Genomic DNA, 72,089 nt, shown 5'->3' with positions numbered 1-72,089 from the left:
CTTTGATGAGCATGTGATTGAACCAAATCTATGACTCACTTCCAATGAGGATATGCTCAGAAGTCTCACAGGGAAAGAGCCCCACTCCCACAAGATTGGCAAAGTTAAATGGTTGAGACACTTGCTTCATGCACACAGGATCTCAGGTATTTCACTGAAGTATGTGGTATGTCAGGAGGACAAAATCCTAGCGCTCAGACATTTTAAAGAGGCTGGTCTAGTCCAGTAGTTCTAATCCTTGGCGGCGGCGGCGGCTGCTGCTGCTGCTGCTGCTGCTGCTGCTGCTGCTGCTGCTGCTGCTGCTGCGTCGCCTCAGTCGTGTCCGACTCTGTGCGACCCCAGAGATGGCAGCCCACAAGGCTCCCCCGTCCCTGGTATTCTCCAGGCAAGAACACTGGAGTGGGTTGCCATTTCCTTCTCCAATCCTTGGCTAGAGATTACCATTGCCCAGGGAACTTTGTTAAAATACTGATTCCGTTCTGATTCAGGTGGACTAGGGTGAGGTCTGACTGATATCTAACCCTGTAGAGCAGCACTGTGCCTTAGAAGGTTGGGAAATAAATTTTTGTAATCCACATTGCTCTAAAAAGATAATAAAGGGACTAAAACGACAACCCATCCATCAACTGAAATTCCGTAACTCCAGCAATCTTAGGGGAACCAATCATCAGGTATCATCCTCCAAGCAAATGTCCTTAAAGACCGAACCAAGGACAAAGGTCATCTGCTCAAAGCTGGGGGTATAAAACTTAATCTCATTGAGTCTCTAAGATAGAGATGGGCTAGTTCCATCTTGTTGGAGATGAGACATAGGGTTCTCTCAGAGGAGACCTAGAGATCAGAAATGAGATCAGCAGGTGCTTTTGTTTTAAAAAAAAAAAAAAAAAAGCAAAATTCATTTGTGAGGTACATCACACTAAGGAACATAAAAAAGCAGTCCTTTGAAGAGTCCTAACTTCTTCACATCTTGTGAAGTCATCTGCGGCCAAAGTTTGCCTAATCCTCCTCCTGTGAAAAACTCCTGATTTTTAGCTTGGTTTTGAAACTGTGAGCTTCAGCTACAATTTTGTAAACCTATTTATTTATTTATTTTTTTTGGTGTGTGAAACAATTCAAAAGCATTAAAAAGTAGACACATTTTAAGTGATAGCATTTTGAGACACATACACACTTTTACACCTACCATACACGTGGCTTCATTTATTTCATTTCAGCTCCCTGGGGGAGAGAGTATGTGGAATTAATTTCCAGTAGGGAAGTAAGGCATATGTGTAAGAAGTTGTCTTTAGGACACACATAGTAATTCTGGGGGAAAGTAGAAATGTAAGCAGATAGGGTACATCTTTTTGGGGTCCTGTGTTTCTCTATGAATGGAACAAAGTTGCACATTCCCAAGAGCACCTGCATGTGTGCTAAGCTGTTTCAGTTGTGTCTGACTCTGTGAAAGCCTATGGACTATAGCCCGCCAGGCTCCTTTGTCCATGGGAATCTGCAGGCAAGAATAATTTAATGGATTGCCATGCCCTCCTTCAGGGGATCTTCCTGACCCAGGGATCGAACTCGTGTCTCTCATATCTCCTGCCTTGGCAGGAGATTCTTTACCACTAGTGCCACCTGGGAAGCCCTGAGAGCACAAGGTCATGTAATTTTTAAAACTGAAGCAAAATTGGCATACAATATTACATTAATTTCAGGGGTACAACACAGCAATTTGATGTTTGTGTATGTTGCAGAAGGATCTCTCTGATAAGTCTAGGTGACATTCATCACCATACATAGTTACAGGAATTTTTTCCTTGTGATTAGCACTTTTAAGATTGACCTGCTTAGCAACATCCAAATACACAATACAGTACTATTAACTATAGTCACCATATATTACATTCCTATGACTTATGTTATAATGGGAAGTTTGTACCTTTTGACTTCCTTCATCCATTTGGCCCACCCCTATTGCCTCTGCCCCTGTCGCTGGCAACCACCAATATGTTCTCTGTAACTATGAACTTGGTTTGCTTTTGTTTTAAATCTGCATATATGTAACATCATACAATATCGTCTTTCTCTGACTTACTTCATTTAGCAAATACCCTCGAGGTCCATCCCTGTTGTAAGTGGCAGAATTTCCTTGTTTATGGTTTAGTATTGTTTATGCCACATCTTTACTCATTCACCCATCAAAGGACACATAGGTGTTTTCATATCTTGCTGTTGTAAATATTACTACAATGAACATAGGGGTGCATATATTTTTTCAAAGTAGCATTTTATATTCTTCAGATAAATACCCAGAATTGGAATATCTGGGTCAGAAGGTAAGTTCTGTTTTTAATTTTTTAATTCTATACTATTTTCCATAGCAGCTATACCAATTTATATTCCCACTACCATTGCACAAGGGTTCCCTTTTCTCCACATTTTCACCACACTTGTTATCTAAAGTCTTTTTGATAATAGCCATTCTAACGGGTATGAGGTGGTGTCTCACTGTGGTTTTAATTTGCACTTCCCTGATGATTAATGATATTGAGCATCTTTTCATGTACCAGTTGGCCATCTGTAGGTTGTCACTGGAAAAATGTCTAGTGAGATCTTCTGCCAATTTTTAAATTGGATTGTTCTTTGGGGTGGACATTGGGGGTGTTGCTAGTTATATTTATGAGTTCTTTATATATTTTGGATATTACCCCCTTATCAGGTATATGATTTTCAAATATTTTCTCCCATTCAGGAGGTTGCCTGTTCATTTTTTAAAATACTTTTCTTTATTTGTGGCTGTGCTGGGTCTTTGTCGCCGTGTGGCCTTTTCTGTGGTTGCGGTGAGCAGGGCTTGCAGTTTAGTTGTGGTGTTCTGGCTTCTCACTGTGGTGGCTTCTCTTGTTGTGGAGCATGGGCTCTAGGGCACGCGGGCTCAGCGGTTGCAGCATGTGGGCTCTAGAGCGCAGGCTCGATGATGGTGGCACACGGACTTAGATGGCCTGCGGCGTGTGGGATCTTGTTGGATCAGGTTCGAACCTGTGTCTCCTACATTGCAAGGTGAATTCTTAACCACTGGATACCAGGGAAGCCCCTGCCTTATAATGTTATTGATGGTTCCTTTGCTGTGCAGAAGCTTTTTGTTTGTTTGATGTAGTCTGATTTATTTTTGCCTTGGCTTTTGGTGTCAAATCCCCCCAAATTATCACCAAGATCAATGTCCAGAAGCTTGCCAATTTTGCCTTCTTTTAGGAATCGAATGGTTTCAGGTCTTAATATTCAAGTGTTTAATCCATTTTGAGAAAATCCTGTGTACAGAGTAGGACAGTGTTCCCACTTCATTTGCATGTGGCTGTCCAGTTTTCTCTATACCAGTATAGAGATTGTCAATGAGTATAAGAGATTGTTCTTTTCCCATTGTATATTCTTGGCTCCTTTGTCATAAGGTAATTGATCATGTATGCATGGGTTACTTTCTGTGTTTTGTCTTCTGTTGCAGTGATCTGTGTTTTGTTTTTCTGTCAGTACCATACTGTTTTGATTAACATAGATTTTTTTCTTTTATTTATTTATTTTTCAAGTACCACTGGCTTGAATGCAAGGGTTACTTAGAAACAAGAGTGACCTTTTTCGTTAATTTTATTTACTTGGCCATGTCGGATCTTAGTTGCAGCATGCAGGCCCTTAGTTGCGGCATGTGGGATCTAGTTCTGTGACCAGGGATCCATCCCAGGCCCCCTGCATTGGGAGTGCAGAGTCTTAGCCACTGGAGCACCAGGAAAATCTATACTATAGATTTTTTAAATAGTTTGAAATCAGGATGTGACAAAGACATATCCCCAACAGAAAAACTACATGCAAATTTTAATGCCATAGATTTTAAAAATGAATTAAGCAGTTTCTTTTATTGTTTGAAAAATATTTTTTTACTTATTTTTTATTAAAATATATTTTATATGTGATGTGTCCATTTAATGGATACAGCATGTAAATTTGATAAATTTATGGATATATATAGTAATATGATTGCCATTTTAGCACTGACTAGCACCCCTATCATGTTATATAATTATCCCTTCCTTTTGTGGTTGGAATAATGCCACTGTTTTTGTTTTTGCATTTGTTAAGTTATCAGGTAAGCTTTAGAAATTTTTTTTCAGGTGAGTTTTTAATATTTAAGTGTAGTTTTAGAATGTTGGGTTAGTTTCAGGTGTACAGCACAGTGAGTCAGTTATGCAACACACATTGTTTTTCAGATTCTTTTCCCTTATAGGTTATTACAAAATACTAAGTATATTCCCTGTGCTGTGCAGTAGGTTCTTGTTGGTTATCTATTTTACATATATAGTAATGTGTATCTGTTAATTATCCCTTCTCCCACTCTCCTTTCCCTTTGGTAACCATAAATTTGTTTTCTACATCTGTGACTGTCTATTTTATAAATAAGTTCATTTGTATCATTTTTTAGCTTCCACAAAGAAGTGATATCATATAACATTTTGTCTTACTGGGCTTTGCTTACTTTGCTTAGTATAATCATCTCTGGGTCCATTCATGTTGCTGCACATGGTATTATTTCATTCTTTTTATTGAGTAATATTCCACTGGATATATACCGCACGTTCTTTAGCCATTCATCTCTTGATAGATGTTTAGGCTGTTTCCTTGTCTTGGCTATTAAAATAGTGCTGCAATGAATGATAGGGTGTATTTTGTCAAATTATGGTTATCTCTGGATATATGCCCAGGAATGGGATTGCTGGGTCATATATTAGCTCTACTTTTAGTTTACAGAACCTCCATACTGTTCTCCATAGTGACTGTAAGTATTACATTCCCACCAATAGTGTAAGAGAGTTCCTTTTTCTCCACACCCTCTCCAGCGTTTATTATTTGTAGACTTTTTGATGATGGCTGTTCTGATTGGTCTGAGGTGATACCTTATTGTAGTTTTGATTTGCATTTCTTTAATATTTAGTGATGTTCAACATCTTTTCATGGGACTTTTGGCCATCTGTATGTCTTTTGTTCTGAGCTTTTTCTCCTTTGTTACAGTTGTTTTTTCTTTTTTGAAAAAAGTTTATATTGGAGTTCAGTTGATTTACCATGTTGTGTTAATTTCAGGGGTTCAGTAAAGTAGTTCAGTTATATGTATACACGTATCTATTCTTGTTCAGATTATTTTCCCATTTAGGTTATTATAGAATATTGAGTAGTGTTCCCTGTGTGATAAAGTAGGTCCTTGTTGATTACCAATTTTACATATAGTAGTGTGTATATATTAATCCCAAATGCCTAGTTTATCCCTCCTCTTATGTTTTCCTCTTGGTATCATATTTCTGCTTTGTATATCAGGTCACTTGTATCATTTTTTACATTCCACATAAAAGTGATATCATATGATACTTGTCTTTCTCTGTCTGACTTACTTCACATAGGATGATAATCTCTAGGTCTACCCATGGTGCTGCAAATGGTATTATTTCATTCTTTTATGGCTGTGTAATATTCCATACACACACACACACAGATACATACACACATCATTTTTATGTATTGATCCACTTGTGAGCATTTAGGTTGCTTCCATGTCTTGGCTGTTGTTAATAGAGCTACTGTGAACATTGGGCTGCATGTATCTTTTTGAAGTTTTTGTTTACTCTGGATCGTATGGTAACTTTAATTATTTAAGGGACCTCCATATTGTTTTCAATAGCCCCTGAGCCAATTTACATTCCTATCAACAGTGTAGGAGAGTTCCTTTCCTCCACAGCCTCACCAACACAGTGTTGAAGGGTTCCCCTTTCTCAACACCCTTTCCAGCATTTCTTATTTGTAGGCTTTTTTTTTTTTTTGATGATGGCCATTCTGACCAGTGTAAGGTGATACCTCATTGTAGTTTTGAGTTGCTTTTCTGTAATAGTAATGTTGGACATATTTGTATGTGTGTTATGGCCATCCCTGTCTTTTCTTAAAAGTATTTTTTCTCTTTTGTTGGTTTCTTTTTTCTTGTATTTTCTTTTTCAAAATTTTATTGGAGTATAGTTGATTGACTATGTGTTAGTTTCCCTTGTACAGCGAAGTAATTCAGTTATACATATACACATATGCACTCATTTTTATTTTCATTTCCCACATAGGTCATTACAGAGTATTGAGTAGACTTTCTTGCACTACACAGTAGGTACTTATTAGTTATCTATTTTATTTATAGTAGTGCATATATACAGAGAAGGCAATGGCACCCCACTCCAGTACTCTTGCCTGGCAAATCCCAAGGATGGAGGAGCCTGGTGGGCCGCAGTCCATGGGGTCGCAAAGAGTCGGACATGACTGAGTGACTTCCCTTTCACTTTTCACTTTCATGGATTGGAGAAGGGAATGGCAACCCACTCCAGTGTTCTTGCCTGGAGAATCCCAGGGACAGCGGAGCCTGGTGGGCTGCCGTCTATGGGGTTACACAGAGTCAGACACTACTGAAGCGACTCAGCAGCAGTGCATATATGTCAATCCCAATCTCCCAATGTATCCCTCTAGTAGTCATAAGTTTGTTTTCTACACCTCTAACTGTAGTTCTGTTTTGAAGAGCAGTTCATTTGTACGAATTTTTAAGATTTTACATATAGGTGATACCATATGATAGTTGTCTTTGTCTGATGTACTTCACTCGGTATGACAATCTCTAGGACCATCCATGTCACTACAAATGGCATTATTTCATTTTTTATGGCTGAGTAATATATCACACCTTCTTTATTCATCTGTTGATGGACATTTAGATTGTGTCCATCTCTTGCTATTGTAAATAGGGCTGCAAAAAATATTGGGGTGTCAAATTATGTTGTCAAATTATGGTTTTCTCTGGACATATGCCCAGGAGTGGCATTGCTGGATCATATGGTAGTTCTGTTAAGTTTTTCAAGGAAAGTTCATAGTGACTGTACCCAAATTTACATTTCCAGCAACAGTGTGTTCCCTTTTCTCCACATCTTCTCCAGCTTGTATTGTTGGTTCACTTTTTGATGATGGCTGTTCTCATTACTGTGAGGTGATACCTCATTGTAGTTTTGATGTGCATTTTTATAGTAAATAGCAAAGTTGAGCATGTTTTCATGTGCCTTTTGGCCATCTATGTGTGTCTCTTTTTTCTGAGTTTTTTTTTCCCCTTTCTCAATATTTTTTCCCTTTAAGATTTAAGAAACTTGTTCAGATTCTTTTCTCATACAGGTTATTACAGAATATTGAGCAGAGTTCCCTGTGTTATATAGTAGGTCCTTGTTGATTTGCATACAGTATACGTGTATATGTTAATCCCACTCCTCTCCCCTTTAGTATCATAAATTTATTTTCTAAATCCATGAGTGTTTGTTTTATAAATCAGTTCATTTATATCATTTTTCAGACTCCACATATAAATGATGTCATGATATTTGTCTGTCTTTGACTTACTTAAGATAATCTCTCAGTCCATCCATATTACTGTAAATTGACATTGTATCATGCTTTTTTATGGCTGAGTAATTTTCTACTGTGTGCGTATGTGCTACCACATACCACGCCTTTATATATTCCTCTGTTAATGAACATTTAGGTTGCTTCCATGTCTTGTCTATTGTAATTAGGCTGCAGTGAACATTGGGGTTCATGTATGTTTTTGAATTATGGTTATCTCAGTATATATGCCCTGTAGTGGGTTGGAGGATCATATGCTATGTCTACATTTAGGTTTTTAAGGAACCTCCATAGTGGCTTTATGAATTTACATTCCCATTAATAGTGTAGGAGGGTTCTACACATCCGCTCTAGTATTTATTATTTGTAGACTTTTTGATGATAGCCATTCTGACTGGTGTGAGGTGATAGTTTATTGTAGTGTGGATGGATTGGCATTTCTCTAATAATTAGTGATGTTGAGCATATTTCATGTGCATTTTGGACATCTGTATGTCCTCATTGTATTTTTTGAGTTTTTCCTTTGTCACAGTTGTTTCTTTTTTTAAGAAATTTTTTATTCTATATTGGAGTACATTGATTCAGCATGTGCTAGTTTCAGGTATATAGCAAAGTGATTCGCTTTTATATATACATGTATCTATTCTTTCTCAGATTATTTTCCCATTTAGATTATTGCAGAATATTGAGTAGAGTTCCCTGTGCTATACACTAGGTCCTTGTTTATTATTTTACATATAGTAGTCTGTATGTGTTCATCCCAGATGCCTAGTTTATCCTTCCCCTCACCTTTCCCCTTTGGTATCATAAGTTTGTGAATCTGTGAATCTGTTTTGTAAATCCATTCATTTGTATCATTTTTTAGATTCCACATATAAGTAATATCATGTGATATTTTTCTTTCTCTTTCTGACTTTACTTTCCTTAGGATGGTCATCTCTAGGTCCATCTATGTTGCTGCAAAAGGCATTTTTTCATTCTTTATATGACTGAGTCATATTCCATTGTGTGTGTGTGTGTGTATATACACCACATCTTTATCCATTCATCAGTTGATAATTAGGTTTCTTACATGTCTTGGCTATTGTAAATACATTTGCTGTGAACATTGGAGTACATGTGTCTCTTTGAATTACTACTTTTGTGTTTTCTGCATGTATGCCCAGGAGTGGGATTGTGGATCACATGATAAATCTAGTTTTAGTTTTTAAAGTGGCCTCCATATTGTTTTCCATAGCAGCTACATCAATTTACACTCCCACCAACAGTGTAGGAGGGTTCTTTTTTTCTCCATATCCCTTCCCACATGTAATGTTTGCAGGCTTTTTGATGATGGGTATTCTGACTGATGTGAGATAGTTTTGATTTGCACTTGCTAATAATTAGCAATGTTGAGCATCTTTTCCTGTGCATTTTAACCATCTGTATCTCTTCTTTGAAAAAGTGTCCATTTAGATATCCTGCCCAATTTGTGGTTGCTTTGTTTTTGTGTGTGTGTGTTTTTTTTTTAAATATTGAGCTATATGTGCTATTTGTATGTTTTGGGGGAATTTATCCCTTGTCGATTGCATTGTATTGCACATATTTTCTCCCATTCTCTAGGTTTTCCTTTCATTTTATTTCTGGTTTACTCTGCTATGCAAACACTTAAGTTTAATTGGGTCCCATTTGTTTATTTTTGTTCTTACTTTGATTACTCTAGGAGGTGAGTCCAAAAAGATATTGCAGTGATGCAGGTCAAAGAGTATTGTTCCTATGTTCCTCAAGGAATTTTATAGTATCTGGTCTTACATTTAGGTCCTTAATCCACTTTGAGTTGACTTTTGTACATGGTGCTAGAGAATGTTCTAATTTTATTATTTTACATGTGACTGTCCAGTTTTCCCAGCACCACTTACTGAAGAGACTGTCTTTTCTCCATTGTATATGGTTGCTTCCTTTGTCATAGATTAATTAACCATAGATGTGTGGGTCCATTTCTGAACTTTGAATCCTGTTCCATTGATCTATATTTCTGGTTTGCACCAATACATACTGTTTTGATTACTGTAGCTTAGTAGTATAGTCTGAAGTCAGGTAGCCTGATTGTTCTGGTTATTTTTCTCAACATGTTTTGACTATTTGGGGTCTTTTGTGTCTCTATACAAATTTAAATATTTTTCGTTCTAGTTCTGTGAAAAATGTCATTGGTATTTTGATAGGGCTTGCATTGAATGCCTTTAGTATAGAATTTAGACAATATTGAGTCTTCCAATCCAAGAACGTGGGCTATCTTTCCATCTGTTTCATCTTCAGTTTCTTTCATTAGTGTTTTACAAGTTTCAGAGTAGAGGTCTTTTGCTTCTTTAGGTAGATTAATTTCTAGGTGTTTTCTTCTTTTTGATGCAGTGATAAATGGGACTGTTTCCTTAATTTCTCCTTTTGATCTTTTGTTGTTAGTGTGTAGAAATGCAATAGATTTCTGTGTATTAATTCTGTATCTTGCAACTTCACCAAATTGATAGATGAGCTCTAGTAGTTATCTGGTAATGTCTTTAGGATTCTCTATGTATAGTATTGATGCTTTTGAACTGTGGTGTTGGAGAAGGATCTTGAGAGTCCCTCAGACAGCAAGGAGATCCAACTAGTCCATCCAGTCCAGGAAATCAGTCCCAAATATTCACTGGAAGAACTGATACTGAAGCTGAAACTAATACTTTGGCCACCTGATGCAAAGAACTGACTCATTTGAAAAGACCCTGATGCTGAGAAATATTGAAGGCAGGAGGAGGAGGGGATGACAGAGGCTGAGATAGTTGGATGGCATTACCAACTCAGTAGACATGAGTTTGAGTAAGCTCTGGGAGTTGGTGATGGACAGGGAAGCCTGGCTTGCTGCAGTCCATGGGGTTGCAAAGGGCCGGACACAACTCTGCGACTGAACTGACTGACTGATGTACAGTATCACGTCATCTGCAGTGACATTTTTACATTTTTTTCCAATTTGGGTTCCTTTTATTATGTTTTTTCTTCTTTGATTGCTATGGCTAGGACTTCCAAACTGTGTTGAATAAAAATACTGAGAGTGGACCTTGTCTTATTCCTCCTTTCGGCTTTGCACTGTTGAGTATGATGTTAGCTATGGGCTTGTCATATTTGGCTTTTATTATGTTTAGGTGGGTTCCTCCTATGCCCACTTTCTGGAGAGTTTTTATCATAAATGGATGCTGAATTTTATCAAAACTTTTTCTGCATCTATTTTGTTGAACATATGCTTTTAATTCTTAAAGTTGTTAATGTGGTATATCACACTGACTTGAGAATGTGGAAAAATCCTTGCATCCATGGGATAAATCCCAGTTGTTCATGGTATATGATCTTTTTTATGATTTGTTAGATTTTGTTTGCTGGTATTTTCTTAAGGATTTTTGCATATACGTGATCATCAGTGATAGTGGCATGTAATTTTCTTCTTCTTTTTTTTTTGTAACTTTGTCTAGTTTTAGTATCAGGGTGATTGTGGTCTCATGGAATGTGTGTGGAAGTGTTTCTTCCTCTGCAGTTTTTTTGGAATAGTTTCAGAAGAATAGGTGTTAACCCTTTGATAAATGTTTGATAGAATTCACCCATGATGCCGTGTGACCCTGGACTTTTGTTTGTTGAAAGTTTTTAAATTACAGTTTCAGTTCTTGTAATTGATCTGTTCATATTTTCTATTTCTTTCTGGTTCATTCTTGGGAGATTTTTTTCTAATAATTTGTTTCTTCTAGGTTTTCCATCTTATTGGCATATAGTTGTTGGTAGTAGTGTCTATGATCCTTTGTTTTTCTATGGTGTATGTTGTACCTAATCCTTTCTGATTTTTAATTTTATTGATATGAGTCCTTGCCCTTTGTTTCTTGATAAGTCTGGCTAAAGATATATCAATTTTCATTATCTCCCAGCTTTTAGATTCATTGATCTTTTTATTCTTGTTTTTAAGTCTCTTTCATGTATTAATACTCTGATCTTTATGATTTCTTTCCTTCTACTAACTTTGGGTTTTGTTTGTTTTTCTTTCTCAAGTTGCTTTAGGTATAAGTCTAGGTTGTTTATTTGAGACTGTTCTTATTTCCTGAGGTAAGCTTGTATTGCTACAAATTTGTCTCTTAAACCTGTGTTTGCCTTGTGCCATAGGTTTTAGATCATTGTGGTTTTGTTTTCATTTGTCTCCAGGTTTTTTTATTTTTATTTTCTCTTTGAATTCTTCAGTGATCCATTGGTTGGTTAGTAGTATATTGTTTAACCTTCACATATTTGTGTTTTTGCAGTTGTTTTTCTTGTCCTGTGTTTAGTCACTCAGTCATGTCCAACTCTTTGTGACCCCATGGACTGTAGCTTGTCAGGCTCCTCTGTCCATGGAAATTCTCCAGGCAAGAATACAGGTTGCTATTCCCTCATCCAGGGGATTTTCCCAAGCCAGGGATTGAACCCAGGTCTCCCATCTTGCAGGCAGATTCTGTACCATCTGAGCCACCAGGGAAGCCCTGTTTTTCTTGTAGTTTATTTCTAATCTCCTACTCACTCCAGTGTTTTTGCCTGGAGAATCCCAGGGACGGGGGAGCCTGGTGGGCTGCTGTCTATGGTATTGCACAGAGTCGGACACAACTGAAGTGACTTAGCAGCAGCAGCAGCAGCGTTGGATATACCAAACAAAGGCAATGCCAAAGAATGCTCAAACTACCACACAATTGCACTCATCTCACACACTAGTAAAGTAATGCTCAAAATTTTCCAAGCCAGGCTTCAACAATACGTGAACCGTGAACTTCCAGTTGTTCAGTCTGGTTTTACAAAAGGCAGAGGAACCAGAGATCAAATTGCCAACATCTGCTGAATCACTGAAAAAGCAAGAGTTCCAGAAAAACATTTCTGCTTTATTGACTATGCCAAAGCCTTTGACTGTGTGGATCATAAGAAACTGGAAAATTCTTCAAGAGATGGGAATACCAGACCACCTGCCCTGCCTCCTGAGAAATCTGTATGCAGGTCAGGAAGCAACAGTTAGAACTGGATATGGAACAACAGACTGGTTCCAAATAGGAAATGGGGTACGTCTAGACTGTATATTGTCACCCTGCTTATTTAACTTCTATGCAGAATACATCATGAGAAACGCTGGGCTGCAGGAAGCACAAGCTGAAATCAAGGTTGCCAGGAGAAATATCAATAATCTCAGATATGCAGATGACACCACCCTTAAGGCAGAAAGTGAAGAAGAACTAAAGAGCCTCTTGATGAAAGTGAAAGAGGAGAGTGAAAAAGTTGGCTTAGAGCTCAACATTCAGAAACCTAAGATCATGGCATCCAGTCCCGTCACTTCATGGCAAATAGATGGGGAAACAGTGGCTGACTTTATTTTTCTGGGCTCCAAAATCATTGCAGATGGTGATTGCAGCCATGAAATTAAAAGATGCTTACTCCTTGGAAGGAAAGTTATGACCAATTTAGACAGCATATTGAAAAGCAAATAGATGGGGAAACAGTGGAAACAGTGACAGACTGTTTTCTTGGGCTCCAAAATCGCTGCAGATGGTAACTGCAGCCATTAAATTAAGACACTTGGTCCTTGGAAGAAAAGCTATGACGAACCTAGATAGCATATTAAAAAGCAGAGACATTACTTTGCCAAAAAAGGTCTGTCTAGTCAAGGCTATGGTTTTTCCTGTGGTCATGTGTGGATGTGAGAGTTGGACTATAAAGAAAGCTGAACTCCAAAGAATTGATGCTTTTGAACTGTGGTGTTGGAGAAGACTCTTGAGAGTCCCTTGGACTGCAAGGAGATCCAACCAGTCTATCCTAAAGGAGACCAGTCCTGAATATTCACTGGAAGGACTGATGCTGAAGCTGAAACTCCAATACTTTGGCCACCTGATGCAAAGAACTGACTCATTGGAAATGACCCTGATACTGGGAAAGATTGAAGGTGGGAGGAGAAGGGAATGACAGAGGATGAGATGGCCGGATGGCATCACTGACTCAATGGACATGAGTTTGTGTAAACTCCAGGAGTTGGTGATGGACAGGGAGGCCTGGCATGGTGCAGTTCATGGGGTCGCAAAGAGTTGGACACAACTGAGTGACTCAACTGAGCACTGGATAGGACTATGTCTAGGGGCATCCTTGGGCTCAAGGGGTCTTCCAGCAGCCTGTCTGCTAGTGGGTAGGGCTTTGTGGTCACGTGGCTAGTTGACTGTACTGAGGTTTCTCAATATTGGTGCCTACAGGCTAATAGGCGAGGGTAGGGCAGAGTCCTGAGGCTCATAAGGTAAATGGGGGGATTCCAAAATAGCACTTGCCAGTACCAGTGTCCACATGATAGAACAAGCTCCCCCAAATGGCTGCCACCAGTGTTTATGACCCCAGGTTGAGTGCCACTGGCCTTCTGCCTCTCTGGGAGACTCGCCAAAATCAGCAGGTAAGTCTGACCCAGGCTTCTTTAAAATTACTGTTTCTGCCTTGGGTCTCAGAGTGTATGCATTTTTTGGTGTTTTAAGAGTGGAGTCTCTATTTCTTACAGCCCTTTGGGACTCCAATAGGTAAGCCTTTCTGGCATTCAAAGCCAAGTGTTCCAGAGTTTAATATTACTGGTGCAGCATCCTCAGGCCGGGGAGCCTGATGTGGGGATTTGACCCCTCAGTCCTTGGAGAAAACGTCTGCAGTTGTAATTACCCTCTGATCTGTTGGTCAGCCACCTGGGGTTAGGGTCTTGACTATACTATGGCTCCACTCCTCCTACCCATGTTGAGGTTTCTTCTTTCCATCTTTAGTTGTAGGTCTTTGCTGGTAGGTTCTACTCTTTCTTGTTGTTAGGTGTTCTTAGATATAATTTTGGTGTGCCTGTGTGAAGAAATGAATTCAAGGTCTTCCTACTCTGCCATCTTGGCCAATTTCCTTTCCTTAGACCTTTTGATACTTGTGATTACAAAATTATTACATGCCCGGGTTTCCTGGTGGCTCAGCTGGTAAAGAATCTGCCTGCAATGTGGAAGACCTGGATTCAATCCCTGGGTTAGGAAGATCCCCTGGAGAAGGGAACATCTACCCACTCCAGTATTCTGACCGGGAGAATTCCATGGATTGCATAGTCCATGGGGTTGCAAAGAGTTGGACATGACTGAGGGACTTTCACTGTCACTTTGCATCATAAAATAAGAACAGTTCAATGTTTGTTTGTTTGTTTTTTAACTTGCCAGAACTGGACCCACATTCAGTTTTTAATTATTTGTTTTGGGTTGCAGTGGGTCTTTGTTGCTACATGTGAGCTTTCTCTAGTTGCGTTGAGCAGGGGCTACTCTTTGTTGTGGTGTGTGGGCTTCTCATTCTGGTGGCTTCTCTTGCTGGGGAGTGCAGTTTCTAGGCTCTCAGGGTTAGTAGTTGTGGCTTGAGGGCTCTAGACTGCAGGTTAGTAGTTGTGGTGCACAGGCTTAGCTGATCCTTGCAATCTGGGATCTTTCCAGATCAAGAATCAAACCTGTGTCTCCTGCCCTGGCCAGTGGATTGTTTACACTGAGCCACCAGGGAAGTCGATGGACCCACATTTAGACTTAGTTTAAATGTTGCCAAACTGATGTCTAGCAGTGTGGGAAGGCCCCCAAGTTCTGGGTATTACATTTTTCATATATCTACTGTAGTATTTGTTCAAATAGATTACTGTTAAATTCAAGCTATATTAGATTGATTCTTTTGACCTGGATCTAAACAGAGAAAATTACAATTAAAGAAATCACCACCAGTAGAAAATACACTAACTTTATTACAGGTGTAGCTTAAAACTAGGAAATAAATAAACCACAGGTAATGCTGGGCAGAAATAATACTGTCACTGGTGGTTTGGTCAGCAGTATAGGAACTGAATTTGTGGAACTGATTACTTAATGAAGAAAGATCAAGCAGTGAAATAAATCAGTGCAGGATCAAAGAATAAAGGGGAAGGGTAATAATTAACACTGGATAATCCTACATTTTAAAAATATCCATTAAGCAAGAAAAGGGCCCTTTGAGACTATAATAACCAAATGCTATGTTTCAATACATACAAAATTTTAAATGTACAGCTTATAGACACTCAAATGTAAAATAAATTTGCCTTCTAGTAGCTCAAAATATCAAAATTAATTTCTCAGTCTTTATAGAAGATAATGCATCTGATTCAGAAAACAAGGGATTTCCAATTATGCATTGTTTATATTTAGATTTTAATATGCATTTAAAAAAATGTGTAACAGGTACACCAAGGGATTCTCAAAAAATTTCAAAACTCAGTATATTTTCCTTATCTTCATCAAATAGATCTATTAAAAATGAAACAAGTTGAATTTTGAAATTGTCTTTGGCAACATAAAAACACCAGATAGTTATTTAAAATTAATTTTGAAAATGTCTCAAACCAAAACCAGTGTCTTTGAATTTTCTCTGTAATACTGAGTTCTGTACAAGCATATCCATTATACTTCAACAAAACAATGTTAACACTTATATACTGTCTTGCTTTTTATGAGAAACGTTTATACTCTAGTTGAATATGTTAAGAAAAATAGCCCAAATATCTTAGAAGTGTGAAATCTCATTTTTTCTCCATTGGTTACATATTGGTCTATTGGGCTTACAAACAACAACACTCTTGGGCTGATATTGTTAAGAATTTTGCTTACATTCTGAGGAGAGAAAAAAATTTCCTAGGTCAAAAATGAATCATGAATAGATTATATGTTGATACCACTAAGATAGATTCTACTTAAATAAATGAAAGGCAATAGTGAATGCAAAATAAAAATGGAATGAAGCCAGCTTGAAAATTAACAAATTAAAAAGCAAAATAGCACTCTATTCAGATGTATTGCCATAGTCATTCATTCCTTAAAAAGCTGTGTGTATAACTAGACTTCAAAAGCAAAATGTCGAAACAAGCATTGCACACTGAAGGTGCAGAAAGTATTACCAGAGATGCTTTTGTTTCCTAACACGTAACAGAGACACACAAGCAATTTTCTTTTGCTCACAAAGTCAGTTAACTGTGGCCACCACCCTGTCCAAATTAACTCTTATTCTAGCTAACCAAATAAGTATCTGATGAAAGAGACTGATTATCATCTGGTTAAGTCATGTTAGAAAGCCTCCCAGCTATAGTTTGTTTTTTTGTTTTTCAAAAAGCCTCCCAGCTATAGTTTCCAATACTGGGTGTTTCCATAGGGAATCTAGCACTGGAATATAGAGTTCTGCCTTGACTGGACTTGGATTTTATGATTCTTTCCATTTTTAATAGCTTTGTGTTTCTACATAACAAATGGCCTTAATCATGAGATCGAAAGATTTTTTGTGCTGAAGTGTTCCCACAGACAGCTGCCTATTAGGGTTTTCCCCTGTGCTCTTGGAGAGTGTGGGATAGGAGAGCTAGAGAGCACAGGTCTCCGTGAGGCCTGGAAGGCTTTCCCTCAGTAAGCCTGTGACTGTGAGAGGTCAGCGTTCTGGGCTGGGTCAATCTTTGTCCACTCCTGTCTTAGACTTAGGCTTCTCTCCACTATCTGTCCACATGTGAATCTTGAAATTGCAGAAGCTATAGCCTGTCAATCACATAAATCACACTTCAAGGGTTTTTTCTTCACCACAATGAATGATGAGTAACCTGGCATTTTTGAGCAAAGCATCTATCACATAATTCTTTCATATTGTTTCTCACCAGTATGTTTCCAGCTGGTTGCACTGGGTGAATCTCTTCCCACACATGTAGCTGAGGTAGAGTTTGAGCCCTTTGTGTATACTCATGTGCCTTCTCAAGCTGCTGGCTTCTAAAACCACTTCTCCATATATGTTGCACATCAGCTGGCCCTTGGAAAACCTCCAATCCAGTTCTTTTCTAAGGATTCTTAACACTGGCTGTATTAGGTACAGTGTGTATTTTCTCCTGGAGTATAGTTGAACTGACTTTGCACATTTTGGTTTCACTATTAGTTAGCACAAAGACATCTAATCCTGGAAATGTATTTCATCAACTCAAGTTCTGAATTATTTCTTTGTGCAGCTTGTTCTGTTACAAGTGTGGATGATGTATTTGCATCTAGAAATATTTCAGTAGATGCATTTTCTAAAACGTCACTGAGATACCACACTTTTTAATCTGCCATTTTCTGGGAGTTCAAAGCTTGCTTTCAACATAATATCTTTGCCAAAGCCTCTTGTTGAGGATTTGCCTGCACTAAATCTTTGTTTTCAATTCTAGTTTTTGGATGAAGAGCTTTAGCTTTTTTTCCTTTCATGTTGTTGTTTAGTTACTCAGTCATGTCCAACTCTTTGAGACCCCATGGACTGTAGCCCACCAGGCTCTTCTGTCCATGGGATTTCCCAGGCAAGCATACTGGAGTAGGCTGCCATGCCCTCTCCTCCAGGGGATCTTTCTGACCCAGAGGTTGAACCTGGGTCTCCCGCATTGCAGGCAGATTTTTTTTTTTACCATCTGAGCCACAGAGTTGACTCAAATTCATGTCCACTGAGTGGCTTGATTTGATTAAGTAAATTTTAAAGCTTTAATGTCTTACAATCAGAAAAATGTGGCCTGTATAATTATTGTAAAAATTGAGGTTTTCTTGATAAATCTTTTTGTAAATGGTGAATTGAAAAAACATTTAGTTCACATGACATAGAAAATTTGATTATATGGAGATTTAATTATACTGATTATAATATGTACTAGTCTGTTCTGCATGTCAAAATTAGATATGTTCAAGTTTTACAAATTTAGGATTCTGATGTCACCTTTGTTTATTGTTTATCTTGATAGGTAGTATTTTAAAACCCTCTCATCCCCATGTTTCTTCTGTATTTCTTGCCTCTCCTCTATCTGTTGTGTTGGTTCCTTCTGGCATGCCTTATTGTATTTCCTGCATCTAGAAATCACATTTTTTTGTGTGTTAGCTCTGAATTCTAGAATAGTTTCTTTCTTGACTCAGTTTTGTGAAGTCTCACTACCTACATTTTTGGTTTACAACTTCAGGAAAAATTTTATTCAAAAACAACCATTCCTGTTTTTGAGAAATATGACATAGCAGTAAATTTTGTTTTGAATTGAAATCAGAAATCAAAGTTTGCTCTTCTGCTCTGATTCTGGTTAGAATGAAGTCCCTTTTCCAGGAGACTAAATGTTTTCATCTGTTGACTGATTTTTAAGGAATGTTTAGAAAGATAATGTGGTCATACTGCTTAAATCTTCTAATCCTAAATGATAAAGAGAACATTAAGTTTTCTACTTTTTTCTGTAGCTTCTTCTCAGAAATTACTTGGTTACAGAGTATAGGAAAGACGTGTGCATGCTAAGTCGCCTCACTCATGTCCTACTCTTGGTGACCCCATAGACTGTAGCCCACCAAGCTCCTCTGTCCATGGGATTTCCCAGGCAGGAATACAGGAGTGGGTTGCCATTTCCTCCTCCAGGGATCTTCCCCACCCAGGGATCGAACTTGAGTCTCTAATGTCTTCTGCATTGTCAGGCAGGTTCTTTACCACTAGCACCACCTGACGTACAATGTTGTGCTAAGCATTTGCTTCTAGCTAGTCAATAAGCAAATGCCAATGGATGCTGATTTTAGGTGTTTACTGCAGGGTTGAAGGTTGCTCCTTGCAACGTTGAGCTAGGCTAAGATTTTCCTCCATATTCATATGGCAGCTTGAAGTGACTGAGTGCCTCAGGTTCCTGAAGAACGGGAGCAAACAAGTTGCACTAAGTAAACCTTTCTTAGTCAGCTGTGGTGCAAGTGAGACAGAAGGCAGTTGCCACAATCTCCCCACTTTCTGCTCAGCGCAGATCCATGTGCTACTCAGAATCTAGGGCTCTTTATAGCCTCCATTTGCAAGCCCCAAAGACTTGATTTATAGATTAACCTTCAGTGGCAGCTGGGACTGTGTGCTGCTTGACACTGGTTGCTAGCACCCTCAGTACACCCCCCATCTGCTTCCTTTGGCCACCTGATGCAAAGAGTTGACTCATTGGAAAAGACCCTGATGCTGGGAAAGATTGAGGGCAGGAGGAAGGGAGTGACAGAGGATGCGATGTTTGGATGGCACCATTGACTCAATGGGCATGAGTTTGAGCAAACTCCAGGAGATGGTGAAGGACAGGGAGGCCTAGCGTGCTGCAGGTCATCAGGTCGCAGAGTTGGACATGACTAAGTAACTGAACATCTGCATCTTGTCATTTCCTACCCTAAGTGCAGCCTGCCCTGTTCTCCAACCCTTAAAAATGTTATCACTAGTTATTTCAGTAGAATTTGGGAAGAGACACTCAAATGAGACTCTCAAAATTGGAGTACCCCTGCCAGCTGTGACCATTTGATTCATTGTGACAGTGTACACAGAATGTATTTCATTATGCTAATCCAATTTTCTCCTCCCCAAGCCTCAAGTGCCTTTCAGATAAAGACCTTTTTTTGAGTCATGTACACCCAGAGCAGACTATTTTTACTGACTTAAAAGAAGTCATAACTGGGGGATAGAATTTAGAAATGGCTGTTAGTGGTGCGACCCCATGGACTGTAGCCTACCAGGCTCCTCTGTCCATGGGATTTTCCAGGCAATAGTACTAGAGTGGATTGTCATTTCCTTCTCCAGGGGATCTTCCCAAACCAGGGATTGAACCCGGGTCTTCCACATTGTAGACAGACGCTTTACCGTCTGAGCCACCACAGAAGTCCTAAGGGAACAGGAGGTTCCCTCAAATCAGGTTCAGTCTCCAAGTGAAAAGTTAGTATTATATTGTTCCCAAATCACCGTATGAAACCGAGTAACCTAGGCTGCATCACCTGATGTTCCCACATTCTCTTTCTTACCACTAGAATGTCAGGAGAGGCTGGCTAAAAGTATACCCATTGCTTTTCTGAAGGCAGGACAAGTGAGATGGTTTGAACACTCTGAGTCTGAAACTGGAGAACCCAAATCCCACCCATACATTCTATATCATATTAAAACCTTTGGAAGCTCCACTTTTACATACCACTTGGACAGTGCCTTAGGAAAAGGCCTCTTGGTCCAAGTGAAGTCAGGAAGTCTTTGGAAGAATCGGAGTGGGAGACACATGCTACACCCAGCAGTCTCCCCACACTTCTGTGTGGGAAATGCAACTGGTGAGTACCTGAAGGGAAATCACTATATGGGTAGTGGGATTACAGATAGATGGTGGAGGTCTCACAGATGCCTAAGTAGCAGAGTGAGCAACATCAGGAAATCACTATTATGGTACTGAGATTTCAAGTAAGTTTCTATTTCAAAACAGATTGTTTAAAAGGGACAACACAGGATGTGGGAAATGATGAGAAGAGGGGGAAAAAAACAAACCTCACATACTATGTTTAAAGTTATCTTTGATGTTCTGTGTTACTTTACACTAAGATGTGGTAGAGGGTAACCAAATATTTGATGAGGTAGTTTCCTTATAACATCTGAGATGGAGCAAAGGTATACATGCAGGTTAAAGATGTACGATACAGAATAATCAGTTTCAAGTATTCTCAATATTGAGACCCCAGTTTAGACATGCTTATAAAAAATGGTGAAACCATTAGGGAAATTTCACACTGGGTATTATCTTGTAAGATGTGATAACATGCTTATGTTCAAGTTTATTTATAGGAGTTGCTACAATGTCTAGGGTTTGTTTTAAAATAATGGGGATGGTGGTGGATGAGAATGTAGATGAAATAAGATTGCCTATATATGGATAATTTTGGAAGTGGGGAAATGAGTAAATGGGGATTATAGGGTCCTTCTGTACATGTGTTATCTTTTTGGCCTTTTCATACTGTTCATGGGGTTCTCAAGGCAAGAATACTGAAGTGATTTGCCATTCCCTTCTCCAGTGGACTATGTTTTGTCAGCACGCTCCACCATGACCCATTTGTCTTGGGTGACCCTACACTGCATGGCTCATAGCTTCATTGAGTTAAACAAGGCTGTGGTCCATGTGATCAGATTGGTTAGTTTTGTGATTGTGGTTTCTACTTCTGCTTTATTGACTATGCCAAAGCCTTTGACTGTGTGGATCACAAGAAACTGGAAAATTCTTCAAGAGATGGGAATACCAGACCACCTGATCTGCCTCCTGAGAAATCTGTATGCAGGTCAGGAAGCAGCAGTTAGAACTGGGGATGGAACAGAAGACTGGTTCCAAATAGGAAAAGGAGTACGTCAAGGCTGTATATTGTCACTCTGCTTATTTACCTTACATGCAGAGTACATCATGAGAAACGCTGGGCTGGAGGAAGGACAAGCTGGAATCAAGATTGCTGGGAGAAATATCAATAACCTCAGATATGCAGATGACAGCACCCTTATGACAGAAAGTGAAGAACTAAAGAGCCTCTTGATGAAAGTGAAAGAGAAGAGTGAAAAAGTTGGCTTAAGACTCAACATTCAGAAAATGAAGATAATGGCATCCAGTCCCATCACTTCACGGCAAATAGATGGGGAAACAATGGAAACGGTGACAGACTGTTTTATGGACTCCAAAATCACTGCAGATGGTGACTGCAGCCATAAAATTAAGAGGCTTGCTTCTTGGAAGAAAAGCTATGACCAGCCTAGATAGCATATTAAAAAGCAGAGACATTACTTTGCTAACAAAGGTCCATCTAGTCAAGGCTATGGTTTTTCTAGTAGTCATGTGTGGATGTGAGTTGGACTATAAAGAAAGCTGAGTGCCGAAGAATTGATGCTTTTGAACTGTGATGCTGGAGAAGACTCTTGAGAGTCCCTTGGACTGCAAGGAGATCCAACCAGTCCATCCTAAAGGAAATCAGTTCTGAATATTCATTGGAAGGACTGATGCTGAAGCTAAAACTCCAATACTTTGGCCACCTGATGCGAAGAACTGACTCATTGGAAATGACCCTGATGCTGGGAAAGATTGAAGGTGGGAGAAGGGAATGACACAGGATGAGATGGTGGGATGGGGATCGTGGGGTGGGATGGGATGGTGGGATGGACATGAGTTAAACTCCAGGAGTTGGTGATGGACAGGGAGGCCTGGCGTGCTGCAGTCCATGGGGTTGCAGAGTTGGGCATGACTGAGTGACTGAACTGAACTTGTGTATGTATGTCTGCCAATTTTCATATATGTAAAAAATGTAGTGGAAGTGATTCTGACTTTAAATAAAGCCTAATCATTGAAAAAGCTAGCTTCAAAAATTCATGTGCAATATTCTCTGTGCACAAGTTTGGGAAGAGTGACTAGAGATTAGGAGGGTGATTATTTCCCTTTGAAAAACTAACTATAAATGACATAAAGAAAAAGAACCAGTCATTCTTTTGTAAGTAACATGTATTAATGTGGAGTGAAAAATGTAAATTCTTAACATATGCCACCTGTTATATAAAATTTGCTTATTTATACTTTTAGCCAATTTCTAAGTTACAGTAATGTACAAATACTGAATACCCCCAAAATAACATGAGTACATATTCTAACAGAAGAACAGAGATGTGATGAAAGATGAGGTTTCTGAGAGAGACAGCATATTTCAGTCCAGAAATATGAATGTAGGAACTAGACTGGTTTGATATTATAAATCATTTCTAGCTACACAGAAAGGATACAGAATGTAGTGTTTGCTTTTACTTTATTAATTTATTTTGCAGGAATCTTTCGGACTTTCCGAATATGTACTGTTTGGAGGTTTGATGCATGCATAGCCTTTTCAAATGCCTTTGTCTTAATACAATTTCACCTCAAAATAATTTGATTCACAGCATACACAGAAATCTAAAAGAGACACGGTATTTACAAGATTTAATAAGTTCTTGCTGTTGTAGGCAAGAAACCGATCAGTTCTTTTACAGTAGGGAAACATGGACATTGGGTGTCATTATAAATAAGAATTCAGAATTGTTCAGTCTCAAAGCAACATCTCATGGCTTTAGAAATTAAAATTGAGTTGTCATTCTGTTAATCTCTGAATGCTCAAGCCGTTCAAAACTTACTTGTATTAAATATTTGGGGATGCAAATAATACAGGAAAAAAAAAATACATGTCTGGTGAATGTGGAATCATCAGAATTACCTTTTAAAAAAAGAAAATACTGTTAATTCTTTCAAAAAGATACAGTAGTGGTGCAACAGACAGTGCCAAATTTATTCTGATTTTAAAGTTACATTTCAGTTGTCATTTTTCTCTACAGATATACAGATACACACTGTAACGACTCATTCAAACTCTGAAGAATGATTACAATATTCAAATAAATCAATTTAAACTATAAGGGGACATCTTCACATTCCAGGGTACATCGTTGATATTTTCGAAGGACAATTTTTCTAGGCCTTATATTCTTTTTGTTTTATACTGTCAAAAACATTAGTTACCTTTTAAAATACTATATAAAGTTCAGTTGCCACAGAAAGTTGGAATATGAACCTTAGATAACCGGGACAAAGCAATGTCAAAATTTAAGGAAACATTGATTTCTTATAATAATTATAAGTACTAAAGTTGAGACCAGCTCCTTAAAAATTATTAAACTGCTCATCACACTCCCATTTTTTCAGGGAAATAAACAAATTAGCAACACTTTCCCCACCATCATTAATCTGCTCTAAAACTACCTTTATTACAATGCATTTCTTTTGTTTAAAACACCACGCCTCTAACTCTCTCAAACAAGGTCATTATTTGAAACATTTTACAAGGCTTAGAAAGTTTCTGGCTCCTCTTTTGCCACTTTAAACTTTTAAGACCTACCTCAAAACATAAGGGGCAATGTACTTGGACAAAATGACAAATGTGCTGTCAAAAAACTCAGTTACAAAACAGTGAAATAATGTAAAATGTATAGTCAGGTCTATGTTACCAGATACATCAAACTGGTTGTAATTTAAGAAAACACCTTTTTCTAGGAACAAGAAGTGCACCAACTGATCCAAAAAGCATAGGCACCTCAGCAGCCAGATCCTTCTTAAAAGGAATCTTTAAAGATGACAGAATTCTTGTTCAAACTGGTCATAAGCCAGAAGTAGTCTATTTATGGGACATAGTTAAATATATCAAATGTATCGGTGTCAAGTAATTTTGCTAATTAAAAAAACTGACTACAGCCTATGTTGGTGTATGAAACGTGTGCAGAACCAGAAATGAACGTATACAAAACTCCCGTAAACATCAATCTCTGATGTCTCAAACCCCACCCTCTACACCTATCAAATAAGACTGGTATCTCATTTTTCCTGGCAGGTGAAAACAATAATTTACTAGATAGATCACCAGAGGACTGGAACCATGCATCTACTGTGTGATAACAGTTCAATAACCTGGATGTATGTTCATGCAATAGTTTTAAAGTCATCTACATGGTTTTAATAAAGCATCAAACTGTTTTCATACATGCTACCTTCACCCTCAACTGACAACTGCCAAGTTAACTGCTGCCACTTCAGCATATCACTAAAAATACTGGGTAAACCTTTAGCTAGAACATCAAGCAATATATGTATTTTTACCCTATATTGTTACTTAATACCAAGTGGGGTTTACCATCTCTAAAGAGATATGAAACCATACAAAGGCAAAGGCATTGGCATTATTACAGAACAGGAGGACTGATAGACTTACTGGAGACTGACAGACACCAGTGCTACAAAAGCTTTTAGAGAATGAGTGCTATTTTCAGATCAATGCTTTTAAGCCCATCTGCTTTCTCACCTTTATTTTCACAGTTTTGCCACAGTTGTTATATGAGAGATGTTTTATCAGTGTAATTACATAGCCACGCTAACTCTGTGAGACAAGTAGATACTTTCAGGACATTTTCCACGTATGAAAAAAATGTTTTCAGAGCTGCAGGTACAGTGTGAAATTGTGATTTTGATAGAAAGCTATGATAAGTTATTATGCCTTTGGTTTCATTATGCTATTAAGTGCAGCTTGTTTTTCCAGATCTGCCAGAGATTACTGCTAAATTAGCATATAATGACAGCTTGAAGCGAGCGTGCGTGCCTGTGTGTGAGTGAAAGAGAAGGGGGACAGCTGGTATGGGAGAGCAGATACTCCTCAGGTGATAACCTGAGGTAAAATCCTTTAGGATTAGGAAACTTACCAATTTTATTGCTGTTTATATGTACCCAAATAAGGGGAGATTCCAAAATCCAATTCTGAGCTTGGAAGAAACGTCAACCGCCCTAATTCAGTGTCCTATTAATAATTTTCTGGTGGTGCACTTTAGTGACTCAAATGATTTTATATCTCCTCAGTTATTTATACTCTAAGTTTCTAGTTTCATAAATAAGGAGTGCTTTAGTATCATCTGAACTATCTGAACAAACCTAGTATCATCTCTGAATACAGTATGGTAAAAATTAAGTTCTAAATTTCAAAGTCCTTTGTATTCACCTTTCTCTTAATCTTATTTCTTGACTAGCCTTTTCTTCCTCCCCAAATAGCGCAGTGTGCAACTTTATGATATTGGCTAACTATAATTTTCCTCACACTGATTTGTTAACATATGTGCAAATACATCTTTATTGAACGAGTAATAGTAATTTTTTTCAGCTAGATTAGGATTATGGCACAAGTATTCTCTGTGCTGTAAACATCATGAACTCATCACAAAATTGGAAGGCGGGGCGGCTCTATGGACTGCAAACGTTTCTTATAGAACCACAGCTGAGCTCAAGATTCCAAGTGGATTTTGGAATGGATTTACATTCGGCATACATTCACTATGCTATTGGCAAAGCGCAATTTTACGAGAAGGTCATTCATAAAATCAGAATTTATAAGGACTTGTTGGTTATTTTAAAAACCAGTGGCCTAATAAAAGCATGCAGTAACTTAAAAAATCTATCTATTCTGCGGCATAATTAGGTCTTAGTTACCAGTGTTGATATAGCTTGATGAATCATTGTACAAGCAAAAGGAATCTTATCACCTCTGATTGTACTTTCAAATAAAGGGCATGATATGCCGAATTCCTGACTGCTACAAGTCACATTTTAAAACATCTTATTTCTGTGTTTGAAATTACCCCTGAAAAAAGCAGCAATTACAAATACCCTTATTGTTTTGCCCCCCACCAAAAACATCCTCTGAGTGCTTTTCCCGTCCTTTTCCTCAGTAGGAAGCAACAGGAAGAAGCCTGGGGAGCCTGGGTTTTCCAGAGATCTGTGACCAGGTAAGTCTGCTCTGGCAATTCACAGTTTGTCTGCATAAACTGTAACATGTTACACCATGATTCAAAGTTCTAGTTTATAAAATAAGGGTCACTCAGCAGTAACTTGAATGATTGGGGTTTCACAGAAGAGCTCTTAACTTCTCTGTGTACATTCTTTCAGGAGTGAATCCTTTCCCCATTTCAAGTATCCCTTTCTATCTCTAACTGCACTGAGTTAAGACAGTGGGGGGAAAAATCCTTCCCCATTTTTCCTTTATTGAGCACAAGTGGCTACAGTGTCCTTCTCCCCACCCCCCACCCCATGTCATCTGAAATGAAAAGGCCGGGTAGATGAACAGATTCCCCAGGTTTCCTTTTCTTCTAACGGGTGCTCAAAGTTACACTCTCAACCTAGTGCAGACTCTTGGGAATTCAAGTGTACCGTGGCATCTCACACTGCTCACAGCGATTTAGTGCGGGGTGGTTCAGAAAGGTGCAGCTATCACAATTCCATGGAGCCCCTTCATAGTCTTCATCTCGGGGTTGTGTCCGAGGACTCTGTTTGGAGCCACCTGGGTGCTCTAAGAGAAGTTAGGAATGAAAGAGAGAAAACAAAAAATAGACTGAATTTTTTTTCAAAGTATAATCCAAATGGAAATTGAAAATTACCCCCCACCAAAAGCAAGGGAAAAGGTTTTGTGAAACGAGAAAGCCAAGTTGTATGCACAGCTGCTAGAAATGCAGAACCAAACAGTAAGTTTAGGATATACAATCTAATTTGTTCTCAACAATTTATTTTATTCCTCCAAGTAGCCAGAAGTCCAGCACAGACTACCTTCCAAGTTTATTGTCTCTAGATAGTGGACAGTTATGCTCTATTCCAGTCAAATGGAAAAATGTTATACAGCATGTTAAATTCTACCTTCTAAGTTCTCCCTCACCACCTCAGCCTGCCAGTGACTCCCACCACCCACAGTACTAGCCATACTATATCAATCATCTCATAAAATGCGTGTCTTCTTCCTTGAGACTTTCAGCTCCAAAATATTCATGTTTTTAACAATAATGATTTGTCAATGGTGTGACAGTTCATAAAAGTTTCTCCCAGAAAGTGTAAAACAGAAATATAAAAGACTGTGGTTTTTCATGCTAAATTCATTCAATATGACTTTTATCCTCAATTCTTCTCTGCCTTTTGTCAATAAATTTAAAGATCTTTCAGATATGCGTTATTAAACATGTCTATACCTGGCAATATAAATGCTGGCAGCCTTACGGTGATCCTCAGGATTTTAAAAAAACTTAAAATTTATATTCCTCCTAAGTCCTCATTCTCTCTGGCCTTGTACTCAAAAAGGTTCTTTGCTTTTAGAGTTGCCTTCCATGAACAGTACCTACTGAAAGTGGAGTTAGGGACTAGCAGGCTCCTAAGTTCCAGCTGGAAAACCACCCTGGAATATGAACAAGGTCAGCAGGCTGGGGAAATCTACCCATACACCTAGAAATCCTCACTAAAAACTGCACATGGAATTAAAATCTAAGGTAAGCAGCTTTCCTACGCAGGTGACAAAAGAAACTGAGATCTGGGGAAGCTTTAATCAGTTACCATCTGGGGTAAAGCACACTGTCCATTGGAAATGTGCTTTATCAGTTGGTCTTTAATGACAAATCTCTGTGTGACTGTTCCCCAAGAGGTAATGAGAACTGAGTTTAGACCCTGAACTTTTTTGCAGGTATAGTAAGGCTCAGGCTCAATCAGCAAGGTATTCTCAACCTTCCAGTAGAACAGAAAAACACTGGCTTTTCCAGCCTATTCGTGACTATAAAAAGAGATGGGTTTGTTGACTCTGGCTTCAACTATTGCTTTTAACTGCCCATTAGCATCCACCTTGTATCTTTTGGCTTGATGAAGTAATAGTTGTATTTTATGGCATGGCCAGAAGAATTTAAACAGAAAATTAATTTTCTGCCTGTTTGGGCTTCCTCCTTCCCCTTTAGCGTGTACTGTGCATTTGTATCAACCCAATCTCCTTAGGAGATACCATTCCTTCTTAATCTTGTAAAGGGTCAGGATGACCCACTCCTCACTTTGTACATGCAGTTCTGGATTGTATAAACTGTTGACACATCATCTGAAGTGTAATTCTTTGTCTAAAACAACTTGCAGAACTGTAGTTGGACTTCTAACAGTCCTCACAGCTTTCTGTCTCCCAGGTTATAATCCTCAGGTGGGTTCAAATAAAAATTTTCCATTTCTTTCTCAGATCACCTACTTATTTTTTCATTGAATATGCATAGTGAAGCTGGCAGGATATCAGATACACCCATGAGGACAGCTGGAGTCTACCCCGAATCAGCACTCGATACCAGCATGGGCCCATTAAGCTCCACCAGCTTCTTGGTACTTCTTAGGTGTTCAGTGAGTTCTTCTGATATCTGGACCTTACTGCCTTGATAATCCTAAAAATTCTATTTGAGCTGTTTTTATTTAAGACTTGGACTCTTTAAGAGTCCCACATGCATTTCCTACACAAGGATGGATGGGATCTTGGGCAGGAGACACAGGGAAACACAGGTGGTTGTGTTTTTGGTAAACTGGCCTAAAGAAAAAAAGTTGCTATATGGCTGGAAAAAAACTTCTGGTAGTAAAACAGAGACTTCATTATTTAGCTCCTAAGAACACAGGGCATTTTGCTCCTTTCAGCCACATGGTGTTCTCGGGTGACTGACAACCTAGCGTTAGTGTCTGAAGATCAATCCTTGTGACTGGCAGTGGTGGTCCAGCAGGGGAACTCCACTACAACCGTAAATTAAACACTGCTCTTCTAAGGATGCATACGGTAAGGATAAATCATCCAGTGCTCTGATGACCCACAGGCACAGTAGACTGTCAGAGGGAGAAACTGAGCCAAGGGCAACTCTTTGGGGAACTACAGTCAGAAGCAGCATCTATCTGATCCACCACAATGTCCTCAGAAAGTTCAGATCATATGCATATTGAAATTCAACCACTAAATCAATACTGGGAAATTGTGCCTCAGGCCCAACAGCTTCCAGGTGGGCAGCAACCTATTGGGATACCAGCTGGGTTTCTGTATGCTTACAAGTACTTACATAATTAGGAATTAAAGGAAATCCCACCCTGGAATGGCCAAGATGGGATTCTTGGGCACTCCAAAACTGCACTGAAGAGAAAGCCTAGCAGAATAGGCTTGTCATGTCACTATCTCCTCGATTCCTCTACTGGAAATAAAAGTGATGAGAGGCGTTCTCTTTTCCAAACTGAGGTTAGCAGGAGAAAATATAGGGCTAGCTCCTTGGATCCTTTAAATTGGTAAGTCTTCTAAATTGTTAACATTTTAGAGAGCTCTCATCCTGAAATGCTGTATTAATAGCTATTTTAATTGGTATGCAAAGCCCCCAAAGGCTTTAAAACTCCCAAAATAACCTCAATGAAAGGTACCTAAACAAAAACTTTATAAGCTGACATAATTATGCTCTCCTCTGTCCTTTGAGTCCTTGTATTCTAGTAATTCTCTGAGTTACTGTTCCACTCTGAAGAGAGTATTAAATGGTTGTTAGAAATGAGACAACTTAAGACTGTATGCAAGCATCTTCAGATCAAAGGCTGAACTGAGTACCCTAGGTAAAGAATTTCTTAAACCCAGGGTGGACCCTCAAAAGTTTTTGTAAACAGATAATCAAGATGGGAGGCCACTTCTGACTAAACTGACATGTATCTGATATTCAGAGCCTGACTGGATTTTTTTTTGGCTTCTCCCCAAACTAAATGGGGCTTTCTCAGGTGGCTGAGTAGCAAAGAATCCGTCTGCTAATGCAGGAGACACAAGAGATACGGGTTTGATCCCTTGGTCGGGAAGATCTCCTCGAGAAAGAAATGGCAACCAACTCCAGTATTCTTGTCTGAGAAATCCCATGGACAGAAGAGCTGGGTGGGCTACAGTCCACGGAGATGCGAACAGTCAGACATGATTGAATGAATGGGTGTGCACGCACACACTAAGTTAAATGAGGACATGAGAAACATTCTACCAAAGGTGGATGGGCATATCAGTCCTCTGATGTCATTAAGGGGGCCATGCACTTCTTTGAGAAATTAAAAAGAGCTGTGCTTGTTTTACAAAACAAGTTTTTACAGAACCAGAGGTGTGGCTCCAGGAACAGTCCAAAGCCCACAATCCTTTAACATGCCCCAAATCTCTTCTATTTATCTTAAGAGGCTTGTGTTAATTAAAAAAAAAAAAGAAAGAAACTGGGTTATCGTATATGTCCACAGTTTGTCATGCCAGCATTTCCTGATTGGCAAATAGTTCATAATTACTTGTTTCTTAAGTTTTTGCTAGAAACTTAAGGTTTCTAATAAAGGAAACATCTTTGTATGCAAGGAAGAAAAAGGTATAATAAATGAAAATGTTTTGTTAATGGAATGGTAAGTAATTTTGTCATAAAGCTGGTTATTTCTAAATGGGAAAGAAAATAAGGAACAAATTAATATGAATATAGAAAGTTGAAGAAAATTCATGAGAAAAGAATCTTTAGAATGGAATTCTATGGGTGGTCAGGACTAAGTAAATTTGAGTATATGAATTTTAATATTAAAGGGAAAAATGGTACAAAACCTGAATTTGGTTTTCAAAATTTTCTTCTACTATTAATCTGCTTCTGATAACATATTGTAAAGTTCCTTTACATTTTAAGCAATCTGTTATACCTTTCTGTATTTTGTTTTGAAACCTTTTATTGTCATTTTGACTAAGGGAAAATAAGTATTGCTTCATAGTAATCTTGAAGCACGATCACGAACTACTAATGATCCTGTTTGTGACTAAGTGCTTTGAAATCTTAATATTTTTGACAAAATTCCTTAAGATCACATTCTAAGTGAAATTCTTTTGACTTCTTAGATAACTCTGAGGTTTTTCCAAAGGGCCCCTGGAACATCTCAAGAGAAATGTTTCCTCTACTTATCAAAGAAAAGATAATAAATTAGGCTTATCTGGTATGTTAAATTACATGGGAAGCATGGTCAAATGGTGACAAATCTTCTTAGGTTATATTATATGGGTAGATATAGAAATTATGTTGAGCTCCTAAAAACCTGGTACATGGTACACACTAGCAAAATGTTATCAATCGTAATTATCATAAATCGTGGTATGCCACAGAAATAGGAAAATTTTTGTTCATTTGCATTGCAGTCAGATCTTTTAAAAATGCCTTTATAAGTCCTGTAGAGACCTTTAACTGCTTTATTCTGATGATTTCTGCAAAAAAAGCTTCATCTTCAAGAAGATATATAGAAAGGACTTTCTGATTGGTATAGATAGGTTTCTAATAACTTTCAGATCATACCACTGAACTGGGTAAGAAATTAAAAGAATGACAAGCCTGATGGCTTCTTAAATCTGATTAACAGAATAACAAGACCAAAGATTAGTCACATAGGACTCAGTGAATTGATGAATATAAGTATTTTTCCCTCTGAAATATTTTGGGTTTGAACTTGTATTTTCCATATATAAGGAAACCCTTCCCTTCAAGCTAATTATGACTTACAGCAACTTTCAAGCACAGTCAACTTTAAAGAGTCTGTATGATAAATTATACTTATGTAAATAATCAGGCCAAGTTTACTGAAGCCAGACTTATTTTGCAAATCTTAATCTGGCGATATTCTATACAAATGAGGGTAATTTTAGAGGGAAAAATTCTACTAAGGACATTATGTTTTCATGTTGTCTTTAAGGTTTCTGTATTTATTGCCCGAGACTAATTACTGTAAAGGTTGTTTCAGTAATCTATCTTTGGATGAAGATCAAATGCCTCATGACCTGCAACGAGGAGAGTATGCATACTGGAAAATACATTAGATAAAGGATTCTTTACAGCCACACTGGAAGGGGCTGTATCAGGCTCTGCAACTCCTATTTCTGACATCCCAAACTGATGAAGACCAGTGCTACCAGATCACCAGGATGAGGAGAAGACACGCAGGAAGTAGACAGCTGATCCAAGATGCTGGGCCAGGCCAGTATGCCAATTAATTTAATAATTGTTCACATGCTTGCTTATGAACCCAATGGTGTTCCTCCTTATAACTGTGCTTTGACTTCAAATGGATGGAACGGTCCTCAGTACTTTCTCAAAGACTCTCTCCCAGATTATAATTCTCAGGTTAGCTCAAATAAAATTTTTCATTTCTTCTGCAGATCAACTATTTTTTTTTGCATCTACAGGCTCACGACTCCTAAAGATTTAAGTGTAATAGTTGTATCTTTTGTCTTATATGGAGGAATAAAAGACACTTCTGTTGAAGCTTCTGTTTGAGGAAAAATGTGCTGTATGCCATTTCCATAAAAGGGCCTCTCTTGAATAGTAGTCTTTATGCTTTTCTAGGGCAGGCAACTTGTTATTTTGTGAAGAATTTATCATAGTCAGAAAAGTTCAGATGTTAAACCCATAAACTGTTATACTCCATCTTTCTGTGCTAACTCCAAACATAGCTTTCAGTTTTAGATTGTGGCAATGCAAATGTTTAATATGTAAAGGTTTTTCAAACTCCTTTTTTTCTAACCTACAGAAATAACTGGAAAATCTTTTAAACTAACTAATCTAGGGTACCTGGGGCTCTCTTCACTGTTTTGACTGTAGGGGAGAAAAATTCTTTTTCCTCTACCTTACTGAGTTCTTGGCTCAGACACCCCTGCAATAAAAGATTAAAGTTTATTAACATGTATACTCCCGTATACATGAGTGATACCCAGGAAAACTGAGTAACTTGCTGGGATGGCTGAAATCTTAGCATCTTTAGCTAAGACAGAACAGACTGGAGTGTGTATGGGAGTTTACCAGGAAAAGCAGAGTAAATAAACACAAGGTTTGTTATGCAGATTTAAGTCAGTGCCTTCTCCATTGATGATCTTGTCATTTAGAGTCACAAGAGAGACACAGGAGACTGCCTTTATAAATGTAAATGTCCCTTACAAAAGGGTATAACTAATATTTCCAAGCTTTCTAGTATCTGCAGTTGCTCAGCATAATCCTAATGCCAAAGAGGCATATTTTGGGATGGCACGTTATGTTACTCTTCAATACCATAACAATGTAATTTGGAACAGCAAGTCATGGTGAAGTAACTAATCAAAAAAATATGTAAAAGGCATCTAAGAATTATTGTTGGTCCTAAAAAAAGACACTGCTCATTTCATCATAGGGTGTGTGCTTGTGTGCTAAGTCACTTAAGTTGTGTCCGACTCTCTGTGACCCTAGGGACTGTAACCCGCTAGGCTCCTCTGTCCATGGAGTTCTCCAGGCAAGAATCCTGGAGTGGATTCCTGGAGAGCCATGCCTTAAATCTCCTTCAAGGGATCTTCCTGACCCAGGAATCAAACCAGTGTCTCTTGGGTCTCCTGCACTGCAGGTGGGTTCTTTACCACTAGCACCCATTCCCTGGTGGCTCTGATGGTAAAGAATCCATTTGCAATGCAGGAGACCCAGGTTTGATCCCTGGGTTGGGAAGACACCCTGGGGAAGGGAATGGGTTCCCGCTCCAGTATTCTTGACTGGAGGGCTACAGCCTGTCCACGGGGTCACAAAGAGTTGGACACTGCTGAGCAACTAACAGTCATTGTAGGGAAACTGCTTAAATAAAAGCATGTAAAATCCCAAAGACATTTTAGATGTTTGCTTTCATTTGATTTAAGGTGTGAAATGTTTTATGGAATATTAAAAAGCAAAGATGTCTCATGCCTCGTGGAAAACAAAACATCTAAAGAATATGTATATTTATATACAAATAACTGAATGTTTCCTTTAAGACTATTTTTAAATGGATTAAACTTAATTGGGCAATTTTTCGTAAAAATGACTGTCCTTACAAATGTCAAAAGTTAGCAACTTAGAGGTTAATCCATATTGTTTGTATTATATAATAATGGAAACATAGAAACTGATCAAAAGGATACAACTCAAACTGTAAAAAATTCTCAACATTTTCTATAGTTTTACAGATAACCTCATAGAAAAGTTATTTTTCAAATAACTGGAAATAGCCAACTAGGCAAAGAAAGGGTTTGTTCTGTAATTATATGAAGTACAATGTAGTTTCATGGTTGGTTTGTTCCTATGGTGGAGACCTTTTCACCCAGTTATATACTATTTCTGCATTAAGGGGAATTTAAGAAGTATCATGTGTGGCCTTGTTTCCTGTGTTGAGTGTGTTAGTCACTCAGTCATGTCCAACTCTTTGCAACCCCATGGATTGGGACCTGCCAGGCTTCTCCGTCTATGGAGTTCTCCAGGCCAGAATACTGCAGTGGATTGCCATTTCCTTCTCCAGGGGATCTTGCTGACCCAGGGATCAAACCTGGGTCTCCCACATTGCAGGCAGACTCTATTGTCTGAGCCACCTGGGAAGACTAAACACTAAGAATCTGTCCAATATGGTGGGCTACTAGCCACTTGATATGCAGTCACTCTGAATTGAGATGTGCTGTAAATAGAAAATATATACCAAATTTTGAAAAGTTAGTATGAAATAAAGAAGGTACAAAAAAATACTTCACTCTTAAACTTTGGCTAAGGGAAAATTTTAAATCATGTATGTGGCTCTAATTGTGTTGCCATTGGACTGCACAGCCTTAGAAACTCAGTAAAGAGTAACGTCTTAAAGGAAAACAAGGTTGACCTTTACTTATGATAACTCTACATGGGTTAACACATGTGTTTGGACACTGCACAAAGTCTAGACATACAAGTACAAACCATCTGCAGCTGCTGCCTGGGTATCATGGACGTCCTCCTGTACTCTGGAGGTCACGCTAATTCTTCGGGCTTTCCTCTCAATTGTGCAGGGGTCTGATGAGTCTGCATGAGAAGAAGCAAAGCCAGGAAGAAGGGATCAAGCCGTTCATTAGAAGAGAATGGACAGGCTCTCAAGAATCTTTCATAGGACACATGCAGTATTTATTCTTTGTGTTACTTGATGCTACCATTAGTTCTCCCAGGAAGGCAAGGGCCATATTTAATACTGCTTTTACAACCTATCCAGAATGGCTCTTAAAAGTTTTTTCATCCTCTCTCATTACTTGGAATGCATGCCTGATTTCACCAATTTCCCAGGTTCGAGTGAGTTAGGGTGCAAACTTAGTGCTAATAATTAAATGTTGGTATGCACACAAAATTTGGGACATTATACTTTAGCAATTCCCTGATTAACCAATAGTTACTAGAAAATTATGGGTTTAAAGTCCACTATCCATATTAAAGGTAACAGTAGACTACAGCATTTTATAAATAAAGAACCAAAATAGTACTTGAAAAATCAAAAGCAACTGAAAGTAATATTATGTACTGGTAACACATACTCCCCAGTTGTTCATAAATTCCAGTTACCTATGTGTGCAAAAGTCCAGCAGCCCTCACAACATGGACTGCAGGCATACCCATTTCTGGCTAGAATACTGTTTCTATTAATTTTTAGGTAATCAGTAAGCAGTGTTTTGTATTAAGTAAAAACAGTAGAGTCTGGCTGCAATGTGGGAGACCTGGCTTCGATCCCTGGGTTGGAAAGATCTCCTGGAGAAGGAAATGGCAACCCACTCCAGTATTCTTGCCTGGGAAATCCTGTGGTCAGAAGAGTCTGGTGGGCTACAGTCCATGGGATCACAAACAGTTGGACACAACTGAGCAACTAACACATACACAAAAGTAAAAAAAGGCAGACTTCATATTATTTAACCTTAAGAAACAAACATTTTAAATTTTGTAATCTGCTCTGAGCCTATAAGCAGTCCTCTAGTTCAACCAACCTTTGGAGACCAGTGTTTCACAATGGTAAGTGTTGTGAAGCAAAGTAAAGTAAACATCTCCTTTAGGTGCCAAAGAATAAGTTCTATTTCTTAGATTTGTAACCTCATCACATACCTCCTTCTCACTGACTCTTATAACAACCCTGTAAAGAAGCTAAATATTTGGACTGATCACCTCTATTGGTGTACAAACTGGATATAAACAAGGTCAGGTGGCCAAGACAATCAGAACCAGTGCTAAAGTTGTACGACAGCAAGGTCAGTGCCCTCTCCACTGTAAGTCAAGGTGGGGGGGATACTTTCTGAATCAGCTGAAGAGCTTACACACACACACATATGTTGCTTAACTGCAAAGTCTAGTCCAAAAAGGTTTCTCTGTCTTTCCTTCTTTCTCTTAAATCATCACACTTATTATTCAGGTAAACATCTATATTCCACTTGGATATTCTAAGTCTTGTGCATTTCCATATGAATTTCAGAATCAGATTAATGCATACCAAAAAAAGAAAAGTTACAGTTAAAATTGGTTAAAATTCTTTTCATCAATATGAAAAGAATAGGTATCTTAACAATATTGATTTAAAAAAGACATGGTTTATGACTATTTAGGTATTATTTGATTTCTTTTGGTAGTGTTTTATCATATTCAATGTACATATCTGGTTAAATTTATTAGTAAGTGTGTCACTTTTTAATTCTAATGGTCATTTCTGGGTATCTCTAGATTTTTCTTCACAAATAATCATGTCATTTGGAATGGCTGCTGAATTCTATCAGATGTTTTTTCCTGTATAATGAAACTATTCTATGCTTTTTTCCTTTACTTTCTGAACACTGCATTCTTGAGCTAAACCCAAGTTGGTCATGATGTATTATCTTTTTTTATACTGTGAATATTCTTTGTTTTGGCTTTTATGTTCATGAGGATTTGATCTGTAAGTTTGTTTTCTTTTGGGGAGGTAGGTAATGTGCATCAGGTTTTGGAATCAGAGTCCTACTGGCTTCATAAGAAAATTAGATGCTTTCCTTCCTTCTCTGTTTCCTCAGAATTTGTATGGTATTATCTCTTCATTAAATACTTGATTTCTATGAGGATCATCAGGGTCACCATCCAGTTCTGAAGTTTTCATTGTGGGGAAACTTTTGATAATGGATTCAATTTATTTAATTACATACACAACTATTAAGTTATTTCATCCTAGCTTTTCATTTCTGATTTTGGTAATCTGCTTTTTTTCCTGTTTTTTTTTTTTAATTCTTCAAAGATCAAATGTTTGGTATTGATAACTTTCTCTGTTATTTTTCTGTCATCAATGGTACTTGTATTTTCTTTCTTCCACTTACTTTGGTTCTTTTGTCGATTCTTAGGTAGAATTGTATGTCAATGATATTAGATCTCCTTGTCTTACATGAGCATTTAAAGCTATAAATTTCCTTCTATGTACTACTGTAAAGAATCAGGCCTTGCTCAAAGAGAGGTCTAGCTTTGTTCCTAGCTCCTGGAAGATTACCTCTAAAATCTTGAAATGTCCCAAGAAATAGAAGTATTTTTATTAAATATGGTGGGCCCTTCAAACCATAGAATTTATGCTAATAAGGTGGTTCACACTGGATATATCCCTTAAATAGGGTGATTCTTCCATGACAGCCCTTGAATCAATTCACTAGACACAAATCTGCTACTTGGTAGTCATCCATTAAGATTCTTCTTCACACTGTTTTTAGACAGCAGGAGGCTATTTTAAATTCAGGTCAGTTGAAATATCCATAGTACTATTAAACAAAGGAAAGAACATGTACTCCATTGCAACCTATAAATGAAATACTTACTTAAAACACTTTGTACTGAGTGTTGCACACAAAGCTGTTCAACCAAAATTTAAGTATTGTACCTAAGGTAACATTATTTGTGTAGAATTTTCAATTCTGCTTTAAGTTTTGAGATTATAAAATGTTACATCCTTAGGTAATGGATTTTCTAATATCAATATTATATTATGTCTTGATGATCAGTTTATCTTGAGTTGCTTAAAGGAAAAAGAGATTAAGCAAAAAAAATTAAGATATGAAATGCATAGTTCATGACATTCTTGAGAATTATTAGAATGGAGAAGAAAATGATTAATTGGAAGTTCAGTATATCACACGGAAATGATTTAAAAATGATGCAAAAGTGACTCCTCCAAATCTTGGTTATGTAGCATTTATTTTGTCTTTGATGAAGAGACACCTAGTGTCAATCTAACTGCTATGCCCGCCTGTTAAATACACAAGGATTCTTTTGTGGCCTCTCAAATAATCCTAGAAATTGAAGAAAGTAGAGAAAACCACTAGACCATTCAAGTATGATCTAAATCAAATCACTTATGACTTATACAGTGGAAGTGAGAAATAGATTTAAGGGACTAGATCTGATAGAGTGCCTGATGAACTATGGCCGGAGGTTCGTGACACTGTACATGAGACAGGAATCAAGACCAACCCCAAGAAAAAGAAATGCAAAAAATCAAAATGGCTGTCTGAGGAGGCTCTACAAATAGCTGTGAAAAGAAGGGAAGTGAAAAGCAAAGATATACCCATTTGAATGTGGAGATCCAAATAGCAAGGAGAGATAAGAAAGCCTTCCTCAGTGATCAGTGCAAAAAAATAGAGGAAAACAATAGAATGGGAAAGTCTAGAGATCTCTTCAAGAAAATTAGAGATACCAAGGGAACATTTCATGCAAAGATGGGCTCAATAAAGGACAGAAATGGTATGGACCTAACAGAAGCAGAAGATATTAAGAAGAGGTGGCAAAAAAAAAAAAAAAAAAAGAAGAGGTGGCAAGAATACACAGAAGAACTGTATAAAAAAGAGCTTTACAACCCAGATAATCACGATGGTGTGATCACTCACCTAGAGCCAGCCATCCTGGGATGTGAAGTCAAGTGGGCCTTAGAAAGCATCACTATGAACAAAGCTAGTGGAGGTGATGGAATTCCAGTGGAGCTATTTCAAATCCTGAAAGATGATGCTGTGAAAGTGCTATACTCAGTATGCCAGCAAATTTGGAAAACTCAGCAGTGGCCACAGGACTGGAAAAGTCAGTTTTCATTCCAATCCCAAAGAAAGGCAATGCCAAAGAATGCTCAAAGTACCACACAATTGCACTCATCTCACAAGCTAGTAAAGTAATGCTCAAAATTCTCCAAGCCAGGCTTCAGCAATACATGAACCGTGAACTTCCAGATGTTGAAGCTGGTTTTAGAAAAGGCAGAGGAACCAGAGATCAAATTGCCAACATCCGCTGGATCGTCAAAAAAGCAAGAGAGTTCCAGAAAAACATCGATTTCTGCTTTACTGACTATGCCAAAGCCTTTGACTGTGTGGATCACAATAAACTGTGGAAAATTCTGAAAGAGATGGGAATACCAGAGCACCTGACCTGCCTCTTGAGAAATCTGTATGCAGGTCAGGAAGCAACAGTTAGAAGTGGACATGGAACAACACACTGGTTCCAAATAGGAAAAGGAGTATGTCAAGGCTGTATATTGTCACCCTGCTTATTTAACTTATACACAGAGTACATCATGAGAAACGCTGGGCTGGAAGAAGCATAAGCTGGAATCAAGATTGCCGGGAGAAATATCAACAACCTCAGATATGCAGATGCTGCTGCTGCTAAGTTGCTTCAGTCGTGTCAGAATCTGTGGGACCCCACAGACATCAGCCCATCAGGCTCCGCTGTCCATGGGATTCTCCAGATAAGAACACTGGAGTGGGTTGCCATTTCCTTCTCCAATGCATGAAAGTGAAAAGTGAAAGTGAAGTCGTTCAGTCGTGTCTTTCTGACCCCATGGACTGCAGCCTACCAGGCTCCTCCATCTATGGGATTTTCCAGGCAAGCAAACTAGAGTAGGGTGTCATTGCCTTCTCTGAGATATGCAGATGACACCACCCTTAGGGCAGAAAGTGAAGAAAAACTAAAGAGCCTCTTGATGAAAGTGAAAGAGGAGAGTGAAAAAGCTGGCTTAAAGCTTAACATTCGGAAAACTAAGATCATGGCATCCGGTCCCATCACTTCATGGGAAATAGATGGGAAACAATGGCTCACTCTATTTTTCTGGGCTCCAAAATCACTGCAGATGGTGACTGCAGCCATGAAATTAAAAGACATTTGCTCCTTGGAAGAAAAGCTATGACCATTCTAGACAACATATTAAAAAGCAGAGGCATTACTTTGCCAACAAAGGTCTGTCTAGTCAAGGCTATGGTTTTTCCAGTGGTCATGTATGGATGTGAGAGTTGGACTGTGAAGAAAGCTGAGCACTGAAGAATTGATGCTTTTGAACTGTGGTGTTGGATAAGACTCTTGAGAGTCCCTTGGACTGCAAGGAGATCCAACCAGTCCATCCTAAAGGAGATCCGTCCTGAGTATTCATTGGAAGGACTGATGCTGAAGCTGAAACTCCAATACTCTGGCCACCTGATGCGAGGAGCTGACTCATTGGAAAAGACCCTGATGCTGGGAAAGATTGAGGGCAGGAGGAGAAGGGGACGAAAGAGGATGAGAAAGTTGGATGGCATCACCAACTCAATGGACATGGGTTTGGGTGGACTCTGGGAGTTGGTGATGGACACGGAGGCCTGGCGTGCTGCGGTTCGTGGGGCTGCAAAGAGACACGGCTGAGTGACTGAACTGAACTGAAAGCTATTTAAGAAAATAATTATATATTCCATTTTAGTCATGCTTGACAATAACTCTTAGTTTTTGTAGTTTTTTAGAAAGTAAAGTTTATCAATAACATAACATTTAAAATGCTATCTCTAATGAAATTTCTTTAGCTTTTTAGATGAACTCCGAAATGGTTTTCACATGCATTTCTGTGATGTCTGTGACATTTTGCTACTCACCTTTTTTAGGCGGCTTGGGTGGTACAACTGGACCAGGTTCTATGTTGTCATAAAAGTTATTCATAGCTTTTGGATCAAAGTTTCCTATAAAGAAAATAAAATCAGCAGGCATTTAGGGGTCTTTCTCCTGTTACATGCGTTTTTTTGTTAGGGAAAATATAGGAGGAAAAAAACGTAAAAAGTGGAGCTGTTTTTCCAGGAGTTTATAATTCATTATACTGTCCTACTGTTCTCTCACTGAAAGCGTTTAAGCATTGTGAGAAAAGACCCAAGTGTCCTTCTACAATCTATCATCATGCAAAGGAACATTTTTTAACTATAAAGCTTCTCTCTTCACAGGATTAAGTATGTGGCACAGCTATGTAAATGAAGAAGAGAAATGAAAGGATGACTGAACTGATTTTCCTGTTTGTTTTGATGTTAATAAACAAAACCATGACACAGCTTACATTTGTGTCTGTTGTATTTACCTTAAATTTTTATTCATTATAAATTCAGGTAAAGAAGAATCTATACATCTACACTGACAAAGATTATTGAAGTTGTTATGATATCAGCAGCTTAGGGATTCCAATCTTTAAGAAAAGGAGAATCTTAAAATGTTGCCTATGCTGCTGCTGCTGCTGCTAAGTCGCTTCAGTCGTGTCTGACTCTGTGTGACCCCATAGATGGCAGCCCACCAGGCTCCTCTGTCCCTGGGATTCTCCAGGCAAGAATACTGGAGTGGGTTGCCATTTCCTTCTCCGAACGTTGCCCATAGACTTATCAATAATAAAAAAAAACGATATGCTGTCAATTTCAGAATAACAGAACAATCTCATCTCTCTCATTTAAACTGTTTACTCCCTGATACAGTTTCTGTTTCAGCTCCTTCTCCTGACATGATTCCTCTAAGGTCGGTTTTGATCCAATGCCAGCTTTGGGTCCCTATGTTCACATCTGTGAACCTGTCATTGCAACCTGCCAGTAGTTCTGCACAATTCCAGTTAAGCTTTTAAACTGTATCCATGCTTATTCACAGAGGATGTTGTGTGGCACTGATAGCTTAAATATATTGAATCTCCTTAATTTTAAACCCAGTTTTTTTCCCTAAGAAAGTTTTGGTCACCAAAAGTAAAAATAAAGCTGCCTTTTATCAAGTCATGTACTGATAACTATCAAATCCAAATGCTGCACGTCAGAAAATGTCTAGAATCTCTACATGAAAAGCTGAGGTTGGAAACTCAGTACAAAATATTCCAGAGGATGTAAGAATGGAACTTAGTATAAAATAGATATATCTGGACCCCTTATGAAGGGAGATTAGAATCTGCTGCAATGCAACAGACCCAGATTCGACCCCTGGTTTGCGAAGACCCCCGGAGAAGGAAATGGCAAGTCACTCCAGTATTCTTGCCTGGAGAGTTCCATGGACAGAGGAGCCTGGCAGGCTACAGTCCATGAGGTCACAGTCAGACACCACTGAGCGACTAACACAGCACCAAAAAGAGCACTTTGTGGCCCACTGGAGACCAAAAACACAGGTAGGTCTTTGTTTATAAAACCTTGAGAATGGTTTTCCTTGCACGTCCTACTATAGAAGTACTTTTATTACATTTAGGTATGCTGTGTTTAATAATTTTCTGAAAAAAAATCCCATGATGGCTCATGAAAGCCATAATGGTACTTAATTTATTTATTAGATCTTTTTATGGTTTACGATGCTGTATATGTTATTTCTTCAATTTCTTGAGTTACAGCTGCTGATTTAATTTCTAGATCCTATAAGGCCTTTACTAAAAATATCCTAATGCAATGTTTCAGGGATTCTTGTTTATCTTCAAAGAACACAGAAACAAAATAATGGATGGAACCTTCTAATATCGTAACAGTAGTTTATATAATCTCTCATACAGTGTCTTTCACTGCTTATAGTTACTAGGCTGTAGAGTTCCTAGGCTTCTGAAAATAAGGGTACTCAACCAGAGTGCTCAGGTTTCACATAGAAATGTGCTTCTGTCTACTGTACAAAGTTCCATATCTTTTTATTCTCCTGCCTCTACTGTGTAATCTTGCTTTAAAATGGTAATGGGGTACTTGAGAAGAGAGTAGAAGCTCTCTCAGCTGCCATAATTAGAACAGTAAGTAATGTTGGGTTGGCTGACTCGCATACAGAATTGTTAACAGTTAATTACACAGCAACCTTAAGGATAGAAAAATAGGATCAAAGCAATATTTCAATGTTAGACCAAGACCTTTTCTTTGTGTGTGTTGACCAGACTTCTATATTGTCTTTCAGAAATAAATGCTACCTGTAATGATGACTTAAAGTAGGGGTGAGCAAACTTTTACTGTAAAGGGCCAGACAATAAACATTTTAAGCTTTGTAGACCTGAAATACAGCTGGAAGCCCTCAACTGTGGTGTTCAAACACAAAAGCAGGCCCAGACAATATGTAGAGAAATGGGTGTGGCTATGTTCCACTGAAACTATTTACAAAAACAGACAGCAGGCTAGTTTGCTCCACCACGATCTATAATTTCCTGTTTTCATTTTAGAATGGAGAAAAAAAAAGATATTTTAAGAACAGTTAATTTGAGACTAGAATCCTATTAGATGTTTATGATTTTCCTTCATAGCCTTTTTCAGTTGTTTTCACTGTATCTAATTCACAGTCTCTATGTTTTTGTAGTGTCTGCCCTTGAGTCTTTATAAAGCATCTGCCTATCATTTTAATAGAAAGAACAGCATTTCTTACATCCATATCCATCTTAAAAACATTATGCCAGTTATCATCCTTTTGTAATCTAAGTAGGTTTGAGAACAGGCACAACTGTCTGTTGGTAAGCAGACAATTCAGCTGATGGGAGCAATAGTATGTGGACTTGCCAGAATGCAGCCTCATGGCTGGATAGTTTACAGAGGAAAATGAAGCATATCTCTAACCTGGTGAGCTGAGTAAATTAAGTGAACTCAGGGAGCTTTTACTGTAGTAGACTTCAATCAGAAAGCCACAAAAATGAAGTCTCTAAAGATATAGTTGAATGTTTTCATGTAACAGATAACAAAATGGCATACAGATTTTCCTTTTAAACTGAGTAATCTGATGTTCTAAGTTGGGATCCCTGTTTGCAACCCACTCCAGTATTCTTGCCTGGAGAATCCCACGGACAGAGGAGCTTGGTGGGCTACCGTCCACGGGTCGCAAAGAGTCGGACACGACTGAGCGACTTCACTTTCTTTCACCTTCCTAGATGACTATCACATAAATCTACTGTGTTTTAGAAATAAAACCCAACAGTTTATGAAATAGTCTATGACTAAAAGATGATAAATATAGAGTGCCACCTTTTATAAAACAGTCCAAATGGTAAGAACTTGATGATGAAGTTGTTAAGTAAAATTATTTTTGATCACCTAAATCTAATCTGACTGAGGGGTAAGGGATGTCTATACCACGACTGTGATCTTGTAAAAGGTAGTTTTAACCCATTTTATCTGTAAAACCAAAATAATTGCTATTGAAGCAGCATAACACACCACAGTATTACTTATGGTTTACCAAATAATCAAGTCTATACCTCTAGATTGAAGGAGGTCAACTTCTTTCAGTGTACAGTCAACATTTATCTGGAGTTGTCTGTTCATGCTTCTCAATCTTGTCATTTCCTCAGGCTATAGTAAGAAAGGACCCAAAATAGCAATTGTGGGAAAGTCATTATCAAGCCCAACATTTAAGAACTGGTATTCATGTTAACTGTTCTGATAGGTTATTACCAAGAAAATGGCCTTAATCCCTTAAAGGGCATGTTTAAGAAGTCTTTATACTATGTTTTCCAAGGAATAGGTGAAATGGTGACATCAATATGGACACATAAAAACAAAATCCTCACATAATGTGGCGGGGCTATCATACTACACTATGTTCTCTCATACAAATACTACCATATATTAATCACACAGCATTGGGAATATTTTCTTTCTACATTTGCATGGTAAGGGAAACTAAGCATCAACCTTGTAAACAAGCAGTTTCCATGATTTCAGTCTTGTCAAGGCTGGTAAAAATTACAGTGGTACTTTTTTTAATGAATAGTTACTGTCAGGCACTATGTTCACCAGAAGTCTCTCACTCTTGCCTCAAAATAATCTTCCCAGGTAAGTACTGATATCACCCCCAGGGTATATATGACGAAGCTGAGGCACACACAGGTCATATAATTTTCCCAAGGTTCTTAAAAACTCGTAATGGGCAGATCCAGGATTTATATAGAAGTCTTCTTTAGAAACTTCTCTAGAAATCTTTGCATCTTCTGTTTTTCCTACATAAAAGGAAGCTAGTAACCTACTGCATGGAAACTGCAGGAACAAATAGATTCCATTCTCCCCCCAAGTCTGTTTCTTTCTGCCTTGACATGAACATGAGACGTTGAAATGTGAAGAGAGCCCTATTTTTCCATTAGGTAAAGCTTTTTGGAAGCCTCTACTTCCCCCAACGTTCTGAATGTCTTTACTATTTACATATAAGTACAGTAAAAAATGAAATTAAGTGTTTAGACTCTAGAGGTAATGAAGCTTTCAGCACAGTACAGCTAACTTACTAAGGTGACTGTAACTACGTGAAGTAAAAGATAAATATCTGCTATCACAGGAAGACAGAAGAAAATCATCTTCTGCTGAACATGGTCTTTGACTAAAAGGGTAAATATAAAAGTGAAGGAAAATCTGGGAAATGGGTTAATTCCAAATGATGCAAGATACTATCCTGTTAGGACATCTCAGAATATCTGGGGAATGTCCATTAAATTAGGTGGTGTCAAAAGTTTTAAAAAAGTGATGTAACAGGCAGTCTATAATAACTGCAACAATCCCTTGGAATGACAGGGGAACAAAAATGTCATCGAGAAATAGTTATCATGGATTGCTCTTCTCATTCCTATGTTAACATGTAAAATACATGCTTATACCTTGTCTTTATTAACTATTAAAACGGTAAAACACATCTGAGCATTGTAGTAAAGCACTTGTTCAAGGGTTTCAAAAAGTGATGCTGTCTTCCCAGGAATATATGAAAAAATCTAGTCTTTGCTTTGTAGAATTTTGGAGAAAATCAAGTACCTAAAGGAGCAAATCCTTCTAACATATTTGTGGGCAGAGGGGGCTATTTCAGGCAGAGTGGTCTTGAACAGTGAAGCTGTGTAATCAGGTATGGAAATAACTATAATAAACGTTATAGTCAAGAGGCCACTGCACATTTGCTGGTAACAACCAAAAGGCTCTTGTCAACACGCTCATTTTCAAAGACAACAGAACCCTTGGTACTCACTAAACTACGATTTTTTCTGTCAGATTCCTATGTCTCCTAACAGCTTTGGAGTGAGGGGACAATAGCTGTTTCTGGACCATCACTAATATTTGTAGGAAACTATAGTGTATTTTCATGAAGGTGGGGTTTTAAGATGGGTTTGGTGTAATTTAACCTTGCTTGTTTGTAAAATTCCAGAATACTTAACATCTGACATTTCTAAGGAAAAAAATAGCTTGTACAAAACGTGGCAGAAATACCTTAATTCACCTGTTCTATCAGTTGGAGAATATTTGTCAGAGAGAAGAAGGTCAAAGACCAGTGATGTTCTTTCATGGTTTGGCCTTGATTATGCATCCGGGACTGTGGGTTGGTTGATGCCACCACCCAATTAATCAGACGACCAATGAAGAGGAAAAAACTTGTGGGATGGAGTAAGTGGAAGCGCTGATGAGTAAAATCTTGTTATCCTTCAAGGTATAACTTAAATTTCCCCCTTCTCCATGCAATTGTCACATCTTTCAGAGCTCTATCTTAGAACTCTCAAAGTAGTTAATATCATTACCATGTAGTTGGCCAGCACTATTGATTCACTGTGTTACATTAGCTTTTCCTCCCCCATGTACAGGTTCATGGATCTATGTATATCTTTTTGCATACAGATGTGGTTAAGCGATGACATCTCTCACAGCATTTAATAAAAGGCTTTGCAAACAACAGCCTGAGAGAAATGATGGCTATTAGGCATTTTTCACTTCAGTCCTCCTTGGAAAGATTATTTTGCTGATCCTCTAAGTTTCTGCAACTGTACCTATAGTTGGTCACAAATATGCATTTCAGTTTGACGAGGCACATGGGTTTCTAACCAGGTTTTCATGCACTACTAGTTAAAGAAGTGATATAAGCATTAGCAATGAGCCTCTAGGAACAAAAAGGGAATTCTGACTAAATGCTTTGATATTTATATGTTATACAGGTTCCTAAAGTGAAAAGAAAAATATTTTCAAAATATTTCAGATTTAAGCACATTTTCCCACTGTCTTATAAACCAAAATTATGTAGCCATAAGACTATTTATTAGGCATTATATAAACTGTGTAATGTATATTATCTTAGGTTCTTCTGGAAATGTAAAAAAATTCTATGAGATGGGTAGTCATAGATATTGTAGAAGAGAAACCAAATATAAAGAAAGTAGCTTATCCAAGGAGGTATAAGTGAAATAGGAGAAGAGGGATTCAAAGTCACATGTGTACTGGGAAGGTTTTTCCATATTTTGAATTGAAGTATGATGAATCATGTTTGTAACCAAGTATCTCCTGTCTCCATAGAGGGAGTCTATAGAAGGATAATATATCAGGTTTATAATCAATAAGACTGTGTCATCTTCTTTCCCTGTCTCCATTGAGGGAGTCTATAGAAGGATAATGTATCAAGTTTATAATCAATAAAAGGGTGTCATTTCCTGTTTTCCTGTCTCCATAGAGGGATTCTATACAAGGATAATGAATTAGGTGTGTAATAAATAAGTGTCGTCTCCTGTCTCCTTTGTCTGTTGTTGACAGTCTCCTATGACTCCTGTCTCCTGAATCGCCTGTCTACTGTTGCCTGTGCCTCCTGTCTCGTGTATCCTGTCTATATACACCGATTCTAGAGAAGGATACTAAATCAGGTTTGTAATCAATATGGCTCCTGTTACCTGTCTACAAAGAGGGATTCTATAGAAGGATAATGAATCAGGTTTCTAATAAATAAGCCTCCTATCTCCACAGAGGTATTCTATAGACGCATAATGAATCAGGTTTGTAATCAATAAAAGTGTCTCCTGTATCCTATCTCCATAGAGGGATTCTAAGGAAGGAAAATGAACCAGATTTGTAATCAATAAGTCTCCTCTCTTCTGTATCCATTGAGCATTTCTATAGCAGGACAATGAATGAGGTTTGTACACAATAAGCTTCCTGTCTCCATAGAGGGTTTCTACAGAAGGATAATGAATGGGGTTTGCAATCCCTAAGTCTCCTGTCTCCAGAGATGGATGCAAGAGAAGGATACTGGATCAGGTGTGTAATCCTTAAATCTCCTGTCTCCTGGGATGCTAGAGAAGGATACTGCAACAGGTTCACAGTCCCCAAGTCTCCTGTGATGATGCTAGAGAAGGATACTGTATCAGACTTGCCATCCCTAAGTCTTCTGAGATGATGCAGGAGAAGGATACTGCATGAGTTTTGCCATCCTTAAGTCGTCTCAGTCTCCTGTCTCCTGAAATGATGCTAGAGAAGGATACTGTATAACGTTTGTAATGCCTAAGTCTCCTGTCTCCTGAGACAATGCTAGAGAAGGATATGACATCAGGTTGGCAGTCCCTAAGTCTCAGAGACGATGGGAGAGGATAGTGCATGAGGTTTGCCATCCCTTAGGCATCTCCTCTCTCCTGAGATGATGCTAGAGAAGGGATACTTCACGAGGTTTGTAATCCCTAAGTATCCTGTGATGCTAGAAAAGAATATGGCATTAGGTTGGCAGTCCCCAAATCTCCTGAGATGATGCTAAAGAAGGATACTGCATGAGGTTTGCAATCCCTAAGTCTCCAGTGATGCTAGAGAAGGATATGGCATCACCTTGGCAGTCCCCAAGTCTCCTGTCGTCTCCCATTAGAGCTAGTATCTTACTTCCCTAACCAGGAGTCAAACCCATATCCCTTGCCTTTGGAGGCCACGTCCTAACCAATCTACCAGCTAGCAGCTCCCAAACCCTTAGCTTCTCTTTCCCTTCTTTGTCTCTGAACTCAACCTTGGTCAAAAGAGGTTAAGAATGCCTTCAGGTAAAAGAACAGAGCAAGTTGATTCTTTAAGAACACATAAAAGTTCTACACAGAGAGCTTCAGAGGACGACTAGTGAGAGAGCAAAGTACATGGAGGATGCAGATCGACTAGTTGAAGTGACTTCTCACATGACCTCACAGATCACTTACCATATAAGTTATTTCTTGAGGGATGGCTCAATTCTTCCCTCTAGCAGGTATACACTAAACTCCTCGCTTTGGACCACACTTATAAGCTGTAAAAACTGCTTGCTAAATCAATGTTGAAGAGTCAAATGATATTTGGGATCCGAGGTTTTTAAGAACTGTTGAACTTACATAGCTACCAATTTGTTAACAGTATGTGGCCCAAATCTATGCATGACAGTACTCCTATAACCCCTGTTACAACTCCTGTTCATACTGTTATCTTACTTTCTACAATTATCTACACTTCAAAATTAACTCTGCTTGATAATGATCTAGAGTCAACACTTTCCCAAGATGCATACTGATCTTGCTCCAACTCATGTGCATGAATGTACAGAGAAAAATAACTGTCTTAAATAGATATGTACATAATACACAAAAGCATAGTTGAATACCTGTGAACACTTATAAAGCATTTGGTCAAGTTTTACTTCTCATTTCTATTCTAACAGAAAGCAATCTACAGTGACTGAGCTGCCATACATTAATTATCTTTGAAAATACTCATGAAACTACAGAATTCCCCCAAGAGAACAAAAGAAACTATCCATTTATTTGGCTGAGAACAAAAGGCAAACATCCTTCATGTGCTGCTGACAGAACAAAACTCCACCGGGAAGAGAACTTAACTTCAGAAGAAAAAGCCCAGACAGGCAACATGGCCCCCCTGTCCCCACCCAATACATCCTAGCAGATCCTACTTACCGTTGGGATCGCCGTGGTGCAGCTGACCCTTCTGAGCCGCCTCTGCATCAGGTCATGCTCCATACCATTAACTTCTGACTTCAAGCGCTCTAGCTCCTCTTTCTCAAGTTTCAATTGCTTTGCTAACCTCTCCATCCTTGCTCGCTGATGTAACAGCAAAGCTATAGCATTACAGACAAAGTCATTGCAGAAAATAACACTGAACAAGTGACAGGGACATATGTACATGCATGGCTAATGTATGAAATACCCAGAAAGACCCCGGTCATTCAACTTCAGTTGACATTTATTCTAAAGTTTGGCTCATGTGATTTGGCCTTCCTGTGTGCTTTAATTTGGATCCGGTTCCTTCTGCCAACATAATATCATCTATACATTCCTACTCTTCTATTGTCCTTAGTTTCCCTAAGATTCTCTTCAACGATCCCTGGGTGTCATTTCACATATACTGAAAGAATAGTCAATTCTCCCCTATCTTTTAACAAACTTTTAAGATACTTTCTTCTCAATGTATGGCAAAACCAATACAGTATTGTAAAGTAAAATAAAGTAAAAATAAATATTTAACAACAACAACAACAAAAAAGATACTCTCTTCTCTTTATACTGAGTTAGGTCCACTGTGAACTACTCAAACAATGTTCTTCATTACCAACCCTACTTCCCATAAATACACAATACTTAAAACTTCCTCACCCCCTTCAGTCCATCCGCTTAAAAAATATTCTAATTTTTCCCTGTGATAAGCTTTATTAGGCCACCCTCTATGAGTTGCTTTTTCCTACTCTGTAGTTGGCGTTTTGGACCATGTTGATTTCACTGGCCTACAATTTTCTCCCGATGAATGCACTTCTTAACATACAGTCTTTGAAGGCACTCTTATCATGACTGCATTTTTCTATTTTAAAGTAAAATCTGTAGATGATTTTGAAGCACTAACCCCATTCTTAATAGTAATGTTACTGCCAAATATTTAATACATAGTACATTAATTAAACACCTAATATAAATTATTTACTTTTGAGTAGGAGATTGCCATCACCCCACAAAGACATGTCATATAAAAGGACGGAAATTACCTTGTGTATAGGCATAGTCATCAGATCCAGAACTGGAACTTCTCTGATACTTATGGCTTCCCTTTTCTCCCCCAGAGCCTGGTATCACTGAAATGGGCTGAATAGGTTCTGGGGCTGCAGAACGTTCTTCTTGGTCCACTAAATTTAACAGATTTTCAGTCGTGGCTCGGCCTACAGTGATTTTAAAAACGGTCGTTGGGTTTGGTATCATCCGAGGAGATGGTGATGGAGCACAAGAAGGTCCAGTGGGCTGTGTATATGTAATATACACAGGATTGACAGTAAACGGAGGTTTCGGTTGACTGGAGATCCCTCTGGAAGGAGAACTTGACGGTGGCGTGGTGGCTGTGTACAATGAGTGCTGATTCCGTGGAGATGGCTGGTTACTGATAGGGGAAGGACTCCTATTCATGGCTGTTCCAGATCTCTGAGAGGGTTCGACTGTAATTTCTATCTTCTTCATGGATCCTTTGGGTAAGCTAGATGTTGTATATGGGAGATAGGCTACCGAATGGCTTCCCTGTTTCTGATAGCCAGGAGGTCCTTGTTGATATGGATGGGGTGGCGTCGTTGAAGGACTAGGTGGCATAAAGACATGAGAACTGGGGTGGCCCAACGGAGACGGTTGTACTTGATGCTGAGGAGAGCTGAAGGGTGAAGGACATTGAGAAGGAGGTGGTGAATGGTAAGCAGGTTGAGGGATCTGCTGTTGTTTGGGAGAATACTGAGAAGGTGGATAGTTTTGTTGATGTGGATACACAGGTAAAGGACGCTGGCTATAATGAGGCACTGGGCCCTGTGGTGAGGACTGCCACGGCGTATTCTGAGGAGTCTGTCTTCCTGATGAACTCTGAGATGTCTGTCTAATATAAATAGAACCAGGAGACCCATACAGATTGCTCGGAATTTGTGGAAGAATTTGTAAAGCTCTTGGTACAGTCTGTCCAGAAGGGAGGTTTTGGGATACTGTAACAGTAATTGGATTGGTACTATACCGAGGTATGTGCATGTAGGAAGGAGGTGGCGGCGGCGGTGGTGAAGGCCCTTGCATAGCAGATGGAGTCAATCCTGTTTGCATGGAAGATGGCTGTTGAGGTGGCTGTGAAGGAGGAGTAGCTGCACTTCTGTTCTGTTCATTCATAAAAAAAGGATTGTAGTTGGGAGTAGCAGCGACAACAGCTGGAGCTGAGTGTGGTTCCTGAACTAAACATATCAGCTGTTTACCTGCTGCATGCTGTGGATCAATATGTCCATCACTTGAGCTATGTACCAGCGTTCGACCGCCATTAAGCTGCACGCCATCTCCTGGGTGGTAGCTACTAGGAGAATGAATACCCAGGTTAATATGCAAAAGGCGGTTTCTATTCATCCTGTTGTCATCTGGACTATGGTATTCCATATATAAGTATTTGCTACTCTCCTGGGAAAGGGCTCGGCAACAGGCTTCCAGGTTGTTGTTATTCTAGGGGGAAAAAAATGGTACACAGAACATTGGGAACATTAACAGATCCTAATAGTGGAACTGAAGCTTTGCCACAGATTTATGAAAACACAATTGTCAGAAAATAAGTAGACAATAGTATTTTTACACACAAAAAGCTTCACGGTCATTGATCCTGAAAGGCAGATCCCAAACCACTCATATTATTTTACAGACATTTAGCTCACATAACGAGTACTACCGCTACTGCTACTGCTACAGAAATGTACAGTACCTACTAATGAACCTTGTGACTCAACCCCAACTTTTCTGACTCCAAATCCAGGACTCATCTTACACTTGTTGCATCTCAACAAATTACAATGTTGGGCTAATCTTGGATTCACCACACTTGCTGTAATCTACAAGTATAAGTCATATCCATTATTAATATTTACACTGATACACAGGAAAATAACCACACGTTAGTTTTCAAAAGGCAAACAAACCCCAAAGTGAAAAAAATAACAATAAAACTCCTAAAGATTCAAAACAGTAACAATTCTCAAGCAGCCTATACTTTTTATTTCACCACAGTTATCCCTGTATCACTTCAACTGTTTTATTATGAAAGATTAAGTTAACAGAAGAAATCAGTAAAAAAAAAAAAATTCACTCTTTCAATTATGTTTCTAAGAGTCTGCCAAACTTACAGTAATTTAACACAAAACCCACCCAGTCTTGACTGCCTTAATGAAATTCATTCACATTCCCACAGTCTCTAAAGTTTTTACTTACTCAAAAGTAGCTTGGTAAACTTTCAAAGTTTCAATTTTTAGAATTACATACACACACAAAGATGGTAAATAACAAACTGCCATTTTAGATGTTCAATCAACAGCAATAAAGCAGTATTCCATTAAACAACAGAATTCAGAACTATTGTATTAGCCTAAAACACATTTATTCATGGCCTTTGAAGTAATCTGTTAAAGTTTCTCAATTATCATGACCATCTCTGTATTTCATAAATATATATACAAATATGCACATATACACATATTACTGTACTTTAGGGAGAAGTACATTTTATCAAGAGCAATAAAAGCAAACATTTCACTTCTGCTGAGAACTGAATACAGCTAAATAAAAAGCATGACATAAAATGCTTTAATTTTAGAGGGAGAACTCTTAGGGTTTACTGACTCCAACTCAACTCATTCCCAGATGAAAAAAGACATGCCTGGGAAGTTCCAAGACTTGACAAGAGGTACTTAACTAGTTAGCTGGAGAGCCAGTTCTAGATTCTTCAATTCCGGACACCCAGCGCTCTTTCCATTGTCATACAGTAATTTCAGGGGCTACTGTATGATGCCAAAAGTACATTGCTATACTGAAACTTTAGGGAGTGAAAGAAAATTCAGTCAAGCAAACCTGTGTGAGATGAAATACAACAAATTGGCTTTATCAAAACGCCACAATAACTTTTCTCCTTTGCCTTCTATAAACCTTTTGATACTAAAATTCAAATACTTTTTATATTACCCAAGCCAAGGAAAAAACAAATTGTTGACATTGAAAAAGAAAAGATTTACGTTTGGGCTTTTTCTTATCCTGCTTTAAATCATGCTGATCAAGGGCGGAGAGGACACAGATATTAAGATAGAAGATAGATATTGTTAGATATTCAGTGAATTTGGAGCCAAAAGATTCAAACTGGTTGCTGACTAGACAATGCCACTGACAGATACATGAAGGGAAGAAAAAAAGGGAGAAAATAAAATAGCTCCTTGAAGGTTTGTACAAATCTATGGATTAAAAGGAGAACAAAACCTAGAATTTTATTTGAAATCTAAAGCAGTTACAGCCACTTTACTATTTGATATTTTTTTATCAATTACCCTAAAATTTCATGTTTTCTACACTGAATTAGTTTCCACAAAAAAAAGAACAAAATTCTAATGATACAAAGTTGGAAGTAGTCAGCCTATTCATACACATGTCTATAAGTGACAGGCTGAGTATATTTTCTTAGGAAGAAAAATTTTAAACCATAAATAAAAGATGGTTAAGTGTTTTCTTTATGGAAATATTTTAATAATAACACCACAACAGATTCAAACATTGTATCAGACCTGCTAAATGTTTTAAAAAGAAAAAAAGAATAAAAAATTTATCAAAAACCAATACAGTAAAGTAAAATAAAGTAAAAATAAAAATTAAAAAAAAAATGATAATCTGTTTAGCCAGACAAAGAGGTCAGAACTTTAAAGAAAACATATATGAACACTCCTGAAAGGACTGAGGCAATAAGGCATCATATCCCACAAAACTGATCCTCCGTTGGGGGATGACAGCCTAGAGGGATCCTTTAAAGTTTGTATATTAAATTCAAACTACTGGAGAAAGAGGGAGGGAGGGAAGAAGGAATATGTTTAGAGTTTGGGATAAAACAGATAAACAAGGACCTACTGTATAGCACAGGGAACTATCTTATATTCAACATCTTTAATAACTTATAATGGAAAAGAATCTGAAAAACAAGGGAGATATATATATATATATATATATATATAAATTCAGCCACTCAGTTGTGTCCGACTCTTTACAACCCCATGGACTGCAGTACGCCAGGCATCCCTGTCCATCACCAACTCCTGAAGCTTGCTCAAACTCATGTCCATTGAGTCAGTGATGCCATCCAACCATCTCATCCTCTGTCATCCCCTTCTCCTCCCGCCTTCAATCTTTCCCAGCATCAGGGTCTTTTCCAATGAGTCAGCTCTTCGCATCAGGTGGCCAAAGTATTGGAGCTTCAGCTTCAGCATCAGTCCTTCCAATGAATATTCAGGATGGATTTCCTTTAGGATGGACTGGCTGGATCTCCTTGCAGTCCAAGGGACTCTCAAGAGTCTTATCCAACACCACAGTTCAAAAGCATCAATTCTTCTGCACTCAGCTTTCTTTATAGTCCAACTCTCACATCCATACATGACTACTGGAAAAACTGTAACTTTGACTAGATGGAGCTTTGTCAGCAAAGTAATGTCTCTGCTTTTTAATATGCTGTCTACAACGGTCATAGCTTTTCTTCCAAGAGGCAAGCGTCTTTTAATTTCCTGGCTGCAGTCACCACCTGCAGTGATTTTGGAGTCCAGAAAAATAAAGTCTGTCACTGTTTCCCCATCTATTTCCCATGAAGTGATGGGACTGGGTGCCATGATCTTAGTATTCTGAATGTTGAGCTTTAAGCCAACTTTCTCTCTCCTCAAGAGGCTCTTAATTCCTCTTCGCTTTCTGCCATAAGGGTGGTGTCATCTGCATATCTGAGGTCACTGATATTTCTCCTGGCAATCTTGATTCCAGCTTCTACTTCATCCAGCCCGGCATTTCACATCATGTATTCTGCATATAAGTTAAATAAGCAGGGTGACAATATACAGCCTTGACGTACTCCTTTTCCTATTTGGAACCAGTCTGTTGTTCCATGTCCAGTTCTAACTGCTGCTTCTTGACCTGCGTCTAGATTTCTCAGGAGGCAGGTCAGGTGGTCTGGTATTCCCATTATCTTGAAGAATTTTCCAGTTTGTGGTGATCCACACAGTCAAAGGCTTTGGCATAGTCAATAAAGCAGAAGTAGATGTTTTTTTGGGAACTCTTGTGCTTTTTTGATGATCCAATGGATATTGGCAATTTGATCTCTGGTTCCTCTGCCTTTTCTAAATCTAGCTTGAACATTTGGAAGTTCATGGTTCATGTACTGCTGAAGCTTGGCTTGGAGAATTTCAAGCATTACTTTCCTGGCATGTGAGATGAGTGCAACTGTGTGGTTGTTTGAACATTTTTTGGCATTGCCTTTCTTTGGGATTGGAATGAAAGCTGACCTTTTCTAGCCCTGTGGTCACTGCTGAGTTTTCCAAATTTGCTGGCATATTGAGTGCAGCACTTTCACAGCATCATCTTTTAGGATTTGAAATAGCTCAACTGGAATTCCATCGCCTCCACTAGCTTTGTTAATAGTGATGCTTCCTAAGGTCCACTTGACTTTGGATTCCTGAATGTCTGGCTCTAGATGAGTCATCACACCATCGTAGTCATCTGGGTCGTGAAGATCTTTTTTTTACAGTTCTTTGGTGTATTCTCGTCATCTCTTCTTAATATCTTCTGCTTCTCTTAGGTCCATACCATTTCTGACTTTAACTGTGCCCATCTTTGCATGAAATGTTCCCCTGGTATCACTAATTTTCTTGATGCGATCTCCAGTCTTTCCCATTCTATTGTTTTCCTCTATTTTTTGCACTGATCACTGAGGAAGGTTTTATATATGTGTGTGTTTATATATATAAAAGCTGTATCATTTTTCTGTACACCCGAAACTAACACAACATTGTAAATCAACTGTACTATAATTAAACGGGAAAAAAAGGTAAACTACTGTGTCTTATATATATTACCCACAGACAGAAATTTTCCAGAGAGAGTGTAGGTGATAAGTCTCCATACTGATAAACAACAGTAATCCCAGATGAAGAAAAGACTAAAAAACTGACGACAATGTAAGTTATCAATACATCTTTACTGAGCTGAGTTAAAGTTCCATTCTTTCAACTTAGTAAGATGAAAACAAGCCATGAGTAGACTACAGATAATAAAGGGCTAAATTAAATTATATTAAAAAAAACAAGGTCAGACCTAGGTGGGGCCCTAGGTAAGTTAGGAAACTGATGGCTAGGAAGTGGCTTACACTACAAGGATTTCACTCCAGAAACCAAAATGGGGCTAAAGAGTGGAAATTCACACTGGAATTCTATGTGTGAGAAAATAAAGACAAGCTCTAACACAAAAACAAGACCTACTAGAAGGGCTTGCAAACAAAGGCAGCACCTCTGTTACCACCATTGATCTGGGAGTCTCTAGCCTCAAATAACCTCAGCTACATCTAGGTTTATATTATATCCCGGGCAACTCACACTGTAATGGAGAGCTTGCAGATCATATACAGTAAGGTGGAATTTGAACTGGTTGAGTAAGGAAATTCAGTGGGGAGGGTACAACTGCTGCTCTCAAAGCTCAACCAACTAGGGAAATGCTACAACCCCAAACACACTGAGATTCTGTGAAGGATGATGCAAAACTCAATAGGTGGAGCATTAGACCTGTTTCTCTACTGCCCCTTGAGTGGAAAGACACGTTCCATCAGAGATGAAAGATTCATTTCAATAGAAGACAATAAGACAAAACTAACACAATTAAAGAAAGAAGTCTTATACTTAAAATTAGATACTAGTGAGCATTTATCAACTAGAAAAACAGGAAAAAAAAACGGCGAGGGGCAAGAATGCTCTAAAAACTTCAAAAAATAGGCTTAAAAAGGTATATGGTCTATGAAGTTATAACGATAATCTTACAATTCAAAATTCAGTTCTAATGACTTTGGGACTGATGACACAAAGCTCAAAATGTAAGAAGTGAAATGCATAAAAACTCTTTTCTTCTTTTTGCTACATGCCTTTGTTCTTTTCTCTACATCACTGGTTGTCAATGGGAAAGATTTTGCCTCCTGTGGAACATGGAGATTTTGTCTACCACATAAACATTTTTGGTTGTCACAAGTGCAGGGATACTAATGGCATTTAGCGGGTCCTAAACATCCTACAATGCACCAGGCAGATCCCTACAACAGACACTATATCTAGCCCACAATCTCGACCGTGCCATGGTTGAGAAATCCTCCTCTAGATGCCTCCCAACATAAGAAAACTGAGTTCTCACTACAATACAAAGCCAGCTCTAATAAGGAAAACTGTCATGTAATATCACTATCGTTGGCGGGTAATCTACCTGTAACATGCACTGAGACACCACACCCTCTGGAATCTCAGGGAAACGTTGTCGGAGGTCATGGAGAACCTGCATATCAAGCTGTGGACTGCTTTGCGCCATGCCAGAGCAAACGGAGGTCAAGTTTCTCTTAGGAAATGGATGCTAACCGGCCTTCCAATAGTAATGGTCTTCCAATACTGCAGTCATTTTCTATTTAAAAAATTAAAGTATGGTTAGATTTATTCACATATTTCACTTTATTCCAAAAGAAACCATCAATACCATAAAATAGAGAGATCTACATATTCTAAGTATACTAAATTCTACAGTTGAGACATTGACAAATTCTACTTAGCCAAAGATTTTTCTGATGTAATATACAGCTAATAACTGGTTTCAAAACAATAACAACAAAAAAGTCCCCAAACTTCAGTTCCATTTTAATAGTTAAAAACTGAAAAAAGCAGCAGCTACATTAAAAAATATAGAGTATTACTGTTTGGGGACCATATTTTTCCAAGTCTTGACAAGTCCTACTTACATATCATCACTCATGGTTTCCTAAGGCCTATGACATGTCACTCCTCTAAAGGGGGTTAATCATTTTGAGTGTCTGAAGTAATACAATCAGGCAAGAGGAATTGATAATAACACCACAAATCAAACACGTCCTGTTTGCCTTACATTCTTCCTGTACTTTGAAGTCAAAAGGTTTGAATTTGCAGTTTGAGTAAAGGAAAGTCAATGTCTAAATGAAACTACTGAACAAACAAACATGGACATGTAGAATCCTTTGTTTTCAAAGACAATGCTGGTGGCCCGTCAGTAGCCCGACGTGCCCAGCTGTGCTCTCACCTAGTTATGGTGCAACTGGCACAGGTGCTAAGATGCCAGGATTTGAGGGCACACTTTGAGTAGAGGCAAGTGACCCCCAATCTCACTGGTACAAGTCAAGTTAGGCACCCATGTAATAAAGGCAACTCATGAACTTAATAATGAAATCATAAATCAAGTGGCACCATCAAATATCACTAATGGATCCCTTTTTTAGTCTCTGTTTTCCATTTTTATAAGGGGAAAACTGTTCAGTGTATACCACACAATCTCACAGTATTTCTGCTATGATCACTCATGATAGGGTTAAATATTTCTAGCATTAAGAAGCATCTTCCTAAGATGCATGGAAATCTGTCTCTTGCACACAGGTTCCCCCTGAACTTTAAATAATACCATTGTCTGGGGCACTATAGAAACTACAGAGAATATCTTACAACTTTAAAATGCTAAAGGAAAATATTGAATTACTTTCGCTGATTTATAATAAGTATATAATTAAAAATAAATACCATGAATTATCCTTCGACTAAAAAGAAATAAATTTAAGAAAAAAGGAGAAAAAAAATACCATGTAAACTCTAATTTGACCTTAATTATAAGCAGTGACCTTCATTTTGCATGCAATCTGTTGACTTTTACTGAGAGCATCAAGCTCTCTATTTTCTTCCTTCTAAGCCAAGACTGTCAAGAGTAATCTACACTCTTTGTATCTATGAGGTGGCAACAAAACCCTATGTTTAAGACTTTGCCTAACCGTAGGTAAAAATAGCTATTAGGACCACTTTAATGATGTCCAACATCAACATGGAGGCTAGTGAACCTAAAAAAATACAAATATAGGAAAAGAATACAGATACAGATAACACATACATGCACAGATTTAGGCTTTCTGGCCTCCCTATGCAATTCTGCTCCCTGCAGTAAGTCTGCTCTAATCTGGCTCAAACCACTGTTCACTGAAATTGTCTCTGCATCATCTTTCCACTGCTAAATCCAGATGATGTATCTTCTGGATTCTATAGCCCCTAACCTTTGCAGCATCTGACACTACTGATCAAACCTTTTTTTTTCTTGGGCTCTATAACATCACAATAGCCTGTTTTCCACCCATCTTTCTTGTCATATTAATGCTTGCCTGGATTTTGCCCTCTTCTCATTCTACATCTTTGTGCCCAGTAATGGCACCCACTACTAATGTTTCAAAACATTTACAGGTGATGGTTACCAAATTGCTATCTTAAGTACCATGTGAGCTTCCTCTAGGACTCCAGACACGGAGTTTACTGCTTACACACAGCACCACCTGGATATTTGCCAAGATATTAGCCAGTATGTAAAAAAAAGAACTCCTGACCACAATCCTTGCCAAACAGTGTTCTATAAATACTACTACTATTCAGTTAACATAACTAGAAACCAGAGTGTGCTCCTTGACTTCCCATTCTTGCACAACCAACTAAACAGAAATAGTAAATCAAATGGGTGATGGTATATACTCTGGTTCTGCCATTTAGTAGTATCTACGAAAGAGACTCCAGCTTTATTCATATTTAAATTGGAAATAGTTGGAGGGTTGTAGCAAAATTTAAATACCAAACAGTAATAAGTCAGGAAGCATTAGTTACTATTATTTAGGGCATGTCTGAAAACTGTTCTCATCAACATTACACCAGCAACTTCCTGCTGCTCTTCCTGTCTCAGGTCTTGCCATCCCCCACATCATAGCCAGAATATCTGTTTTCTACTCTCAACCAAACAGAAAAGCTATGTGTGATCCTGTGCTTGGCTGTCCCACACTGCCTCCTCTCAGGGCATTAGCCCATGATATTCCATCTGCCTGAGTTGCTATTCTATCTTCCTCCCTCTTCAATGCTTTTCCAAGCCATACTGATGCTGCAAAAGTCAGTATTGGTGGCTCTTCCTCCTCCAAAGAGGCTTCCATTGACAACCACCCTCCCCCAACTTAGTCCTGCTGCTATAACTCTCCTCCTCCTACACTGGGCTATAGGATCCTCCACTACACTCCCACAGCAGGCTGTGCTAATTCTCACAGGAGAGCCAAACACAGTATACTGAAACCACAAGTATATGAAGTTCTTGCATATGGAAGTGTAGCTCCACCTAGAATGTGAAATTCCAGAGAGGGGGGAAGTACTCAAATGATGACTGGAGCTGGTTATAAGGACCTGAGAGTCAGCTTAAAAAGGTTCCCACTGGCCAACTCTGTGACAATTTGAGCACCAATAATGGAAAATAATGAATTATAGACCTGTAAGAAAGAAGAACCCATGAGTCCTAATACATAAGAGTTACATAGCCCAATAGTAAACAGTTAAATACACACATGCACAAATAAAAGGAGAAAGGAGGGCTTTTGCTTACAGTGGAATCCAACTGGTAAATATGTGCAGGAAGCGCTGGAGCTGGAGAAATCATTTTGCAGCCATCACAGTACAGACTACTTCAAGAAATCACCAATGGATGCTGCACCTAAGGGGAAATTTGGATTAAGTTAGGCTATATTAATGGTCTTAAAGTGTCTCCCCAGAGAACTGCTTATTAGCTAGCTGCAAGGGGGACATTTACCTATACAATGGAGAAACTGAACAACATCTCAGGTAATCAAAATTAACATCACCAATGAGGGACAGATGGACAGCATACACCACCAGATATGATACCCCGAGAAGAATATATCACTTTCTAATATTCCAGCTAGGAATACATCATCTAAAACTATTCATGAAAAATAGACAAATCCAAAATGAGAAACATGCTATTAAAAATAAAACCCAGGGAGTGAAAAGGTGAGAATGTCATGTTAAAAAAGTGCCAATGTCCTAAGAGACAAAGGCTAGAAAAAAATCAAAGATTAAAGAAAATACTAGAACCATGACAACTAAATGCACTATCGGATCCCAGACTGTATCCTATAGTAAATGGAGAAAATGTTATAAAAGAAATGAATGGATCAATGGATAAAACTGAAACGTGGACAATACATCAGGAAAAGTATTCTACCAATGTCAAGGCTGTATATTATCACCCTGCTTATTTAACTTATATGCAGAGTACATCATGAGAAACGTTGGGCTGGATGAAGCACAAGCTGGAATCAAGACTGCCGGGAGAAATATTAATAACCTCTGATATGCAGATGACACCACCCTTATGGCAGAAAGTGAAGAACTAAAGTGCCTCTTGATGAAAGTGAAAGAGGAGAGTGAAAAACTTGGCTTAAAGCTCAACATTCAGAAAACGAAGATCATGGCATCCAGTCCCATCACTTCATGGGAAATAGATGGAGAAACAGTGGAAACAGTGTCAGACTTTATTTTTTGGGGCTCCAGAATCACTGCAGATGGTGACTGCAGCCATGAAACAAAAGGATACTTACTCCTTGGAAGAAAAGTTATGACCAACCTAGACAGCATATTAAAAAGCAGAGACATTACTTTGCCAACAAAGGTCCATCTAGTGAAGGCTATGGTTTTTCCAGCAGTCATGTATGGATGTGAGAGTTGGACTATAAGAAAGCTGAGTGCCGAAGAATTGATGCTTTTGAACTGTGGTGTTGGAGAAGACTCTTGAGAGTCCCTTGGACTGTAAGGAGATCCAACCAGTCCATCCTAAAGGAAATCCATCCTGAATGTTCACTGGAAGAATGTTGAAGCTGAAACTCCAATACTTTGGCCACCTGATGTGAAGAGCTGACTCATTGGAAAAGACACTGATGCTGGGAAAGATTGAAGGCGAGAGGAGAAGGGGACGACAGAGGATGAGATGGTTGGATGGCATCACCGACTCAACAAACATGAGTTCGAGTAAACTCTGGGAGTTGGTGATAGACAGGGACGCCTGGCGTGCTGCAGTCCATGGGCTCGCAAAGAGTCGGACACAACTGAGCGACTGAACTGAATAAATTTACTGACTTGATAATTGTGCTGTGGTTATATACAAAAGTATCCCTATTTTTAGGAACTAGGCAATTAGGAGTAAAGCACATGACATAAACATCTTACTTTCAAATGCTGTGAAAAAAAATCCAACATATGTCTATATCTGCATATACACATCATGCATGCACACACATGTACAGAGAGGGAGCAAGTTATGAAGCACACAGGGAAAGGACGTAAAACAATATGGCAGAGGAGGAAGACCCTAAGCTCACCTCTTCTCATGGGCACACTGAAATCACAACTATTTACAGAGCAACTATTGATGAGAGAGTCAGCAATCTACCAGAAAAGATCTACAACTAAAGATATAAAGAAGGAATCACACAGATGAGTAGAAGAGATAGACGCAGTACACTCAAGACCCAAAACCCTGGGTGGGCAATCCACAAACAGGAGGATCATTACAACTGCAGAGGTTCTCCCCAAGTAGCAAGGGATATGAGCCCCATATGAGGCTCCCCAGCTCTGGCGTGCTGCAGCAGGAAGACAAGCCCACAGAGTATTTGGCTTTGACGGTTCTCACCTTCAGAAGAACCAAGGGCAGTGGAAAAGAGAGACTCCACTCTCTAAAGTCACACATAAAATCTCACAAGCTCCCATAAACCATGACAGAAAAAGAAACTGGGAAGGAGCCTGGGTCAGTCACACCCACCGACCTTAGAGACTCTCCCAGAGGAAACTGGCGGTCACCATTTTGGGAAGTTTCTTCTATTATATACACACTTGGGGCTGGATGTGCCATTTTGGAATCCTCTATCTAGCTTATAAGCCTCAGGATCCTACTCTGTCCCTTCCACCAGTCTATAGGCACCAGTACACGTCTCAGGCCAAGCAACTAGGTGGGACCAGCCCCACCTACCAGCAGAGCAGCAGTACCCACAAGACCCACCAAGTCCCATCCCCACCCACCACCAGGCCCATACCAGCTCTGAGACACCTTGAGTCCATCAGACAGCCACCCTGGGGTCCACCCCACTCATCAGTGGGCCAGCATCAGCTTTGAACACCACGGAACCCACAGCCAGTCAAGTGCAGAACCGACTCTAATAACTAGCAGGCCAACACAAGAGCAGGGAACCCCAGCCCCATAACTACCCACCCTTGAACATGGGTCTGTCTACACCAGTGAGCCAGCACTAGCCCGAGGACACCTGGCATTCCACAGCCAGTTGCCTCCTGACCCAGCCCACCCAGCCAATGTCTGCACAAAGCAGGGCCTGGTGCCCAACTAGACCAGGGCCCAGACACACCTATAAAACGACATAGTCAGCCTGCCAAAAGAGAAGGACCCATAGAACCCACATAGGGGGCTCTCCCCAGAGAATATAGTTGATGACCAGAGGAGAGAGTGCTGCTAAAACATGTAGAATGTCTCCTATAAAAGGCCACTTTTCCAAAGCTAGAAAATATAACCGATCTACCAGATACCCAGAAATAAAAATGGCAAATTAGAAACACTGAGTCAACAGAGTAACATGCTCCAATCAAAGGAACAAGATAAAACCTAGAAAGAAGAACTAAATGAAGTGGAAATAAACCTAATAAAGAATTCAAGGCAATAAACTACAGTTGATCAAAGAATTGAGAGAAGAATGAACACAGTGTGAAGTTTAACAGTTAGAATACATAATGAAGAACCGAACAGAAATGAAGACTATAGTAAGTGAAATGAAAATTACCCTAGAAGGAATCAACAGTAAACTAAATGACACAGAGGAATGAATCAGCAAGCTGAAGAGCAGATAACAGAAATCACTGAGCTGACCAAATGTAAAAAAAAAAAAAAAGAAGACATGACAACAGTTGAAAAGGACCTCTAAGATACTGTCAAGTATACTAACATTCAACTTATAAACGTCCCAGAAGTATAAAGAAAGTCAAAGTGAAGTCACTCAGTCATGTCCAACTCTTTGCGACCCACCAGGCTCCTTCCGTCCATGGGATTTTCCAGGCAAGAGTGCTGGAGTGGATTGCCATTTGCTTCTCCAGGGGATCTTCCCGACCCAGGAATTGAACCTGGGTCTCCCACATTGCAGGCAGACGCTTTACCGTCTGAGCCACTAGGGAAGTCCCCTAGAAGGATAAGGCAGAGGCAAAGGGGCACAGAACATATCTGAAGACATAATAGCTGAAAACTTCCTTACCCCAGGAAAGGAAATAGACATCCAGGTCTAGAAAGCAAAGACTCTCCAACTGATAAACTTAAAGAGGTCACACCCAGATACAATGTAATTAAACTCACAAAAATTAAAGACAAGGACAGCATATTAAAAGCAGCAAGGAAAAAGGAAAAGCAGCAAGGAAAAAGCAAGAAGTTACGTATATGGAAACTTCAATAAAGCTATCAGCTGGGATTTTTTGGAGCTCTGCAGGCCAAAACCAAGTGGCATGATCTTTTTTAAAGTGAGGAAAGGGAAAAACCAACAACCAAGAATACTCTGACCAGCAAGCCTCTCATCCACGTTTGATGGAGAAATCAAAACTTCTACAGAGAGTTCAAAACTAGAAAGACTTCAATACTACTGAACCAGCTTTACAAGAAATGTTAAAGGGTCTTTTCTGACAAAAAGAAAAGGCCACATCTAGAAACATGAAAAATATGAAAGACAAAGCAGGATCAAAATGGCAGAGGAGTAGGACATGGATCTCACCTTCTTCAACAAACACATCAAAAATACACCTACATGAGGAATTATTATCACAGAACATCTACTCAATGCAGACAGGGCAAGAAAATTTCCATGTAACTAGACAGGACAAAAGGGAAAAAAAAGAGAGATTCGGAGGGCTCTTGAGCCTGTAGGAGGGAGCTGTGAAAAAGAAAAAGTTCCTACACACTGGGAAGTTCTCTCAGAGGTAAGAAGATCATCTGGGACAGAGAGGGAGCTTCAGAGCCTCAGAGTACAGTGCAAAAACCAGTCTGTGGAGGGTAAAGCAGACTGAGACCTGTCAAGATGGTTGGTCTGGACACCCAGCACTTTTCAGCCTGAGACACGTGTCCCCTGGGGCAGTCACAGTCTGGGTGCTGAGGCTTGGGCTTTGGAGGTCAGAACCGGGCAGAGGACTGCACTTGGCTGTGTGGAGATAGCCTGACAGAGCTAGGGGGTGGTGCACCACACCAAGGGAGTACTGGAAGAAGACTGGACCCACCACAGAGGAAGGTGCCCACCACAGAGGGGGTGCACAAGGAAAGAGGAGGGATCGCCATTGTAGTTTCTTTCTCTACATGGGCTCTCAGGCAACAGGGCACCACCTACACAAGCTCTGATGTGGGCATGAGCTGTCACTGCCATCTCCCAAGGCAATAGAAATAAAAACAAAAAATAAACTGGGACCTTCCCTAGTGGTTCAGTGGCTAAGACTCCACATTCCCAAGGCAGGGGCCCCAGGTTCGATCTCTGGTCAAGGAACTAGATTCCACATGCAGCAATTAAGTGGTTGTATGCCACAACTAAAAAGCCTTCATGCTGCAATGAAGATTGAAGATCACTGCAACTAAGACCCAGCACAGCCAAATAGGTATTTTTAAAATAATAAATAAAAATAAACAAATAGGACCTAATCAAGTTTACAGAAACAATACAAAATTGAAAAGACAACCTATGGAATGGGAAAAAATACTTGCAAATAATGCAATGGACAAGGGCTTCATCTCCAAAACATAGAAACAGTTCATATAACTCAACAACACAAGAACCAACCCAATCAGAAAAAAAGCAGAAGACCTTAACTGACATTTCTCCAAAGAAGACATATAGATGGCCAGTATGCCCATAAAAAGATGCTCCACATCATTTATTATTAGAGAAGCACAAATGAAAACTACAATGAGGTACCATGCCACACGAGTGAGCATGGCCATTATTAAAAAGTCTACAAAGAACAAATACTGGAAAGGGTGTGGAGAAAGGGGACTCTCTGACACTACTGGTAGGAATATAAGTTAGTGCAGCCACTGTGAAAAACAGTATGGTGATTCTTTACCAAACGAAAAATAAAATTAGCATATGATCCAGAAACCCCACTCCTAGGCATATACCCAGACAAAACTGTAATTCAAAAAGATACACACAGCCCTATGTTCACAGCAGCACTATTCCCAATAGCCAAGACATGGAAACAACCTAGGAGTCCATCAACAGACAAATGGATAAAGAAGACCTGTTACATATAAAAAATGGACTACTACTCAGCCACAAAAAAGAATGAAATGATACCATTTGCAGTGACATGAATCCAATTATAGATTATCATACTAACTGAAATAAGTCAGAAAGAGAAAGATAGATACCATATGATATCACTTAGACATGGAATCTAAAATATGGCACAAATGAACCTATCCACAAAATAAGAAGAGACTCAAACACAGAATACAGGCCCATGGCTGTCAAGGGGGAATGGGGGAGGGAGAGGGATGAGCTGAGAGTTAGGGGTTAGTAGATGCAAACTATTACACTGAAAGTGAAAGTCACTCAGTTTTGTCCAACTCTTTGTGATCCCATGGACTGTACAGTCCATGAAATTCTCCAGGCCAGAATACTGGAGTGGGTGGCCATTCCCTTCTCCAGGGGATCCTTCCAACCCAGGAACCAAGCCCCCAGGTCTTCTGCATTGCAGTCAGATTCTTTACTAGCTGAGCCACAAGGGAAGCCCAAGAATACTGGAGTGGGTAGCCTATTCTTTCTCCAGTGGATCTTCCTGGCCCAGGAATCGAACCAGGGTCTCCTGAATTGCTGCCAGATTCTTTAACAACTGAGCTATCAGGGAAACCCAAACTATTACATTGAGAATGGATAAACAACTCTATTCTATCATACTATACAGCAGAGGGAACTATATCCAATCTCTAGGGATAAACCATAATGAAAAAGAATATAAAAAAGAATGTATATATGCTTATAACTGAATCACTGTGCTGTACAGCGGAAATTAGCACAACATTGTAGATCAACTATTCTTCAATAAAAAATTATGAAAATAAAAAGTTCATTAGTAAAGGCAAATGCATAGTTAAGATAGCAAATCAATCAAGTACAAAACTAGCAGGAAGTTCATAAGACAAAAACAGTAGAATCATCTGTATCTTCATTAAGGGATACAAAAACAAAAAGATATAAAATACTATGCCAAAAACAGTAATTGTAGGGGGACTGGAGTAAAAATAAAGGTTGATATAATGCATTTGAAATAAGAGATCAGCAACTTGAAACAATCATGTATATATATAGATGACTACATATAAACCTCATGATAATCACAAACCAAAAAATCTGCAATAGAAAAGAAAAAAGAGAAAGGAATCTAAACATAACACTAAATTTAGTCATCAAAGTGGAAGAGAAAAAAAGAAACAACAACAAAAACAGAAAAACAGCCCCCAAACAACTTAAAAAATGGCAATAATTATATATCAATAACTATCAATAATTACTTTAGGACTTCCCTGGGAGTCCGTCCAATAATTAAGAATATGCCTGCCTGTGTAGGGTACACAGGTTCCATCCCTGGTCTGGAAAATTCCACATGCCATGGAGCAAACAAACCCATGCACCACAGTGACTGAGCCTGTGCTCTAGAGCCCATGCACTGCAACTCTTGAAGCCCATGGGCCCTAGAGTCCACGCTCCTCAACAAGAGAAGCCAACACAATGGGAAGCCCAGGCACGACAACTGGAGAGTAGCCCCTGCTCATGGCAGCTAGAGAAAGCCCAAGTGCAGCAAGGAAGACTCAGCAAAGCCAAAAATAATAAAGGTAACTAAAAATAAATAAATACATAAAGCCAATCTTATTTTTTTTTTCAATCTTATTATTTTAAATAATACTTTAAATGTAAGTAGATTAAATGCTCCAATCAAAAGACACAGAATGGCTGAACAGATACAAAAGCCATATTTATACTGCCTATAAGAGACTCACTTCAGATTTAAAGACACACACAGGGGGACTTCCTTGGTAGTCCAGTGGTTAAGAATTCGCCTTGAAATACAAGGGACACTTTTTTTTTTTTAGTTCTTCCAGTTTATTGCTACCAACCCATCTCCCTCCATCCTCTCCAGGCATGCGTGCTCAGTCATGTAACCCCATGGACTGCAGCCCTCCAGACTCCTCTGTCCATAGACTTTTCTAGGCGAGAACACTGGAATGGGCTGCCATTTCCTTCTCCAAAGGATGTGGTTTTGATCCCTGGTCAGGAAACCAAGATCCAACATGCCATGGAGTAACTAGGCCTGCGTGCCACAACTATGACTCAGTGCAGCCAAAACTAACAAATTAAATAAATAAATATTTAAAAACAAACAAACAAAAAACACAGACTGAAAGAGAGAGAATGGAAAACAGTATTCCAAACAAATGAAAACAAGAGAGCCAGGGCAGCAACAGACACACCTATCAACAGAACAGAGAGCCCACAAATAAACCACATACGGTCAATTAATCTATGACAAAGGAGAACATACAGTTTCTTCAATAAGTGTGCTGGGAAAACTGGTTTCTACAAATAAAGGAATGAAATTTGAACATTTTCTTACACCATACATAAAAACAAACACAAAATTGATTAAAGACTGAAATATAAGACTGAAAACCATAAAACTCCTAGAGTAAACCGTAAGTCGAACACTCCTTGACCTAAATCACAGCAACATTTTTTTGGAATTTGTCTCCTAAGACAAAAGAAACAAAACCAAAAATAAACAAATGGGAAATAATTAAAGCTTTTGCACAGCAAAGAAAACCACTGTTAAGAGAAAAAGACCCACTGAATGGGAGAAAATATTTGCAAATGATATGACCAGTAAGGAGTTCTTAATAATATCCAAAATATACAGACCACTCATACAACTAGACTAAAAAATGAGCAGACATCCTGAATAGACAATTTTCAAAAGAAGACATATAGACATGTCAATCCAAAGATTAACGGGCACATGAAAACATGCTCAACACTGCTAATCATCAAAGAAATGTAAATAAAAACCACAATGAGATATCACCTCACACCTGTCAGAATGGCTATCATCAAAAAGACCACAAATAACCAATGTGGGCAAGACTGTGACGAAAAGGGAACACTTGTACACTGCTAGCAGATTGGCACAGCCCCTGGGGAAAACAGTATGGAGGTTCCTCAGAAAAATGACAATAGAGTTACGTATGATCCAGCAACTGCATTCCTGGATATATATCCAAAGAAAACAAAAATACCACTTTGAAAAGGTATGTGCACCCCAATGTTCACAGCAGCATTACCGACAAGAGCCAAGATATGGAAGCATCCCAAGTGCTAGTCGAGAGATGAATGGATCAAAATGTTCTATATGTGTGTGTATAAAGCAATACTATTCAACCATAAAAAAAGAAAATCTGCCATTTGCAACAACATAGATGGTGAACCTACAGGGTATGATACTTAGTGAAACAAGTCAGAAAGAGACATGTGTATGTTATTTATATGTGGAGTCTAAAAAATAAAACAAACTAATTACTATAACAAGACAGACTCACAGATATAGAGAGCAAAGCAGTGGCTACCAATGGGGAGAGGAAAGGGAGGAGGGGCAAAATAGGGGCAGGGGATAAGAAGTGTAACAAACTACTAGGTATACATAAGTTACAAGGATGTATTTTACAGGACAGGGAATACAGCCAATATTTTATAGTAACTATATGTGGAGTATAATATATAAAAATTTGAATAACTATAACATACATCTGAAACTAATATTGTAAATCAACTTTAAGTCAGTTTTTTTAAAAAGCAAACAGTGACAAATGTTAACAATACATAAATCTGTGTAAAGAGCATACAGCATTCTTTGTACCACATTTATTCTTGCAACTTCTCTAGGTTTAGAATTATTTCCCAAAAACAAAGCCAAAACAGGACAAAACCAAAAGGAAAGGCTGTAGTTCTATTCAGGGATTATCCCTTGTTCACCACTGCATTCCAGAGTGTGACCTAGTACCTGCTCAAATGTTTGCTACATAATGAAGAATGAATTTCACAATACTAATGCAAACTAGCTAGTAAGATAAGAAAAATATACAGATGAACCTTGCCCCCTACCTTCTGTACACCCCATCTCCCAATAAAAAACTGGGGGATCAGGGATCACCTATGTAATGAGTTGTGAATGCTAAGGGAAAATGAAAAATAAGTTTAGGCTACTAAATCATTGGGTATAGTTTCTAGTTTGCCCCTTTTAAAGCATCCCAGATCTGAAATGCTAAGAGATTTTACCAGTTTAAGCTTTAATTTAAAATGTAAGTATTTACACAATGGAATATTATTCAGCCATTAAAAAGAATACATTTGAATTAGTTCTAATGAGGTGGATGAAACTGGAGCTGATTATTCAGAGTGAAGTAAGCCAGAAAGAAAAACACCAATACAGTATACTAATGCCTATATATGGAATTTAGAAAGATGGTAATGATAACCCTATATGCGAGACAGCAAAAGAGACACAGATGTATAGAACAGTCTTTTGGACTCTGTGGGAAAGGGCGAGGGTGGGATGATTTGGGAGAATGGCATTGAAACATGTATATTATCATATGTGAAATGGATCTCTAGTCCAGGTTCGATGCCTGGGACAGGGTGCTCAGGGCTGGTGCACTGGGAGGACCCAGAGGGATGGGATGGGAAGGGAGTTGGGGGGTGGTT

At 38.7% G+C, this 72,089-nt stretch overlaps 1 protein-coding gene across 2 annotated transcripts; it reads right to left on the bottom strand.

Annotated features, from left to right (window-relative positions):
* Positions 1–26,968: 26,968 nt before the first annotated feature.
* TAB3 (TGF-beta activated kinase 1 (MAP3K7) binding protein 3) lies at positions 26,969–61,947 on the bottom strand. 2 transcript variants are annotated; one of them, XM_052663506.1, is made up of 8 exons: positions 61,838–61,947; positions 58,637–58,828; positions 51,376–52,837; positions 50,297–50,457; positions 44,855–44,948; positions 41,295–41,378; positions 35,356–35,457; positions 26,969–27,152 (listed from the first exon to the last, which is right to left on the bottom strand). In XM_052663506.1, the coding sequence occupies exons 2-8, from the start codon at positions 58,736–58,738 to the stop codon at positions 27,004–27,006; spliced, it is 2,154 nt and encodes a 717-aa protein (XP_052519466.1). In that variant the 5' UTR covers positions 58,739–58,828; positions 61,838–61,947; the 3' UTR covers positions 26,969–27,003. The 2 variants fall into 2 exon arrangements, with proteins under 2 accessions (XP_052519466.1, XP_052519467.1); XM_052663507.1 differs by lacking the exon at positions 35,356–35,457.
* Between the last annotated feature and the right edge of the window lie 10,142 nt (positions 61,948–72,089).

The sequence above is a fragment of the Budorcas taxicolor genome, chromosome X (assembly GCF_023091745.1).
Source record: "Budorcas taxicolor isolate Tak-1 chromosome X, Takin1.1, whole genome shotgun sequence".
In the NCBI taxonomy this organism is placed as follows: Eukaryota; Metazoa; Chordata; class Mammalia; order Artiodactyla; family Bovidae; genus Budorcas; species Budorcas taxicolor.
The sequence above is the reverse complement of the archived record's forward strand: the minus strand, read 5'-3'. Positions and strand labels throughout refer to the sequence as shown.

What these genes read in the sequence shown, in the direction of transcription:
- TAB3 (XM_052663506.1), bottom strand. Translation starts at nt 58,738, where the DNA reads ATGGCGCAAAGCAGTCCACAGCTTGATATGCAGGTTCTCCATGACCTC. An exon ending in TGACTATGCCTATACACAAG is followed by an intron (nt 50,458 to 51,375) that starts GTAATTTCCGTC and finishes GTAATGCTATAG; the next exon opens with CTTTGCTGTTACATCAGCGA. An exon ending in TGACCTCCTTCAATCTAGAG is followed by an intron (nt 41,379 to 44,854) that starts GTATAGACTTGA and finishes TTTTCTTTATAG; the next exon opens with GAAACTTTGATCCAAAAGCT.